This window comes from Panthera tigris, chromosome A2 (assembly GCF_018350195.1).
Source record: "Panthera tigris isolate Pti1 chromosome A2, P.tigris_Pti1_mat1.1, whole genome shotgun sequence".
In the NCBI taxonomy this organism is placed as follows: domain Eukaryota; kingdom Metazoa; phylum Chordata; class Mammalia; order Carnivora; family Felidae; genus Panthera; species Panthera tigris.
In genome coordinates, this window is record NC_056661.1 from 143692443 (window position 1) to 143761903 (window position 69461).

General features: G+C 45.6%; 4 protein-coding genes and 2 non-coding genes across 19 annotated transcripts in view; 5 read left to right on the forward strand and 1 right to left on the reverse strand.

The window, feature by feature from the left end:
* Positions 1-3452, forward strand: part of FAM71F1 (family with sequence similarity 71 member F1) — a 19791-nt gene extending 16339 nt beyond the window's left edge. For 10 of the 12 annotated variants that reach the window (XM_042971674.1, XM_042971686.1, XM_042971680.1 and 7 more), the window contains 2 exons: positions 1924-2091; positions 2846-3452. In XM_042971674.1, coding sequence (XP_042827608.1) covers positions 1924-2091; positions 2846-2859 — 182 coding nt within the window. In that variant the 3' untranslated portion in view covers positions 2860-3452. Of the gene's footprint in view, positions 1-1923; positions 2092-2845 lie in introns of those variants that run through there. The other 2 variants (XM_042971724.1, XM_007078058.2) reach the window with 1 other exon arrangement.
* Positions 3453-9119: 5667 nt separating this feature from the next.
* Positions 9120-40456, forward strand: CALU (calumenin). Of its 3 annotated transcripts, XM_042971757.1 has the most exons (8): positions 9120-9198; positions 19765-19996; positions 25402-25595; positions 29286-29452; positions 30841-30901; positions 35977-36176; positions 37680-37817; positions 40304-40456. In XM_042971757.1, the coding sequence occupies exons 2-7, from the start codon at positions 19776-19778 to the stop codon at positions 37782-37784; spliced, it is 948 nt and encodes a 315-aa protein (XP_042827691.1). In that variant the 5' UTR covers positions 9120-9198; positions 19765-19775; the 3' UTR covers positions 37785-37817; positions 40304-40456. The 3 variants fall into 3 exon arrangements, with proteins under 3 accessions (XP_042827691.1, XP_007078121.1, XP_007078122.1); XM_007078059.2 differs by lacking the exon at positions 40304-40456 and having other exon boundaries at positions 37680-40080; XM_007078060.2 differs by lacking the exons at positions 25402-25595; positions 40304-40456 and adding an exon at positions 25669-25862 and having other exon boundaries at positions 37680-40080.
* On the forward strand, positions 24958-25061 carry LOC122236798. Its single transcript, XR_006215051.1, has one exon. It is a non-coding gene; the product is annotated as a U6 spliceosomal RNA (small nuclear RNA).
* A 264-nt stretch (positions 40457-40720) lies between the features above and the next one.
* Positions 40721-44413, reverse strand: OPN1SW (opsin 1, short wave sensitive). Its single transcript, XM_007078061.3, has 5 exons — positions 43986-44413; positions 43504-43672; positions 42992-43157; positions 42215-42454; positions 40721-41280 (listed from the first exon to the last, which is right to left on the reverse strand). Exons 1-5 carry the CDS (start codon positions 44338-44340, stop codon positions 41161-41163), a joined length of 1050 nt encoding a protein of 349 aa, XP_007078123.1. The 5' UTR covers positions 44341-44413; the 3' UTR covers positions 40721-41160.
* Positions 44414-50693: 6280 nt separating this feature from the next.
* Positions 50694-50765, forward strand: TRNAP-AGG. The gene has a single exon. It is a non-coding gene; the product is annotated as a tRNA-Pro (tRNA).
* A 13017-nt stretch (positions 50766-63782) lies between these two features.
* The window catches only part of CCDC136 (coiled-coil domain containing 136), a 21148-nt gene continuing 15469 nt past the window's right edge, over positions 63783-69461 (forward strand). Inside the window, exons 1-5 of the mRNA XM_007078067.2 lie at positions 63783-63931; positions 64862-65185; positions 68019-68130; positions 68687-68855; positions 69098-69238. Coding sequence (XP_007078129.2) covers positions 63916-63931; positions 64862-65185; positions 68019-68130; positions 68687-68855; positions 69098-69238 — 762 coding nt within the window. The 5' untranslated portion in view covers positions 63783-63915. The remainder of the gene's footprint in view (positions 63932-64861; positions 65186-68018; positions 68131-68686; positions 68856-69097; positions 69239-69461) is intronic.

The following is a 69461-nucleotide window of genomic DNA, read 5'->3' on the forward strand; positions in this document are numbered from 1 at the left end:
GAATTATTTAGCTGCCGTGGCAAGCACAGGGCTAAGAACACAATAGGGCTTCCATAAGTATCCGTGTACCGTACCACTAATAAATTATGCCTCCACATTGGCTCAGAAGGCAACCGGAATATCATAGTTAGGAATTTAGAGAAGCGTGTAGATCCCAGAGAAGCTCTAACAACTTTCGTCCAAACCAGGGATTACAACTCAAACGTCTGGAGAGTCTAGGTGTCATATAAGAAATGGTTGACTTACGGGGCACCTGGGTGGCTCAGTCGGTTAAGCGTCCGCTCAGTCGGTTAAGCGTCCGACTTTGGCTCAGGTCCTGATCCTCACAGCTCGTGAGTTCGAGCCCCGCGTCGGGCTCTGCGCTGACAACTCAGAGCCTGGAGCCTGCTTCTGATTCTGTGGGTCTCTCTCTCTGCCCCTCCCCTGCTCACATCCTCTCTCTCTCTTTCTCTCTCAAAAATAAATAAACAGTAAAAAAAATTTTTTTTGAGAAATGGTTGACTAATCTCTCAACTCCACTGTAAGTTAAACAACAGCTGGGCTGACACCTGGAGGTCAGCACTGAGGAGGCAATAGGACATGGCAGGGACAGTGACAATGACAAAGTGAAGGTTTCAGTGGAGCCTTTAATTGTCACCATGCTGGAACACAGATCTGGTGTTGCCAGATACCCTGAGTTTTCAAGAAAAGCCCCAAATCTGGATTTTTATGTGACCCTGCCCCATAAAAATGCTAAAGCACAGCATGGGCTGACAGTGGGTAAACTAAAGGTATCTGCAGACCAGATTCAGCCTGGAGGCTGCCAGTTCACAGCCCCTATTCTAAATGGTGAGTAGAGCTGGCCCACGTTTTCCCCAAGGCTAAGAATGCTGTCTCCTGTCACGTGACATAATACAACGGTGATGCATTGTATTGAATGTTTTCACACTTACAATCACACACCTACGCTCAAAACATACCCCATGGGATTATGGTTGAGGAAGACAGAATATTTCAGTTTCAGAGTCAGAGGATATGTGTGCCATGGGAACTACCACTCCCAAGCCGTCCCAAGGCTGTTTTCGATGAATTATCCTAGGATGTCCTCAGGACCCTTCTCTTTCCTTGAAACTGAAGAACCGTCTTTCCTCCCCTCCGTGGGCAAGGTACCATACCCTTTGCGTTTGGAAGGATAGTCACACTTCAGCCTCCTGGAACTTCTGGATGAAAAGAAGGAGAGAGCTACATTGGGAAAAACCAACATCCCAAAGCTTACCTGTGTGGCTGAACCTTTCAACTCCCCATCGGTGTGGGTGGTGGGGCGTATTGCGGGGCTTCCCAAGCTATCACGTGTGAATAGTCCCCAGGGAATCTTGTTAAAAATGCAGATTCCGAGTCAGTAGATCCGGGTGGGCCCGAGACTGTGCATGCTCCCCGGTGATGGCAAAGCTGCTGGGCTGCAAGCCACCCTTTGAGTGGCTGAAGCCAAGTGGACCAACAGGCTCTGGCCTAAGGCCATCTGGGTTCCAGGCCATTGCCAGTTCAGCTAGCTGAATCTCCTGGGGGAAATTCACTCAATGATCCTCTCCAAGCCACATGGGTTCTCTCCTTTTACTGGCACTGCCTTGTCCAAATGGTAGGATGGTTAAAACATGGGCTCTGTTGCCTAGCTTTGAATTCTGGCTTTGAATTCTGGATCTGACTCCTCATTACATGACCATAGGTACGCAAGTTAACCTCGCGGGGCCTCAGATTCCTAGGAAAATGGAGACTAGAGCAGCACTGACCTCTCGGGGTTGTTGTGAAGATTAAAAGAGCATTAATACATGGGTTTGTTTGGAACCATATCTGGCCCATAATAAGCACCCTACACGTGTTGGCCATAACCCGTGAGACTGCTCTGTGAATTAAAGTACAAACAAATGCATTCCCTTTTTGACCTAGAGAAAGATACTCCCAGTGAAGACAGCATCCCTTGTACCCGAGACCTCAGCTGGAGGGACTCGTTCACTTATGGAGAGTGGGAAAGAGAGAACCCCTCGGGTCCACAGCCCCTTTCACTCCTCAGCACCCTGGCAGCCTCCACGGGGCCACAGCTGTCCCCACTCATAGGTAAGGTGATGGGACTAATCTGACCGCCTTCGTGGGACAGGCCTAGGGTTCCACCTCAGGCCTGGGGTCAGGTCCTAGGATCCTGGGGGTGATTCCAGGAGGCCGTGAGTGGGAGTGGGGGTGCCAGCCAAAGGCAAGTCCACAATCTTTGTTTCCGCCCTGTTCTCTACCTCCAACTGGGCTGAGCGGAAACCCTAAATGTGGCAGTTGCAAAGCCCGCAGAGGCCCCTGGGAATTCCTGCAAGTGGCCCTGAAGGGACAGAGACCAGGACATCACAGTTGTGGCTAGCCCTGCTTTCTCCCCCGCTGTGCGGGGGGAGTGCCTCTGGGGCTCTTCCCCTGAGGGAGTGGGAAGCTGGCTCTCCCTTTGCCTTTCCAGAGCTCTCGGGGAGCCCCAACCTTCTGCAGAGAGTGAGAAGGAGCAAGGCCAAAACGGGTGGGGTGGAGGTGATACTTCTCTGGAGCCCAGCTCTTATCTTTCCCATGTTCCAAGGCTCGTCCATGCATCCATATATTCATTTGGCAAATATTCATTAAGTACTTCCCATGTGTCTGCTTGACCAGAGATGATCCCCAAAGAAGGGGGGAGTGGTTTGTGTTTCCTCAAGTCAAATATTATTAATAAAGCACTAACTCTTACAAGTACTTGTTATTAATAGTTGACAATTTAAAAAATAGCATATCTACATGCCCATAGAAGAGCTTTTTAGGCAAGCTATTGCTCATTGGACATCTTTCTCTCCTACACTAACAGGAAATTGTATTTGAACCACCCTTTTGTTCTGGGGAGAATCTATGCAATCCTCACCAATGCCACTCTGCAGCCTTCAGCTTTCTGAGGGACTCTATCTGGATGTGGAGGAGGAGAAAGCTGCAACTAAGGAAACACTAGAATCATCTCACGCTGATAGCACAGCCTTTCCTTGGAGAACCACCTGCGAGCACGGCTCCGGGTGAGAAGCATTATTCCTGCATCGTTCTAGTATGTAACTCCACGTACTCGGGGTCCGCACCGCCACCTGTCACCACACCTAGCCTCCATCCCACCACCAGAGCGAGCACAAGAAGACATGCTCTCAGAAGGGCCAGGGCCAAGAGGTGGAGAGAAGGAAGGAAAGGGAAGCAGGACCGGAGGAGACGTGGAAGAGACCAAAGTGGAGGCGAAGAGAGGGGGTGGAGGGAGGAAGTCCGAGAAGAGGGGAGATCTCGCAGCGAGGCGGTAACAGAAGGAAACAGAGGGACCTGAAAAAGAAGCTGGAGAGGATAAGAGAAGAAACACACCACTGAGAGATGCCTCACCAAGCTTCTACTTATCTAATTTAAAACTTGAAAGTAAGGCCATAAACCAAAAGAGAAATGTCTTTTCTCCTCTGTCCAGATTACTCGGGGTAAATAGGAGGGGCCAGAAACTCATTCCAGCCAAGAGCCTCTCCTTAAGTTTCCTTTTTTTGCCAGTTTTTGTTGTTGGTGGTGGTGGTGGTGGTCATCATCGTCGTCGTTGTCCCTCTTTTCTGATGCAAGCTTTGCACCTCCTTCGTTAGGACTTGCTAGCCTAGCCTTGGCGATTCAAGTGAAGGTTTGGGGTTGAGACTGCAGTTTCCTGCAGGAGGCAGTGTAAGTGTGTGAGGTGGGGGGAATTTCTCTTTTTGTGGTCAAACTTTCTAAGTTTGCTGTTGTGCCTCAGTCCTATTAGCACCGGCTCAATTTCTTTTGCATATGACACCCCCATGCAACGTCGACATACCTCGTTCGTGCTTATTAAACTAGCGATTCCACGGAGAGGAGGTACAGCCTCAAAGCATGGGGAAGTCAGAGGTTCCAGGGTCAAAGCAAAGGTAAAGTCAGAGGTTCACAAATCATAGGTCAAGGGAGACACAAAGGAGTGTCTGTCAGCTGGCCGATGGACTGGCCTCTTTGTTTAAAAGGTACAATATTTCATATTCAGTAAAAAACAGGCTATGAGCATTTCCAAAAAGCTGCCCAGACTTCCAAGTGGAAAACTTTTTTCAGGTGTCTTGCTTTGTTTTAAGATATTCTAGGAAGGTCTTTTCCTTCACTGGAGTAATTTTCAGATTGAAATGGTCGGAGGGCTAAAAAGTCAGTTCCTGGATCACCACCGCTCTTTCCAATTGTTTTGTCCTAATTCTTGGTGATTTCAATATCCACCCAGATGATTCCCCCCCCCCCCCCCCCATGCCCTGGTCACTGTTCCTTGAGCTGCCGCCCAGTAATCCCGCCCACTACTCTCATCGGCCCCTGACTCCCATGATTCTATCCTGGAGTCTGTCATTAATAACTGCACTCCTCCCCCATTACTCCCACTCTCCACCTCCACTGCCTCCCCTCTTTCCCTGAGTCCAATAATCCTTCCACCCACCACAATCTTCCGCTCCTTCTGGGTTTCCACGGTTCCTCACCCTCCTCGTGTCCTCATTTCCCTCCCCTCCAGCCTAGATTTCATATTCCATATTCAGCGTGCACCCTCAACACCTTGTGTCTCTTCCACTTTATTTTATTCACTTGGCTAAGTCCACTTCTGCCAACTCCGTGCTCCCATCATGCTGCAAAACTTGCTTGGAGAAAACCATGGGACATACCCGCCAGTCTTACCTCCAAGTCGTCATCTCAAGTCTCAGGAGGGTCCTTAATGTTGCCCAGAGATCATACTACGCGTCCCTGATCTGTTGTGACTGCTGAATGGCTACTTCATACCTCTTGCCTCACACACACCCCCCCAGTGCCTTCGGATGACCCAGCTTCCTTTTTATTTATTGTTTTATTTAAAAAAAATGTTTTATGTTTATTTATTTTTGAGAGGGAGAGAGACAGAGCACAAGCGGGGGAGGGGCAGAGAGAGAGGGAGATTCAGAATCTCAGCCCCAGGCCCTGAGCTGTCAGTGCAGAGCCCCGAGTGGGGGCTTGAACCCACAGACTATGAGATTATGACCTGAGCTGAAGTCAGACGCTTAACGACTGAGCCACCCAGGTGCCCCTCCTTTTTTTTTTTTAAAAGTTTATTTATTTATTTTGAGAGAGAGCGAAAACCAGAGGGGGTGGGGGGCAGAGAGAAAGGCAGATAGAGGACCCATGTGCTCACAGCAGAGAGCCCGATGTGGGGCTCAAACTCACGAACCGTGAGATCATGATCTGAGCCCAAGTCGGACGCTTAACCGACTCAGGTACCCAGGCACCCCTCAGCTTCCTTTTTCACCGAGAACGTAGTAGCTAGCAACTGAAAGAGAACTCCAAGCTCTCATGACCATGTCCACCACTTACCAGGCACCAGACCCGTAGATCTAGTTTCTTTCCTTGTTACTATGGAAGAACTATCTGAGTTCTAAGCAAAGTTCAACTCTTCCCCTTCAGTACTAGATCCTATCCCATCTCTTCTACCCAAGGACACTCCTCCAGCAATTCTCCCTTTTTCTTACATCAGTTTTATCCTTGCTCCTAGATCCTTCCCAACAGCAATAAGCTGGTATTGCTTGTAGAAGAAAATAAAACAAAACCTCTCTCGGTCCCTCTCCCCCTCTGCTCCAATTTTCTCTAGCCCTCTAAAGCAAACTCCTTGAAAGGGTCTCCAATTTCTTGCTTCCTATTCTGTCCTGAATCCCTCTAGTAGGTTTTTGAACCCACTTCCCCACCAAACCTGCCCCCCTATTGCTCAAGTCAGTGGCTAATCTGTCCTCATGTTACTGTTACCAGCATGTGACATATGTAACTACTCCTTTCTCTTTGAAATACTTTCTTCACTTGGCTTCTAGAACACTGTATTCTCTTGGCTTTCCTCCTTCACTGACTTTACTTCTCAGTTTCCTTTGCTGATTCGTTCTCATCAACACCCTTATACCATCTCCAAAGCAAAATCTGTGGTTGCATATCACACATAAACCAATGACTCCCAAGTTTGTATCTCTAGTCCAGATCACGGTGGCTTGTTTCTAATCTCACCCTCTTCAGCCAAATGTAGCCTCGTGAAACTCTTAGATCATGTCATTTTTCTGCAAAACCTTCCAATGTCTTCCCATCTGCATCAGTTAAGGAAACGCTAGCTCTGTAAGAGATAAATTCTAATATGTCAGTGGCATAAAATAGCCAATAGAAGTTTATTTCTCAGAAAAAGTCCCCAAATGGCGTCCCTGTTCAGTAAGCAGGTTTTTTTTTTTTTTAAGTTTATTTTGAGAGAGAGAGCACGCGAGCAAGCATGAGTGGGGGAGGGGCAGAGAAGGAGAGAGAGAATCCCAGCAGGCTCCGCACTGTCAGCGCAGAGCCCAATGCGGGGCCCGAACCCATGACCGGTGAGATCATGACCGGAGCCAAAACCATGAGTCAGATGCTTAACCAACTGAGCCACCCAGGTGCCCTCCGTGAGCGATTGTTTAACAAGAACCTGGGCTCCTTCCATCTTGCGACGGCCCATCTGCAATACACGGCTTCTAGGGTTGCCACAGAAAGAGAAAGAACTTGGGAGAATGGCATGCGGCAGGTTTGTACGGCAAGGACTAAAAAGCAGACATCGTACCTGCTACTTTGCCTTTGGCCAGATCTGAGTGACCTGTGCACACTGCAGCCTAGCTGTGTCCACAGAAGGAAGAGGAAAGAGTCTGGTAAATAGCCAGTTCAGCCACAGGAAAAGGGAAAGTCCTTCCAATAGCCTAAAAGGCTCTACATGGTGTCCCTCTCCTCCTCACCGCCGTCTCTCCTGTTACCTCCTCTCCGACCTCATCTTCTCCACTCTCCTTAATTACCACAGTCCAGCCAAACTGGCTCCTGGCTGCTTCTCAAACACTCCAAGCATGCTTCAGGTCAGGGCCTTTTACTCTTGTTCCCTTTTCCTGGAATGTTCCTCCACCACCTTCGGATGTTCACTTACATGTCCCTCTCTTTATGACCCTCACTTGTTCTCATGGCTCCCTCAGCTGCCTCCTGGCCAATGACCCTTCTAAGGATCTCCTCCAGCCTATCGGCTCTCTCTCTTTAGGTGTTCTGCCATCATCTTAGATTTCCCATGTCTTGAGCTCAACTCATTTCTCTTCCACCTACCTAGCTCCTTCTCCCTGTTTCCTATGACTAAAACTTTACATTTCTGGGTGCTTCTTCATTTCTGTCATCTCAGCAGTCACTGGGTCCAGGACTTGTTATTTCCACTTTAAGAACTTTTCTCGTATGTAAGAGTTCTTTCCTACTTTCCTTGCTCTGCCTACGCAAAGCCCTTACCCACGGGGATCTCAGGGTTGCAGGGCCCCATCCCCGGCAGAGTCCCATTACCTTACCCACCTTCCTCTAGAACACTTCCGAGATGGGTGGCTCTCCCACTGGTCTGCAGTTCCGTGAGGGCAGGGGCCATGTCCTATCCATTGTGGGTTTACCAGCACCTGACTTCAAGGAGTCACTTTTTAAAGTTTTTAAATTACTTCCTGATGCAGTCAGTTCTGTAGTTAATCCCGATTAGGAGATATTCCTCCTAGAAAGAACCACTTTCAATCGCCTACCTCCCACACAGGTGCAAGCTTAGAAACCTTCAGAAGACCGACAATTCCTACTGCCTTCAGCTCAGGCTCCTCAGATTAAGACTCTGCATTACTTTGAGAAACTTATATCTGTGTTCTCTCCTCATCTTCATGCCCTTCCCCCACCTTTTTTACACTTCTCATCCCCAACCTGGCATGAAAATTTACCTGCTCCTCGGTTCCCCACTTGCCCTTGTTCCTGTTACTGCTGTTGCTGAGTATTTGCATTCAAGAATTCCTTAGTCCAAAAAAATAACAAATAAAAAATTCCTTAGTCCAGCCTGAGCCACACCTTCTTAGGAAGACCTCTCGGGCTACCACCAAGGGTCACTGTCACTCCTGTGTCTGAATTCCCAAAGCATTCAGTCAGCCTCTCACCTCGGCACTTAAAAGTATATTAACTTGCTTTGTATTTAACTCTCTCATCAGCATACTATGCGTTTCCATTGGCTTTTAAATTATAGAGGCTTTGCTAAGAACATACGTTTATGTTCCATTTGTTTTGCAAACGTAGTGGCCCTCATTTAATGCTTCTTTGAATTTCATGACATGAAAATGAGTAAGTGAAAATTTTCCTATATTCCTCTTAAATCAGGGAAATACTATGGGTACCGCCCATTCAGTTTACTTAACATTATTAACCATTTACTCTGCACTGGGCAGCAAGGTCAGAGCTGTAGATAAAAAGATGAGGAAGTCCTGTCTCTGCCCTGGAGCTTAGCCTAGAGGAGGACATAGGGATAAGCACCTTTTTATAGCAAAATTTGGCAAAGTGTATTGAAGATACAAAGTGTTAGGAAGGCAAATAAAGGATTATTATGTCTGGTGGGGTCAGGAAAGACTTCTAAAAAGCTAACCGGGACTTCTATTGACATTCATAACGCAGAGAGTCAGGAAAACGCACTTCGTCCAGGCGGAGAAGGTCACTTGAAGGCAGAACACCAAAAAGATGTGAAAGGGCCAGCCAGCTGTTAGGTAACACCGAGATAATGGTGGACAGAGCACAAAATCTGTGAGAGGGAGTAGTGAGATAAAGCAGAAAGATACACTGGAGCCAACGACTGAAGACCCTCTCGTAGGCCACCCGATCAGAGCAGTAGGAAAGAAATTGGTATTGTTCAATACAGCTGGGGACTGATGGCAGGCGAATTAATTCGGTCCTACGTGCTAGTGGGCAAGGAGATAACTAGCAGAGTAATCCAAGAAGGCCTATGGAGGCCGAGTCATGCGCTGTGAACTGGGACGTGGCTGCCAGACAGCCGCGCCCACAAGCCGCCCGGAGTCGGGGGCTGGGGCTCATCACCCCACACCGCCGGGGACCAGCGTCGGGCGGGAATCCGGTCCACGCACTCGGCGCGCTCGCGGGGACGTGGCGCTTTCCAGCCAATCCCGGCTACGAGACTGTAGGACCAATGGGTGTCCGGGGAGGCTGTGCGACAGCGGCGGGCTCGTTGATGATTGGTCAGGAGGCCGCCGGCGAGGCGGATGGGGGCGGGGCGCGGAATCGCTTCCGGTTGGGCGGTGCTTGCGCGCGTGAGCTGACCCCGTGGGTGAGAGGCGGCCGTGGCAGCCTGGGCTGGGGGCGCTACGAGGAAAGGTAGGTGTCGTGGCCCTCGGTACTTTCGCACCATCGTGCTTTTTCGCTTTCTATCGGTCCTCGCTCTCGACGCGGCATGGGTCCCCTTCGTTCGGGCCCCCTGTTTCTGCTAGCGCGGGGTTACGGGCCTTGAGCCTGCTCACGACCCCCGAGCCCTCAGCGCGCAGTCTGAATCGAAGGCCGCCGCTCGCCCTCCCGCGCGCTCTGGGAAGGGGCCTGGGTCTCGGCGAACTCCGGCTCCCGGCTTTGCGTTGTGTGGGGTACTGTTTTGTGCCTGGCTTGCCACGTCCGCCGTCCTTGGGTCCCGTCTCTCAACGAGTCCCTCGGACTAGAGGGTCACTCTTGTTTGCCAACTGAAGGTCGGAGGGCAGTGGAGTAGTATTATTGTAACAGTTCTCTGCCACCTCCCACTAACCGGCCTACCTACCTGTGTCCTCCAGCTCAGCCCCAAGGCCACATCCCGAGTGCGTCTGCCAAGAAAGTCGTGTTCACCGACTTTGAGGGTGTAGAAACGGGGCGGGGGGAGCGGGGAGAGAGCGGGAAGACATTTTGTGATTTAAAATAAAACTTTGTGTAATTTTAAAGAAAAGCCGACTATTTCTAGCCTTCATGTTTGGCTGCATCGTTCTGTCAGCGACAGAAAAGAGTTTTTAAATCTTTATTAGGGAATTGTAGCTTTTACCTTGTTTTGTTGCTTCTAGGTGCAGACCCTAGTTCTGTTTTTTGGCATATTATGTTCAGAAGTAAACTTAATGCCCTGTAGCTGCCCTGATTAAGAGCATAGTTGGTGGTCGATAGTTTTGAGAGCAGCTTTTGCATCAAGGCAAAAGTTTCCTGGGTCTCTTGCTAAAATTTTAGGGCCCTTGATCTCAATTACTGAGCGTATAAATTCCCAAAATAATGTCTCTGGGAGTTGAATTGCATTCACTTCCTGGCGGCAGGGACCATAAAGTCAACGTTAATGAATTGGCAATAAGGTTGCTTCTAATACGGTTTTATAACTGGGAAGTAGAGAACGTATAATCTCTGATAAAATTTTTTTGCCCTGGAGTGGAAGACACAACACAAATGCATGTCTGACCTCATTCAGTAAATTTAGTTAACCAAGTAACAAACGATGGTCATCACTGAAGAATTTAAGTAGTATAGTACACATTTACAGTACAAACCTGTAAGTTGTAATTGTGTGTAGAGGATAGGTTGCCTAGGCCTTATCTGAGTTTTACAGTGATTTAGGGATGTCCAATAGGATTTTTTTTGAGGATTATAGCCAGGAGGCCCATGAACCCATAAAGATGAATTGGGTATGCCTGAGTGGATGGTACTGGGTTTCAGCTGTGAAATCAGTTCGTCACTCTCAATATAATTGTTTGCTTCCATTCACCTGGTGATGTGTCAAGATACTGGTGGCATTTTATTTACATTGCACCGGTATCAGTATGTTGATATTAACATCAAATTTCTAAAACATGGGTGTGGCGGGGGTGTTGGAAAGACAGAGGTGTAGCCAGGCCTAGACACTGGAGATGCTAGGCCATAACATCCTAGATCCTCTGTGAATTCTTAAATATGGGTGTTGTTGATGGTGTAATTTATTAGAGTTAAAACAGCTGAAAGGCGCTTTTCTGATGGCCAGATCCGGTAAGGGGAATTGGGGGTTGGGAGCAGGCAGGAACTGCTTTTCTGCTAAGTACTGTCCAGCTAATCCAGTAAAATGTATTGGTATATAAAAAGTGCAAGACACTGTATTAGGGACATAGAAAGATATCAGTTTCGGGGCGCCTGGGTGGCTCAGTCGGTTAAGCGTCCGACTTCGGCTCAGGTCATGATCTCGCGGTTCCTGAGTTCAAGCCCCGCGTCAGGCTCTGTGCTGATGGCTTGGAGCCTGGAGCCTGTTTCGGATTCTGTGTCTCCCTCTCTCTCTGACCTTCCCCCGTTCATGCTCTGTCTCTCTCTGTCTCAAAAATAAATAAACGTTAAAAAAAAATTTAAAAAAAAGATATCAGTTTCTATTAGCTGAGAGTCCTGCCTTTTAAACATGTAATATTTAGGAGCGCCTGGGTAGCTTAATCAGTTAAGCGTCTGACTTCGGCTCAGGTCATGATCTCGCGGTCCGTGAGTCCGAGCCCCGCGTCAGGCTGTGTGCTGACAGCTCAGAGCCTGGAGCCTGCTTCGGATTCTGTGTCTCCCTCCCTCTCTGCTCCTCCTCCACCTACACTCTGTCTCTCTCTTAAAAATACATAAAACATCAAAAAAATAAAATTAAAATATAGTATCTACAGGGGAGCTAAGGAGACAGCTTAGAGTAGCCTATGATCTGTTGAGGAGTGGTACAAACAAATTTTATACAAGTTGGGAGTAATTGGTATAGATTACTTCCAGCAGGAGTAATCATAGTAGGTAGATCTTTTCATCTAGGACTTTAAAATTATTTATAGACATTTGGCACAGAAGGGAGGTTAAGCTAAAATAACTACCAAATTCTCAAGGACTTTATGCATGTTAAACATGCATGGCAAAATTACAAGCAGAAAACAAAACTCCCGTGGCCACTTTGCAAAGCATTCCTGCGGCAATTAATTATGTTTTAAAGTTTCATCAGCCCCAAAAGAAACTTTTTTCTCTCAGAATTTTCTGGAATTTTTTCTTAAATTTTTTCTCCATAGCCAGAACAATGTTAAATTTGTACTCTGTCGCCCTGGGTGTAGAACTCATGAAGCCTGAGTAATGGTTTGTCATTCTTAAAGCTGTTCTATTGCCAAATTTTGCAGTTTTCTGTTCTCAGCTCTTATAAATGTGTGCTCTCAGTACCATAAATAGTGTAATCAAAAGGTGTTTGGCTTGGGTCATGACCTCACTGCTTGTGAGTTCAAGCCCCAAGTCAGGCTCTGTGCTGACAGCTCAGAGACTGGAGCCTGCTTCAGATTCTGTCTCCATCTTTCTGCCTCTTTCCTGCTCGTTCTGTCTCTCTCTCTCTCTCTCTCTCTCTCTCTCTCTCTCTCTCTCTCTCTCTCAAATATAAAATAAAAAATATATATTTTAAAAAGGTGTTAATGAACTGTTGTAAATTTGTTTCATCACTAGAAAAACATTGAATAAATGGCTGTCATAACTTATCAGATCACGAAGGATGACATTATTCCTTTAATGTGATAATGCATTGGTGGTACTTGTACTAAAGTCGTAAGTAAAGAATGTCAGATAACCAGATAGCTTTAATTTCTAGATTTCATAACCTGGGCCTTATTATAGGCCCAGGCTGTTCCCCTAATTCAAAATTGAAGTCGTCACGAAGGATTGCCTTTTTTGCTGAATATCCAGCTCAGAGAACGGGAATTTTACTGCCACACCCATTTCTCTCACTTGTTAACTTTGAGCAGTGGGTCTTTGATCAACCAGAATATCTGTGGGATCATTCAGTGGTAATGTTCTTGAGAAGTTGTATTTAATCCAGGCATCTAAATTTCCTTGAAACAATTTAAGTATTCTATGACCAATGACTGGGAAGGAAGGGAGGGAAATAGCAAGAATTAGAGCTTTCAAGGAAATTTTTGGATGACTAAAATAAACTGATTCTTCAGGCTAATCTTTGTTATTGAAAGAAATTCAAGCTTATGATATTAATCTTTTCTCCTTCTAAATTAACTGGAGCAATTCATGAAAATAACTTTGCAGAAGACCCTTATTGGTGACATACTTCAAAACGATGATAGTTACTTGATATTTTTTCTGTTCTATTTAGTTTGTGACTAACATGCCACTATCCAATAAAAATACAGTACAAGTCACATGAATACATTTCACCTGAAATTTTAAAGCAGGTTAAATTAATTTAATAATTTATTAAATCCAGTACTTACAAAATATCCTTCTTTCTATGTAAAGTATAACATATATCACATCTTAATTCACACTAGCCACAGTTCAAGTGCTTAGCAGCCGCATGTGACTGTTATTGTCCTGAACAGTACCAGTCCAATTTTTTTTTTTTTTTTTTTTTTTTAATGAGAAAATACTAGATGTTACCCTTGGTGAGGGAGGGGCAGAATTTTAGAAAAAACTTATAGGTCATTTAAGAAATAGATGGGGAGATGCTTTTTGCACAATCATTGATTTACCTTCTAGATCACATGGTAAAAATTCATACAACTAAGTCCTTCATTTATGTTTTCCTGATATCTTGTTATCCATTGATGTGTAGCTGTGATGAAGAGGGAAGGAGAAAAAGAAGGGCCATTTCGTTTTCTATCATTTGGTTTCAGTTTGGTTGAAAAGAGAAAGATGCTTCAGAAATTAACGGCACTAATGTAGTTCTTCAATACCTCGTGTAAGAAGTTGTACTGTTCTCACATCTTCCCACATAAAATATCCTTTGTCTTGGGGGATAGTCTTTATTTCTACTTGAACATTTTTTATATGCTATATGGATTTAGATAAATCTAGTACAGTCTTTTTTTAGTATCTATATTCATGGGACAAGAGGCCTTTGTAAAGTTTCTAATAACCAGGAGTTGATATATGTGAGCACAAAGAGTGTATATTAAAAAAAAAAGTTATTTTAAGTGCAGGGCTTTTCATTGCCCACTGCAGAGAGATGAAGGTAGGACCATAGGCTTTGTCCATCGAGTGGTCTTTGATGACTTGTTAAAGCAGTTGCATCAGTGGTAGATAGCTAGATTTCAGGGTGGCAGTAGGTAGTGAGGAAGCAGAGATAGCAGCAGAGACACTCCTACCGGTGAAGGAAAGGGAAGGGCAAGCTTGAGTGAATAGCAAGGTCTGAGCAAGACTGATTTTAGATTTTGGAGACCTGAGAAGTATTGATTGACAGAATGGTGGAAGGAGACTTTACAGGGGTGGGATTGGAAGATTAATTGAGAGAGGGAAAGGAAAAAGTTGGATAGATGATAAAGCAGGAGCTCTTGACTTTTACTCTGGAATTCTTCTCTTGTTGTCAAGATGTTAAGCCTGATGGGGCGCCTGGGTGGTGTCCGACTCTTGGTTTCAGCTCTGGTCATGATCTCATGGGTTTGTGGGTTCAAGCTCTGTGCTGACAGCTAGGAGCCTGCTTGGGATTCTCTCTCTCCCCCCCCTCCCTCCTCCCCTCCCTCCCCCTCCCTCCCCCTCCCCCTCCCCCTCCCTCCCTCTCTCCTCCCCTCCCTCCCTCCCCCTCCCCTCCCTCCCTCCCCCTCCCCCTCCCCCCCTCCCTCCCTCCTCCCCCCTCCCTCCCCTCCCCCCCCCCCCCCCTCCCCCCTCCCCCCTCCCCCCCTCCCTCCCCCCTCCCCCCTCCCCCCTCCCCCTCCCTCCCCCCTCCCTCCCCCCTCCCTCCCCCCTCCCTCCCCCTCCCCCTCCCTCTCTCTCCTTCCCTCCCCCCCTCCCTCCCTCCTCCCCCTCCCCCTCCCTCCCTCCTCCCCCTCCCTCCCCCCTCCCCCCTCCCCCTCCCTCCCCCCTCCCTCTCTCCTTCCCTCCCTCCCTCCTTCCCCCTCCCCCTCTCCCTCCCTCCCCCTCCCTCCCCCCTCCCTCCCCCCCCTCCCCCTCCCTCCCCCTCCCCCCTCCCCCTCCCTCTCTCCTCCCCTCTCTCCTTCCCTCTCCCCCTCCCCCTCCCTCTCCCCCTCTCTCTCCCCCTCTCTCTCCCCCTCCCCCTCCCTTCCCTCTCCCCTCTCCCCTACTTCTGTGCCTGCACGGGTGCTCTCCCTCTCAAAATAAATAAATAAACTTTAAAAAAGAAAAGAGATGTTAAGCCTGAAACTTAAATGTTTTCCCTCTAAATCACAGTGAATCAGTTACATTTCTCTATGTTACATGTATCAAAACTTTGCAGGTATCTTTTCCAGGCCCTGGTAATGAGCTTAATGCATTTATTCATATTGTAACATTTAGTGTTTGCAAGAGTTGTTAAGGTATTATGCCAGAATTGTTAGGGTATTTTACTCTGGGGATGTAATCAGTCATTTATAAAACTTTTCTAAATGTGAGGTTCCCGTACTAATAGGCATAAGGAAAATCTGTTGCAGTGACTTGATTTTACTTCATTTTGTAAACCTCTAGATACTGTTTGGATATGTAACAAAATAACAGAAATTTGTTGTCTCTGGAGAGTTTTGTCTCAAGAATTGTTTCTAGTTTGAGATGGAAGTTTTATTTTGCCCTAAAATAAAGGCATATTCACTTTGGCATTTAAGAGAGCCACTAAATCTCTAGTTTTCTCTTTACTGTTCCACAGATTTGATTGATCAGTTGAATTATTGAAGGGTAGCCTGAAGTTTTATTCTAGAACAGCATGTTTTACTTTAAAAAGTTTGTCTTAAGAGTAGTTGTTTTTGCTTCAGTTTCCTCTTTCAATCTAGAGAAATGGCTTGAAAATGTTTGTTTTGCAATACTGAAAAGAGTTTTTATAATATTGTTTAAAAACACAAAGGGGTGCCTGGGTGGTTAAGTCGGTTAAGTGTCCAACTCTTGATTGCGGCTTGGGTCATGATCTCACGGTTCTTGAGTTTGAGCCCCAGCCTGCTTGGGATTCTTCCTCTCTTTATGCCCCTCATCCCCCCACTCAATAAATAAACCTAAAAAAATATAATACACATAATACACATGAATGTGTATTCATTTACAAAATATAGACAACAGAGTACGGTATTAAAGTTCACTCCAAGCCAGCCTCACTACCCCACCCCATCTCTTCTCCCCTGAGCCTGGGGTTACCACCATTTACAGACAGATGTTTATCCTTCCATGCCATTTTTGTGCATATGTGTTATATTGTATACAAATGTAAACAATCTGGGAGGCTGTTTGGTTTTTTTCTTTTTACGTAAATGAGATCTTGACATTGATTTGCAACTTGCTTTTTTGTTGTTCAACTTAACATGTCGGTAGATTTTCCATTTCAGTGCAGACTGATCCACCTCATTCTTTTTAACCTTTGCGTACTGTTCCATAATACAGATTTAATGTGTATTTACTAGTTCTCTGGTTTCGTTTTCCATTTTTTTATCATTATAAACTGTCATTGTTGAATATCTTTGTGCAAGTGCCTTTGTATACAAATTTGGGTGTTGATGGAATAGCATGGAACAGAATCCTTATAAGCTTCCAGAAGCATATCTGAGTTCTAACATTGGTGGGAACAGCTTAAGTACCACCTTCTTCCCGTTTCTCTGAGTCTCTTGTTCTTTCATGTTGCTTCTTCTCATGGGTTTTCATCAGTCTTTTTTATTTTTATTTTTTAATGTTTATTTTTGAGTGAGAGAGAGTGTGAGTGAGGGGAGCGCAGAGAAAGAGGGAGACACAATCCAAAGCAGGCTCCAGGCTCTGAGCTGTCAGCACAGAGCCCAGTGCGGGGCTCGAACTCACAAAGTGTGAGATCATGACCTGAGCCGAAGGCGGTTGCTCAACCGACTGAGCCACCCAGGCACCACGGGGTTTCATCAGTCTTAACAACCATCAAGTGAAAGTACTTTTGGGGGGGGAATTGGCATTCGGGGGAGTGACTGCCTTCCATTATCTCCTTAGCTGAGTTTCTGTTTGACTTCTTGGCAGTGTCCTGTTTACTTTCTACTCTATTGACAAATCCTCCTCTGCCATTTCAGGACCTTCTCACCCTTCTCCACTGCACTGCTTTCCCAGGTGTCGGAAATCCTTGTATGCATTTATAGGCTGAAAGTTATTCATGGAGGCCGCAGGTTTTGCTTTTGTATAATCAGCTCTCTAGGTTGTATTGGGATTAAACATATTTCTCCTATTCGCTTTCCTTCTGCTTTATATAACATGCTCACCAACGGCTGTGGTAAACATTTTTTAGTTTATTGAATCCAAAGGACTCTAGAGGTGCTGACTCGGTTAAATGTCCCGACTCTATTTTGGTTCAGTGTGATCTCAGGGTTTTAAGATCAAGCTCCGCATTGGGCTTGTTGGGCTCCATACTGAATGTGGAAGCCTGCTTGGGATTCTCTCTCAGCATCTCTCCCTCTCTCTCTCTTTAAAAAAAAAAAAAAAAAAAAATCTCTCCCTCTCTAGAAGTAATTTTTATTTTTTTAAATTAAAAAAAAATTTTTTTTAAATTATTTTTGAGACAGAGAGAGACTGAGCATGAGCAGAGGAAGGGCAGAGAGAGAGGGAGACACAGAATCCGAAGCAGGCTCCAGGCTCTGAGCCGTCAGCACAGAGCCCGATGCGGGGCTCGAACCCACGGACCGTGAGATCATGACCTGAGCTGAAGTCGGACACTTAACCGACTGAGCCACCCAGGCACCCCAATTTTTAAAAATTAAAAAAAAAAATTTTTTTAATCAAAGAACTCTGTAAATCCAAGGTAATGCAATGTAACTTCCTTTACTGCTCTTTGGAGGTTACAAGAAAGATAATTAAAATACATCTAATCTGCTGGCATATTTAATTTCTTTATCCCCTGGAGCAATTCATTCTGGTTCCCAAAGTTTTGAGGCAGGATCAGATATATGCAGTTTGTTTATTTTAAGTATACTTTCAGGTCAAACTTCTGAAGATATCACTGTGGCTGTTTGAGAGGTTAATTAAAATAGTGGTTCACAACCTGACTGCCTTTTAAAAATGTTAATAGGAGTGGGACCTAGTGGTCATATTTTCTTGAGTTTTTGGGTAATACTAGGGTGCAGTCAGTCTAGATTGAGAACCCCACTGAGTTAAGTTATGCTGAAAGAATTTTCATGTTTTTAAAAATATTTACATAAAAATTATGAGCCCTTGGACCAAATGGTTCCACTAGTGACATCCTGTGGAAAGCGAAGTCTGGCTAGTTTAATCTGCAAATTAGGATAAGGTAATGTGTTTAACTTTCATGTGATGCACTGACCTTCCGCATACTGAGCCTTTTGTTACTTTCCTCGGACTGCTGTAACAAATTACCACAAACTGGGTGACTTAAAAGTTCATATAGTCTCTCCTAGTTCTAGAGGCTAGAAATTAGAAATCAAAGAGTTGGCAGAGCCATGCTCTATCTTTAGGCTTCAGGGGGAGGATCCTTCCCTCCCTCTTCGTAGCCTCGGGTTGCCAGGAATCCTTGACTTGCAGATGCATCATTCCAATCTCTGCCTCTTTTCATAACTTGGCATTCTCTTCTCTGAGTGTCTGTCCAAACTTCCCTCCTTTTATAAGCATATCAGTCATTGGATTAGAGCCCACCCTAATCCAAATGACCTCATTTTAACTTAATTACCTCTGCAAAGATCCTGTTTCCAAATAAGGTCACATTTGCGGGTACCAGGGTCAGGACTTCACATCTTTTTAGGGAGACACAGTTCAACCCACAACAAGCTTCATTCCTAATAACCACCTGTCTACCCAGTAAGGGAGCCATTAATCGCAAACGGAAATGAATAAGAGATTACATGAATTTACAAAAACTTAACTGCAGGGGGAAAAGCATTCAGAATCCATATTCTACTGGTGAAAGGTTAGTTAAAATACAAAAGTTGGGAAAATCTTTCCTTTTGATTTTTAATTTTATAGTTTTTTCTCTAAGACCATAACCTCTCTAGACAATACTGAGGGGTATCTGTAGAGTCTGATAAACAAGTTGCCATCCTGCAGCTTCTCTGCAAGTTTTTTTTTTTCTTTTTGGTATTTTTATTTAATTTTTTTAAATTTACATCCAAGTTACTTAGCATATAGTGCAACAATGAATTCAGGAGTAGATTCCTTAATGCCTCTTACCCATTTAGCCCATCCCTTCTCCCACGATCCCTCCAGTAGCACTCTGTTCTCCATATTCTTTGCAATTTTTAATCATTTTTCAGTAAAGTGTTCCAGCCTTGTGCTTGTTCATTAGAATCACCTGTGACTGCCGAGATTCTGACGGTTGGACTAGGACCTGGGAACCTGTACTTTGAACAGCACTCTAGGCTGTCTTTATGCCCGGGCAAGTTTGGGAAACACAGTATAAGGAATGCTGAAGCAGTTGTTATCCATCACTGTACCGTCTGAATGGTTTGATCTTTGAAGATGATTTGAGATTGAGCATAAATAATGAGAGACAACTTGGTGCTATATATAGGAGAAGGACTCTGCTCAAATATTTCATGGTTTCTAATCTAATGATTATCAGAATCACCTGAGAGGCATTTAAAACTACAGATGCATTCATTCAACTTCAAAGATTCTAATTCAATAGGGGGAATTTTATTAAAGCTTCTTAGGTGATCCTAATAACCAGTCAGGTTTAAAGACCAGACCTCTGATGTAGTACAAAAAGTAAAGTTGTTGGGAGTCAGTAAGTTAGTTTGAATTTAAATGTTGGTTCTTTGACTTTTTAAAAGGATTAATATTCTACTTTGGTGTTTTTTAAAGGGGGCCTACTTACAAGGTGGATATTTTAACTGATTCCTTGTCAACTTCCAATCAGATGAAGGAAACTTGGTGAAAAATTCTTACCATAAAAATGGAAAGTCTCATATTCTACCATTCTTATTTTATGGATTAAGTAGTAATATTTGGGGTGAAATCAAATTAGTAACTGGATGTAAGCTTTTAATTTCTTGTTTAATTACAAAGCACACTGCTTCTGGAATTAACTAATCTTTGTTTTTCTTTAAGATCTGATTATCATGGACCTGCGACAGTTTCTTATGTGCCTGTCCTTGTGCACAGCCTTTGCTTTGAGCAAGCCCACAGAAAAGAAGGACCGTGTACACCATGAGCCTCAGCTCAGCGACAAAGTTCACAATGATGCTCAGAGTTTTGATTATGACCATGATGCCTTCTTGGGTGCTGAAGAAGCAAAGACCTTTGATCAGCTGACACCAGAAGAAAGCAAGGAAAGACTTGGGTAAGGTGCCAGCTCTCAGGGGGCTAAAAGTAATGACATTTCTTTATAAGCCAGCTCATTCTTTTTTTCTCTTTTGGCTTGGCAACCCAGTAAAGTTGTTTGGAACTACATCTTCTGAAAGCTAGCCACAGGATTGCTACCACTAAAATTTAATTAATTGCTTGCTTTCATACATTTCTCCACTGAATAATGGTTTTTACCTCATTCTACAAAGCAAAGTCATTTTTGCACAAAAGCACCAAATGCTACAGGACCCAGATTGAATTGCGTCTTGTTCCCCGAGGAACATTACAGGGGAGGCTTCTCATCCCCGATACTTTTAATTTTTAAAAATTATCTGTGACCAAGTATTTATTGTGCCCCAAGCCAAGCCATTGAGTGGATAATAAACTGCAAATGAGACCCCTGGGCTAATTTCTATAAAGTTGATGATTTCTGAGAATATCCTTTATCCTCTTTGTTTTCATTCTCAGATATTTGCTTAATTAAAAACAAAAGCAAACGAATCATGCCTTTTAGAAGAAATGGTCTTAATGTCCAAGTATTAATTGCCGTTTCAGTAACAGCTGGGTCATAGTTGGGTTCTGTGATCTTAGCAGGCATCTTTGTGCCTGGAAAATTGATGGTATACCAGTTGATAATTTCTGCGCATCTGAGAATGTTTTTGTTTTGGGTTGTTTTGTTTTTTGTTTGTTTTTGGCTCTCCTAAAGCCTTGTTTTTTAAGGAAATGCAGGTTATTTGTTTTGAGAGGGGTAGGGGGACAGAGGATCTTAAGCGGGCTCTGCTACTGACAGCAGAGAGCCCGACGTGGGACTCAAACTCACAGACCGTGAGATCAGGACCTGAACCAAAGTGGGATGCCCCCAATGAAATGCAGGTTAATTTAGTGAACATTTTCTCCTTAATGAGCACCATTGGTGTAACTTTCTGAACTATATTCAAGAGGTTTGTTTGGAAAGTTGTACCACAGAGGAATTTCCAAAAGTATTTTGCCATCATGGATAGTGCTTTGATTAGAAGACATTACGGGGTTTGTTTGGGGGTGATACTTCAGAATAAATTTTATCCTTTCATTGGATTATCTGCTAACTGATCGGTACTATATTTTATTCTTTTAAGAGTTTAAAAAAATTTTTTTCTTTCAACGTTTTATTTATTTTTGAGACAGGGAGAGACAGATCATGAACAGGGGAGGGTCAGAGAGAGGGAGACACAGAATCTGAAACAGGCTCCAAGCTCTGAGCTGTCAGCACAGAGCCGACGCGGGGCTCGAACTCACGGACCGCGAGATCATGACCTGAGCCGAAGTCGGCCGCTTAACCGGCTGAGCCACCCAGGTGCCCCTTAAAATTTTGTTTTATGTTTATTCCTTTTTGAGAGACACAGAGATAGAGTGTGCATGGGGGAAGGGCACGAGAGAGAGAGGGAGACACAGAATCCCAAGCAGGATTCAGGCTCTGAGCTGTCAGCACAGAGCCCGACATGGGGCTCAAACTCACAAACCGTGAGATCATGACTTGAGCTGAAGTCAGACACTTAACCTATTGAGCCACCCAGGCACCCCGAAGAGATTTTTTTTTAACATTTATTTTTTTTGAAAGACAGAGTGTGAGTGGGGGAGGGGCAGAGCGAGAAGGAGACACAGAATCTGAAGTAGGCTTCAGGCTTCGAGCAAGCTGTCTGCACAGAGCCCAGTGCAGGTCTTGAACCCACGAGCTGTGAGATCATGACCTGAGCTGAAGTTGGATGCTCAACTTACTGAGCCACCCAGGTGCCCCCAATATTTTATTCTTAAACACTGACAGAAATACTCAAAAGATTTTGCTATGTAGAATGAGAAACTATCTCCAAACATTTGAAAATAGGAAAAACAAATACATTAAGGACTCAGTCTTCTGTTAGGTTGCTTTTCTAATTTTAAGAGACCATGCTCACTTTTAATCTTATAACTATGCTAACATTTGGGCTAAAAATAGGGGTGCATGAGAGTATTCTCGGTCTTCATGTCTCACCTATTAATAATGTGCATGTCTGACCCATATTTGGGTCTGTACATGGCTCTTCACAGACTTACTCTTAAATAATGAAGGGCCTTTAGACTTGGTGTTAATCAGTGTGTTCTGGCTCTGTATAGGTGGTGGAGTAGCTCTGCTGGCAGTTTTCAGTAGAGACAACGTTCCTTTTTGTCATCAGTAAATAACAAAAGTTCAACACACATGAGCAGACTCCACATTTGATTAGAATAAGATGGGTAAAATCATGTTTTTCGTAGAATGTATGAACAAGTACTATATGCTTCTCCTAAATTTTGGAGATAATGACAAATGAGGTAATATACTATTGTAAGCAAGGATTCCAGATGAACTTTTTTTTTTTAAGCTTCCTGTGGCATTTTAAACATTGTTTTGGTAGGTGACTATATACCAGAGGTTGGGAACAACAGATTCTCCTCCTTTCCATCCATATAGAAAGCAAGTGATGGACAGAAGATCATTGTTCATACCTGTAGTTGCAAAAATTCACTACTATTTTTAAATCTTTAGTAATATCTAAAAACATTTTAAAACAGTTTAATATAGTTTTCCCTTTTTCTTTTTAATTTTTTTTTAATGTTTATTTCAGAGAAAGAGAGAGCACAATCTGGGGAGGGGCAGAGAGAGGGAGACACAGAATCTGAAGCAGGCTCCAGGCTCTGAGCTGTCAGCACAGAGCCTGACACGGGGCTCGAACTCACGAACCATGAGATCATGACCTGAGCCGAAGTCAGACGTTTAACTGAGCCACCGAGGCGCCCCTAGTTTTCCCTTTTTCTTAAGAATTTTGACAAATAGAACATACTTATGTGTGTATTCTCCCCCAGTCACTCACAGTGGTCTTAAGTCTACTTAATTTTCATTTATGTGTCCTTCAAATGAGGGTTTGTTTGTTTTGAGGTGGTGATCCTAAATATTAAAAAGTTCTCACACTTGGTGTAGTTGCTTTAGAAATGAACTAGAGCAGTTCATCATCCTTTTTTTTAGGTCACAGGTCAACCCCTTTGAGAGTCTAAGGAAAGCAAAAGACCCTTCCTCAGAACAGTGCACGTAGGAATATATATAAGATTTTGTATGCTGAATATTTCAGGAATATTATGAACCCTCCTGGAGCCTACTTACTGATTTGTTTTTTGACTCTTGAAGAAAGTAGAGTAGAGGCATATGTTACCTCTTAGGAGAAATAACATAAGGTCCACTAAGTGCATTGTGTCTACCCTGGAATAAATGCTTACTTGATGGCATCATAACTACATCTGTAGGTCACAGGAAAACAACACCATTAGCTTCATAAATTTGCACCGGCCTTTAGAGCTAGTGCCTAAAATGGGACATACCCACTTCCAGTGTGTTTTCACAGCTGCCTGCAGGCTGGATGGCCAGCAAGATAAGAATGGCTTTTATATTTTTAGATGGTTACTAAAGTATAGACATATGTGACAAACCATATGTGGCCCACAAAATCAAAGCTATTTACTATCAGTCCCTTTTCGGAAAAAGTTTGCCAACATCTGGGCTAAACCATTTGAGATATTTCTGTTGGAATAAATAGAATGGCATTCAGCCAACTTCATTAACAAAAGCCCCTCTTGAGCAGTTATGTGCTCTTTATCTGAGAGATCCTTATCTGAGTGACCCTCTTTAGGCTGTTTAAAATTTTCATTTGAGAATGGGAGGCATTCTGATACCTTACCTTTTTTTTCTTAATGGTACAGTAGCACTATTGCACTATTGGTAGTTAGTACCATTTGGACGTAAACTAGGTCCCATTATAGATAATGCAAAAGTTTTTAATACTGGTATAACTTAATGTGTTAATATTTTTTAAAATTCCAGGGTTAAAGTTACAAAAAAACTTTTATGTCCGTGTAGATAGAGGAAGGTATTTAAGAGATAGCTTCTTGCTGCTTTACCTTTTCTATTAATACTTTAGAGCAAAAGCTGAAAGATTACATATTTCGTGAAGGAGTATGCTTGTTAAATTAGAGAGTTTAAGTACTAGCCAGTTAAGGCTAACAACATACCAATATCAAGATGATATCATACGATATCTTTTCATCGTATCACTAGTAGTCTGTGATTTTAATCACTTTCCGATGTTGTATTCATGAAATGAATGCAGACTGGGAAAAGACATTATTTGCTACCAAGTGACAGTCTTTGTCCATCCTGCAAATAATAGAGCATAGGAGTATGCCAAGATTTCACTTGGACATCTTGATTTGAAGTTCCTATTCCATACTGGGCCACTTGGTTGACTTTTCATAGGTTGTCTTAGCCTTTATAAGTGAGCGGTTGCATCTTTAGGGATTTTCATATCATGCACTTATTTTGAAATTCTTAAGTTAAACTGAGATGCCAAGCCTGGAAGAAAAGCTCATGAAGGGTGAAGTATATTGATTCTTTAGCTTTGTAGTTTTGCTTTATCATCTGTATTCTCACCCTCTCAACTTATTAACATTCTCATAATCTCATGTATGTCAGGGGTGGACATTCTTACCACATCATTTCCTCAAAGTTCTCTGTTTTTGTGGTTCTATGTGAAAATCCAAGTCAACATAGTATATAATTAGCTGTTAGCTATTTTTTATAACAAGCATGCATCTGTCCTTTTGTCTTTGTGTACCTGTGTTGTTGTTTTTTTTCTTTTTTGGTTTTGGGGTGTTTTTTGTGTATGTGTGTGGGTTTTGGTTTTTTGGCTTTTGTTTTTTAATAATCTTGAGGTATAAGTGATCCCAGAACTATCTTTGTTATCTTTATATTTTTAACAAAAGTGTTTTGTTTTTTTTTTAAAGCAGCTGAACTTTTTAAAGTCTGGTTTACATTTTTGAATTTTTAGAAAACCCTATCAGTGATTTGTGATTATTTACCAATAAATTGAGATTCTCCTAAAGCAATAAAGAAAAGCATAAGGATTTGCTTGTCATGCTCGCTTCGGCAGCACACATATTGGAACGATACAAAGAAGATTAACGTGGCCCCTGCACAAAGGGCAACATGCAAATAAAAAAAAAAAGATTTGCATGTTGTTTGATACAAAGAATGGAGAACCCAGATAGGAATGGATATTCACTCCTGGATTCTGACCATTGGCTGTAACTGACCCCTAAAAGGATGAGACTGGGATTGCTTTTGCGTGTAAGTGCACCAGCCATGGACTGTACTTGCCTTGTCTAGATGGCTCGTTACCAGTAACAGGCCACTTAAGAGAAATATTTTCAGTTGCTTATCTGGAAGGTTTTTTTTTGGAGACAATTTTTATGTCCATGCTTTAGCCCTGGGCAACACCTGTGGTCACAACACACACCTGGCTAAGTCTGGAGCCTTGTGTCTTTTTAACCTCTTGCTGGATTTCTCTGCATTTTCTACAGAAAGATTGTAAGTAAAATAGATGGCGACAAGGACGGGTTTGTCACTGTGGATGAGCTCAAAGACTGGATTAAATTTGCACAAAAGCGCTGGATTTACGAGGATGTAGAGCGACAGTGGAAGGGGCATGACCTCAATGAGGACGGCCTCGTTTCCTGGGAGGAGTATAAAAATGCCACCTACGGCTACGTTTTAGGTAGGTCCCTACTATCTGGGGGAAAAAGCCTTGTGGAGCTGGCACCTTGAAACGTAACTGTTTTGTCTTGTAGAATGATTGTAGATAAAATAGACGTGGATAAAGATGGGTTTGTGACGGAGGGGGAGCTGAAATCCTGGATTAAGCACGCCCAGAAGAAATACATATATGACAATGTTGAAAACCAATGGCACGAGTTTGATATGAATCAAGACGGCTTAATCTCCTGGGATGAGTACAGAAACGTGACTTATGGCACTTACTTGGGTAAGGGGCAAGATGTCAGCCTGATAGAGACCATGGTCTTGAGTCAAAGAAACAAATGGGTCACACAGTGAAGGAAAGGAAGAAATTGTGCACTTTAAAAATAGTCCAAATGCTGTGAACTGATTTCCCTTTATTAACTTTAAATGTGTATATTAAGTATTTTAGTTTTGTAAGGTCCGGCATCTTCTACATCTTTAGCATTTCAGATATTATTTTAGCAATTTTTCATTCTGTGATCCCTCAGATCATTTTTGGAGCAAATCTGCTCTAAAAGGCATTGTTTCAATAATGCAAAGCAAGAGACTTTGAAATATCTCTTGACGTGGTCACGTTAAAGTGGTGACCCTGAAATTCAAGCTAGATTCCTGTATAACTGGTGAGAATAGGAAAATTACTGACCTTCCATAATAAAATAAAGATCAAATAGCTTTCCTTGATAAAATTTAACAATTTTAGTATGTCTGCTTACTGAAGTTTAGAAAAGAAAATTTCCCATTTGTTTTCTCTGGCACATGAGTTTATCAGCCTGCTATGCAAATGCTTCAAGGCAAATGTGATTGCTTTCTGTTGATTTGGTAGCTTGTATGCTTGGGCCACCTGTTAGTAATCTTCTTTTACTTATTACACTTGCCTGTTGTTGAATGCTAGGTGGCAGTCTTACTGAGTTGATGATTAGGGTGTTTTTGTTATGCGATTCCTCTTCGTAGTTACAATTTGAGATAAGAATGTATAAATGTCACTTCTTGCATTTTTATCCTGGAAATGAGGCAAATTTCTGGGTTAAAGCAGGCATTCTCCACCACTGATTAACAAGCAGTGAGTGTATAATGGTCCGTTTCCCCCACTGGATAGCCAGCTGTCTGTGTTAATTACAGGACTGCATGCATTTCTAGTGAAGAGACTTTTATTTCTGTATTGAGCTTGTTCTCATTCCTAAGACGAAAGTGGCAATCTTTCTTCATGCTTGACACTTAGCCAAGAACCAAACATATCCTTCACCCAATTAAGAACATGTGTATTAAGAAGTCAGTGCAGATGGAGAGGCACCCGTGTTTCTTGCTTTCTGGCTGAGACTTAGCACCCTCCTGATTTATTTGGACTTATAAATACAGAGCAAAGGCTAGGTTATTGGTGATCTAAACAGAATGGTGTGTTAATAAATCTCAGTTCAGACCTAGGCACTTACTTGCTACCCAAAATGAATTTTAAGCTCTTTGTATGATTATGTGCATAAAAATCTGTTGAGAGCTCCATTGCGCTCTCAGGTCAAATGATTCAATGTAATGGGTATTTCTGCTGAGACTGAATAAGCTGAAGCACTGGCTAGAGAAGCAATATCTTTATAAGGCATCTTTCCCTGGAGGCATGTGGGTGGATAGCACTCGGGGTAATGAGGTGGCTTACAGAAGCGCTGAGGGTTTTTTTTTTTTTTGGTGAGAGTATGTTCTTGATTTAATCTTGAGTTCAAGTATAAGTCATCTTAGCTTTTAATTAAAATCTGTCTTAATGAATCTGCTTTCCACAAAAGGAAGGTTAACACTGTTTCTGCTACAAGCAAAATATGGAATACTAAGATCCATCCTGGCTATCCCAAAACTAGATCAAGAGCCTGCTTGAAACTGCAGGCTGGCTAGCACAATAAGCTGGTACTTAGGATAGATATGGCACCCCAAACAATGACAGCAAACACATGAATTTAATTATTTAAAATAAAATATTTTATCTTTTGTGTGCATGTTATCAGGCTACTTGATTCCAGTCACCACATTTTACCCTGAGGTGGAGAGAAGGGCTCTTAGTTAAGAATCTAGTCTTGTTGTGTCAGTTGTCTTCTGTTACCTTTATTTTGTTACGGAGTCGGTACTGAAACTTTGTTTAGAAGAGACGACTTAGTATCTTTAAAAAGTGTATTTTCCTTAAATTCTCCATCTTCAACCTATTATGGTTTTGAGTATCCTGTATAGTCACGATTCAATAAGCTGTCTTACTGAATTTTGACGCTCAACAAAGAGTGAAGTTTCAAACTGCCCAAAACTCTCTCAAAACAGAGTGGTAGTTTGTTTTTGTTTTCCAAACCGTGCTTGAAATTTGGAAGGACTGAACTTTGGTATCGAAAGTCAGCAGTGTGATGTTATTGTTAAAGGGGCCTTGTGGGTTTTTTTATAACACTAGTGCCATATCTTTCTTTATTTAAGCAATATGTTCTAGGAACAATTGTTTCTTAGCTTGATTGTGGTGTCTTTTACATTTCATGATATCTTCACATGCTTTCTTTTGGTCCACACAGCAGATTGAAAAGGTTTTTTTGTCCATTTATTTTGGGCTTTTTCCTACAGATAACTCCTTCAACTTAAACTGAATTTCATTCTTCTAGAGACTAAATAGCTACTGCTTATATAGTTCAACATCATAACAGATGGATAGGTCCAGAAACAGTTTGGTTGTAATCTAATGTTTACTTTTTGTAACAGCTGTATTGAGGTATAATTGGCATATATAGGACACTGCACATATTTAAAATGCACAATTGATGAGTTTTGACATAGGTATATACCAGTGAACCCATTCTTACAATCAAGATAAATGAACTTATCCATCACCCGAAAAAATTTCCTCATGTCCCTTCATAATCCGGCTTACCTTCCCTATCCCCTATCCCTAGGCAACCTCTGACCTGTTTTGCGTAACTCTAGTTTTACATCCTAGAATCTTACATAAATGAGGGAGAGGGGTGGCAAACGGTACCTGTAATTCATGGTAGATAATCTGAGTTGGCTGAAAAAACTGAAGTGTGACTTTTCAAAGGGTAATAATTCTGTTGCTTGAATCAAAGTGACCTTAATATGAGATAGAAAACCTTTGATATCTAGCTTCTCGGTGGGAGTCGAATCTTTAATAAAAATAGCAATAGCTAACATTTATTGAAAGCCAGCTATATGCCAGGCACTATTCTCAGCACTTAGATTTATTTGCTCATTTACCCTCATAGCAGTCCTATGAGACAGGCACCATTATTACCTCCATTTAGATTGAAGCACAGTTACTTGTCCACAGTCACACAGCTAGGAGTGGTAGAGTTAGGATTCAAACCCAGATAATATGATTTTAAAACTACCACTGCCTCTCAGATATAACTAGAAAGCTGGAACCCTCTAGTAGCCTTAACACCAAAAATAGTGAAGCAGTACCTAGGTTAGCCAAGGAGCCAGGGTTCCATGTTGGATGGCAAACATTTACATTCAACTTGGACCTGACTTTGATGACCAAAACTAATGTTTTCACACTGTTAACAATTTTACCTGTGTAATCACGTTGTTTCTTCATTGCTTGGTTTATCCTTCTTGGAAATTGATTCCTCAGCCCATACATTTTCATGTTTTGTGGAAGTCTGTTAAAACTTGACCTAAATGTTTTGTTTTCTAGATGATCCAGACCCTGATGATGGTTTTAACTATAAACAAATGATGGTTAGAGATGAGCGGAGATTTAAGATGGCAGACAAGGATGGAGACCTTATTGCCACAAAGGAAGAATTCACAGCTTTCCTGCACCCTGAGGAATATGATTACATGAAAGACATAGTAGTACAGGTTGGTGGAGAACAGTGATTCTCAGCAGAAACTCAGTTTCTCTTTTTGGGAGAATGGCTATATTTGGGAGAATGACTTATTTAAGTAAGCTCTAAGCTCCAGGGTAGGGCTTGAACTCAGTGACCCCGAGATCAAGAATCCCATGCTGTAATGACTGAGCCAGCCAGGTGCCCCAGGAAAATCCTTTTTTTTTTTTTTTTTTTTTTTAATGTTTATTTATTATTTTGAAGAGACCGAGAGTGAGCAGGAGAGGGACAGAGAGAGAAGGAGACACAGAATCTGAAGCAAGCTCTGAGCTGTCAGCACAGAGCCCAGTGTGGGGCACGAACCCACAATCCTCAAGATCATGACCTGAGCTGAAGTTGGACGCTTAACAGACTGAGCCACTGAGGCGCCCTAGGAATATCCTATTTTTAAAAATATCTCATAACCAGGACACCTAGGTGGCTTAGTCAGTTAAGCATCCAGTTTCGGCTCAGGTCACGATCTCACAGTTAGTGAGTTTGAGCCCTGTAGGGGGTTCTCTGCTGTCAGTGCGAAGCCCACTTTGGATCTTCTGTTCCCCTCTTTGCCCCTTCACCACTCAACCAACCAACCAACCAACCAACCAACCTCCCTCCCTCCCTCCCTCCCTCCCTCCCTCCCTCCCTCCCTCCCTCCCTCTCTCTCTCTCTCTCTCTCTCTCTCTCTCTCTCTCTCTCAAAAGTAAACATTAAAACAAAATCCCATAACCAGTGATCAGACACTACTGAAGAATTGTCACAGAAGGCAGTTACCAATAAAACATAAACTGTAGACTTTATAGTTTTGTAAACATGAAACATAGACTACATAGTTACAGACCTACGGGTCATATCTGTTAGAATGACTTCATGACTAGGGCTACTCCACATCATTATCGGCTTGGTGGGATAGGTCATTATTAAATAATGCCAGTGTTCCTCCAAGAAGATTCATAATTATTTAGGGTTGAAGCATAAAAAATAGTTAATATTTTACCATTTTTTCGGCTAGAAAAACAGCAACTTCCTATGCTTTAACCATACCCACACGTGTACATGTTTGTTTTTAAAATTTTTTTTAATGTTTATTATTTTTGAGAGAGAGACAGAGTGTGAGCAGGTGAGCACAGAGAGGGAGGGAGAGACCTAGAATCCGAAGCAGGTTCCACGCTCCAAGCTGTCAGCACAGAGCCTGATGTGGGGCTCGAACTCATGAACTGTGAAGTCATGATCTGAGCCAAAGTCAGATGCTTTAACCGACTAAGCCACTCCCACGCCCCTAACCATACCCACATGTTCATGTGTGTTTTTAATGAATGATAAATGCCTAAACTAATTCATCCAGATACTAACTTTAATAGTCTTTTCTTACTCTCTTTTGTCCAGGAAACAATGGAGGATATAGATAAGAATGCTGATGGTTTCATTGACCTGGAAGAGTATATTGGTAAGTCTGTTTCTCCTGTTTTTCCTAGAGGAAGCTGAGAAGTTGTGGAAGTGTGTTTGCCCATAGAAATAATTTACCCCTGGGTAGCTTCGCTGGTTGAGATTCTGACTTTTGATTTGGCTCAGGTCATGATCTTACCATAGTGAGATTGAGCCCTGCATCGGGCTCTGCGCTGGGTATGGAACCTGCTTGAGATTCTCTCTCCCTCTGCCCCTCCCTGTGCACCCCACAAGTCTGAGCTCTCTATTTCTCTCTGAAAATAAACAGGGGCGCCTGGGTGGCTCAGTCAGTTAAGTGTCTGACTTAGGCTCAGGTCATGATCTTACAACTCGTGAGTTTGAGCCCAACATCAGGCTCTGTGCTGACAGCTCAGAGCCTGGAGCCTGCTTCAGATTCTCTGTCCCTCTCTCTGTCTGCCCCTCCCCGCTCATTATGTCTCTGTCTCTCTCAAGAATAAACATTTTTTATGTTTTTTATATTTGAGAGAGAGAGACAGAGTGTGAGCAGGGGAGGGGCGGAGAGATAGAGACAGAATCTGAAGCAGGCTTCAGGCTCCAAGCTGTCAGCACAGAGCCCAACATAGGGCTCAAACTCACAACCATGCCGAAGTCGGTGGCCCAACGGAATGAGCCACCCAGGCACCCCTCAAGAATACACATTTTTTAAAAATTAAAAAAAATTTTTTTTAAATGAAAGAAATTTTTTTTAATGCAAATTTAAAAATAATTTGGGGTGCCCGGGTGGCTCAGTCAGTTGAGTGTCCCACTTCAGCTCAGGTCATGATCTCACAGTTGGGGGTTCGAGTCCTCCATCAGGCTGTCTGCATTCAGTGTGGAGTCTCCCCTTCAGATCCTCTGTCCCCCAACTTTACTCCTCCCCTGCTCGCTTACTTGCTCTATCTCTCTCTCTCAAAAATAAACATTAAAAAAAAATAATAATTTACCCCATGGGTCAACTCTTAGCACATCATTAAGCCAGACCAGCATGAGGAATAGTGGGTCATGATAAAGTGTCTGTAGCAGCACTGTCCAATCAAAATGTAAATGTGAGCCACATGATATATTTTTACTTTTTAAAAAAAATTTTTTTAATGTTTATTTTTGAGAGACAGAGCACAAGTAGGGGAGGGGCAGAGACAGGGAGATACAAATCTGAAGCAGGTTCCAGGCTCTGAGCTGTCAGCACAGAGCCTGCAGTGGGCTCGAACCCATGAACCGCGAGATCGTGACCTGAGCCAAAGTCGGCACTTAACCGACTGAGCCACCCAGGTGCCCCATGTTATTACTTTTCTAATAGCTACATCAAAAGTTTTTTTTTAGGGATTCCTGGGTGGCTCATTCGGTTAAGCATCCAGCTCTTGGTTTTGGCTCATGATCTCATAGCTCCTGAGTTGGACCCCTGGGTCAGGCTCTGCGCTGACGGTGTGAAGCCTGCTTGGGATTCTCTCTCCCTCTTTCTCCGCCCCTCCTCGGCTGGTGTGCACGTTCTTTCTCAAAATAAATAAACTTAAAAAAATTTTTTTAGCATGATTAAATATATTTTATTTAACCTAGTAATCTAAATTACTTTCATCATGTTATCAATATAAATTATTAAGAATTTTTTTCATACTGTTTGCAGAAGCATCTTTTATACTTACAGTACATCTCTGATCAGACCAGCCATAGTTGAAGTCCTTGATAGCTCCATGTGGCCAGTGGCTGCCATATTGGATAGCACTGATACAGTGCATTCCAGATGCCCATGGAATTGACAGTAAAGAGTTGTAGGGAGCCTAAACTGGTGTTAGGAAACCCAAGAGAAGAATATAGGGAATAGGATAAGAGATCAGTGGGTGACCAAGTTGCCAATTTCTCTTAGAGTATTTCCTCATTTCTACGATATTCTGTTTGTATTTTCTGTCTAGGCCCTCTGTTCCCTTTTTTTTTTTTTTTTTTCCACCTGTCCCTTGAATTGAGCAAGTTACTTTTCTCAGATTTTATCTAATTATACTTGCTCTTTATATTTAGGGTTATTCCCATTGAATTACTCCCTGAATATTTACCATTCTTCAAAGACTCAGTGATGTGTTCTGAGTTTTTTTAGAGAAAAAGGAATGAGCAGTGGAAGATCTTCCTTCCTTCCTTCCTTCCTTCCTTCCTTCCTTCCTTCCTTCCTTCCTTCCTTTCTTTCTTTTTCTTTCTTTCCAAAATGATTCTTTTTAGTGGAGTTCATCAGCACAGAGGAAGTAAATGTCTGGCTGCATTTACTGAGACTGCTTCAAAGTTGACTGTTTCTACTTTTAAATATTTTATCTTTTCATTCCTGGCTTTTGCCATTTTATCACTATTGCTAAAACTGAGGAACTCATTTGAACCTCCAGAGGAGAGGAATTAAGTTTTATAACTGGTAAGTACCATCATTTATCAAGCATCGAGGTCAAATAAGGAGATATTTCTTTCTACCTCTCCATCATACATATCCAAGGGCAGAGGAATTGTATTTTGAAACTGTTAAACCAAGTGTGTGTGTGTGTGTGTGTGTGTGTGTGTGTGTGTGTGTGTGTATTTCTTTTGCAAACCATCAACTAACATAAACACTTACACCAGGGATACTGGACTTTGTAAACCTAAAAGTCCCCAAACAATATCTTCCAGTTTCTAGGGATATGCTAGTTTCTGCCCTATTGAGGAGAGAGATCATAAACAAATGGTCAGTGCCTGTTACATTTAGCATGAGTTATGCTGTTGAATTTTTTATTTAAACTTGTTGTAGAACATTGCAAACATGTACAAAATTAGAATTCCATGTACCTGTGCCCAGCCCTAACAGCCGTCTACTCATGGCCGGTCCCTTCACATCTGTAACCAATCCATTTCCTTACTTTTTTTATTATTTTGAAGTAAATTCCAATCATCATCTCATTTCATCTCTAAGCATTGCATTATGTATCCTAAGAACATTTTAACGTAATCTCAAAAAAATTAATTTTAGTGTCATTATACAGATTAAATCCTTTTTAAATAGAAATTTAAATAGTATTATTTTTATCCTTACTCATCTATCTTTGAAATGCACTTACATTACATTGTATATTCTAGTTTCTATTAAAAGGATGTCTTTTGGGGGGCTTGCGTGGATCAGTTGGTTAAGCGTCCGATTTTGGCTCAGGTCATGATCTCATGGTTCGTGAGTTTGAGCCCCACATTGGGCTCGGTGCTGAAAGGACCTTGCTTTGGATTCTGTCTTCCTCTCTCTCTGACCCACCCCTGCTCATACTATCTCTCTCAAAAATAAACATTAAAAAAAATACTTAAAAAAAAGTATGTCTTTTAAGCACACATTTATTTCCTCTGTAATTCAGAATTTCCCCATATGTGTACTATGAAAGGTCTCGACCCACAGGACAGCTAAGGCAGGGCACTGGCCCGGTGGATCATACAAATATTACATTTTCTGAATGTGCTGTAGCATAGAAAAAAACAGGCAAGTCCTGTCCTGAGGTACTCCTCCTTTGTTTAAAACAGAAGTAGTTCGGGGCGCCTGGGTGGCTCAGTCAGTTAAGCGTCCGACTTCGGCTCAGGTCACGATCTCACTGTCCGTGGGTTCAAGCCCCGCGTCAGACTCTGTGCTGACTGCTCAGAGCCTGGAGCCTGTTTCGGATTCTGTGTCTCCCTCTCTCTCTGCCTCTCCCCCGTTCATGCTCTGTCTCTGTCTCAAAAATAAATAAATGTTAAAAAATTAAAAAAAAAAAAAAACAGAAGTAGTTCTACTCTTAGCCCTCAATGTTCAGGAAAATGACAGTACCGACTGTCAGGTGACAATAATACATTTTAGTAATGAGTTCATCCTTTATTCAAGGGAAAACAGCCCATAGACTGGGGATCATTGTGCCCAACACGCAGTGGAGCGCTCTCTTCCCAAGGGATTTTGGGCAAGAGCCGAGTTTTATAGAGCATTAGAAGCAGCAGCGTAGAAACAGCATGACTGGCTAGCAGGTCCTATTTTCTAGGGTCAGGTAAACTAGCTGAATCTGAGTTGGAGGATTGTGATTGGTGTACGTTAAATTTCCTTGGCAGTATGGTGTTTCCTCTAAGTGCAGGCTAACTTGTGTTCAGATTTGTGACTTGGGCCGTCTCCATTTTGTGGGTTCCTACATATAAAACCTTTACCACAACTAAATACCTTTGCTTAGAACTGCTGGAAACCATTTAGACGTATATAAGGTATGCTCCCGTACCTTGCATACAATGCACATACACTGATGTATACCTCAGGAATCTTCAGACTTTTTCATTCACATAATTCTAAAAAAATTTTGACGAAACAGTATTTTATTGCACATTTTAAAATTGGTATCTTTAAATAGCTGTAAAGAAGAATCTCTGTTGGTTGTAAATACTGAATTTCAAAGTACCTTAACTTTTAAATCTAGTAAAATTCAGGTATACAATACCAACTTCTTAGCCACCAGCATTCATAGAAGTAATTTGAACAAACTAGCTTTAGAAGATAATAGTAAATTCAGATTTGGACTGAGTATTCAGTAATACCAAAAAATTGATTTTGTGAAACATGATAATGACATTATGGCTATATAAGAAAATACCCCTTATTATTTTTAGAAGTAGGTTCTTAAAAAAATGTTCTGAAGTATACTTAGTAATTGGTAGACAGTTTGGGCTTCTAGTCTACACTTCTCAAGTTTTCTTGAGAATTTAAAATAGCACCTTTCTAATACCAATAGTCAGGTTTAACTAGTTACCTTGGATTGAAAAGGAATGTAGGAAACAACTATCTTTTGAAAGTTAGCCTTTATCTTTCTGGATGTTAGTCATCTCCCTTTATTTTTTCAATTTTTAAGGGCTAAGGATTCTTTTTGGACTCACTAACTCAAAATCAACAGCTGGAAATATTCTTAAAGGTCATTAATTAAACCTCAGGAAAATGCCTTGCTTTCTCAGGCCTCTCTGACCTATAAAATAGCCTTGTAACTGCTACTACGTTCCAGATGGGGGAAAAGTTAAGCCAGATTAGCATGTGGCAGTCTTGGGAAAAATACTCACCTTTTGTATTACGTATGTCTATGTACGTAGGTGACATGTACAGCCATGATGGAAATGCTGATGAGCCAGAATGGGTAAAGACAGAAAGAGAACAATTTGTTGAGTTTCGAGATAAGAACCGTGATGGGAAGATGGACAAGGAAGAGACCAAAGACTGGATCCTCCCCTCAGACTATGATCATGCAGAGGCAGAAGCCAGGCACCTGGTGTATGAATCAGACCAGAACAAGGTAAGTCTGGCCAGGCCCAAACAACCTAGCAGTGATCAAAGTCTGTTTCTAGGGGATTACCTAAAACATTCCTGTTGAGGTACACAGAGCATGTAAGGTCTTAATTAGTCTAAGTCTGCTGCAAATCTTAAGTTGGCGATTGAAAACTTACAGGGCAGTGCTAGCTATATGATCTCATTTTAGAAATCCCTTTGCCCAGTGTTCACACCATTGGAGGCATTTGGCTTCAGCAAAGAGCCTCTGTACGTAGCCTGTGCCCAGCATGCTTCATCTGTTATCTTTGGATCCCCAGGAAATTTTCCCTAATTTTTTTTCCCCATTATTTCCTTTGTTCTTTTACCTATCATAGGCTCATTTTCCCTACTCAAAGTTGGTCATCTCCCTCTTTTTTTTTATTTTTATTTTTTTTTATTAAAAAAATTTTTTTTTTATTAATGTTTATTTATTTTTGAGAGAGAGAGACAGAGCTCAAGAGGGGAAGGGCCAGAGACAGAGGGAGACACAGAATCTGAAGCAGGCTCCAGGCTCCGAGCTGTCAGCACAGAGCCCAATGCAGGGCTCAAAGTCACGAACCGTGAGATCATGACCTGAGCTGAAGTCAGACGCTCAACCGACTGAACCACTCAGGCACCCTGATCATTTCCTTCTTAAATATGCTTTTTAAAACTAAATTCTTAGTAGTTAGGTTGTAAATCAGCTTTTCTCTGGAGCCTGTTAAAATTGTCCTCAATCAATTATCTGAGGCATTTGGTTCATTAAAAGAGTGGTATTATCACTAAGCCCTGTCACCTTTTCAGCAATATGAATGCTTTGCTTAGAGTGAGCTGAAAGTCAATCTAAAGACAGGGGCGGGGTTTATATTCTGAATATTTCTCCTATCTAAGCCTGTCTTCTGTTTCAAATGCAGTGTTTTATCATCAAGCCTTTTTAAGGGTCGGTCTGTTTTGAGTTCTTGCTTCAGTCACTTAAAGTAGCCAAGTGCTATGTCCTGACTGAGCTATGTGAGAAAAAGAAACTCATAAGGTCAAATCTTGGGAATCTGGCTTACGTAATGTTTGAGATGAGTGTCTCAGCCTTCATTTGGGGTTATGTCTGGAATCTGATTGGTGGCTAGAGTGTAGTGGGGGTGAGGACTATGTAAGGATGTTAGCAGATTTCATTGTTCCTGTGAGGCAGTGACTTGATTCACTTTATTTTACCCAGTTCTTCCTATCTCTTACCTATACCTAGAAGATGTCCCACATCTTGCTTGACATATCTCTAGCATTAAGTTATTGAGCTATATTATTTCCATTCTTCCAGTTTTAACTTAATAAGAAAAATGTATTAATTGTTGCTTTCTTCCCTCTGTATGTGGAAGGGGTCAGGGATGAGGATTGAGTTCCCATTTAATTTAGTGGAATTAGAATCTCAAATCCTAACCCCTTTTGTTCTATAGCAGGGTTTCTAAATTTGAAATGGGAAATCTGTTTTGCTGCAATTCACTCTTCTCTCTGGTTTCAGGATGGCAAGCTTACCAAGGAGGAGATTGTTGACAAGTATGATTTATTTGTGGGCAGCCAAGCCACAGATTTTGGTGAGGCCTTAGTACGACACGATGAGTTCTGAGCTGCAGACAGAAGAACCTGCATTTCTTCAAAAGTAATTTATTTTTACAGCTTCTGGTTTCACATGAAATTGTTTGCGCTACTGAGACTGTTATTACAAACTTTTTTTAAGACCTGAAAAGGCGTAATGAAAACCATCCCGTCCCCATTCCTCCTCCTCTTTGAGGGACTGGAGGGAACCGTGCTTCTGAGGAACAACTCTAATTAGTACACTTGTGTTTGTAGATTTACACTTTGTATTATGTATAACATGGTGTGTTTATTTTTGTATTTGTTCTCTGGTTGGGAGTATGATATGAAGGATCAACATCCTCAACTCACGCTTGTAGGCAGATATTAGCCCTTCACTCTTTCTCAACCCTTGCCATATAATTTTTATAATTCTGACTTAACTAATTTTTTAAAGCCTGAGATCAATGAGAAATGTTTAGGAGAGAGAAAAGGGAAAAAAAAATGCCCCACAATTAATATTTAGAGAGAACACTTAACCTTGCCTGTTGAAAGTATGTTTTATAAGTAGTAGGGGCCACGTAGTCCATTCAGTTGCTATAGGTCCAGCAATTGATCGTGGCATTATCTGGGCAAGGACAGATCCCTGTGCTGTCAGGAAGCTTGGCTCGACTTGATTTTGTTCATTTTTTTTCTTCCCAGTAGGACTAGCTGTTTGCTAATTTTGCTGGGCACAGCTGTGGTGGGAAGAGTTAGGGCCAGTGTCTTGAAAATCAAGTAGTGAGTGTGATCTCTTTACAGAGTTATACATAGAAACAGCTGGAAAATTAAGGGAAAAATACAAGTGTTTTCAGGGCACACTTTTTTCTGGGTGTGCATCTGTTGAAGTGCTCAAGACTGTCTTGCCTATTGAATCACTGTAAGTGCCCCATTCAGCTCCTATCTCCCCAGGTGTTCTAGGAATTAATCTTGCTTTCACTGCAGTCAAATTGTATTCCTTTCCAATTATGTCATTGAAAGTGCCTTTAACAAGAGAAATCACTGAATGAGGGTTCTGTTAAGAAACCCTAAAATAGATTATTTGGACCCCCTTACATGAAATGAAGCTTACAACCTCCCAATGTATTGGGGACTTTTTTTTTTTTTTCCTTTCCTTTCTCTTTCAGACAGTGGTTAAATAGCAGTATTAGTTAGGAGCTTGGTTGCAGTGTTCTTATCTTGTGGGCTGGTTTCCAAAAACCACATGCTGCTGAATTTACCAGGGATCCTCATACCTCAGAATGCTAACCACTTACTACCAGGCCTATTTCTGTGTCAGCTGAAGAGCTTGAACTCAGACTCAAAGATGAGAGGGCCTACATAGAGGACTCTTTGGTTTGAGGACCATTGCTCAACCTTCTTGCCTTTGACCCAACACTCCCTTTGCCCCCATTTCCCCTTCTCCCCACTGCCCCCAAAAAGTTTATCATGGATCAGCAGATTGCCAATCCTTGTCAAAGAGGGACATTGTAGAAAGAGCTGAAGAAGCCACCTTCTGTTCCCAACACACTTTGCCCATATTTTATGTAATACGAATTCTGTCTTTTTTGGTCCCTTTCTTACAGATGGACCTCTTTTGAGAAGAAGAATTGTATTCCAAACTTTTTTAGCCCTCAGGTTATTAAGATAAATATATGTATATCTAACCTTTATTATTTCATGTATCTTTATGGATAATACATTCAGGTGGTGCTGGGTGATTATTATAATCTGAACCTAGGTGTATCCTTTGGTCTTCCATGATCATGTTGAGGTGGACTACTTGGCCTGGTAAAATGCCGGATTATCATGTAACTTCATCCTGGCCTTTGCATTGAGCTCTTGAGAGTAGATAAACTCTTTTAAAGTTTAACCCCAGCATAGGGGAGTGGAAATCTCTGCTCTCCAGATTCCCCATTTTTATTGTTAAGATCAGAGATAATAATGTCAACTGGGATTAAAGAGAGCACATGAGTTGTGTGGCAAGACAGCCTCACAGCTCACTAGGTACAGAGAACCCAGGCCTTATGTTAAAGTTACTCACTTAGAAAGCAAACCTTCAATACGCTAAAATGGCAACTTCTGGATGCTGGGTGCTCAGCAGCAAGTGTTATACTCTAATCTCTAATGATCCCCCTGGATTATCTTTTTGGTTTAAGTCAAGCCTGAGGCTGGTGAACAGTGGCTACACACCCACATTGTGTGTTCTGTGAATGCTAGCTCTCTTGAATTTGGATACTGGTTATTTTTTATAGAGTGTAAACCAAGTTTTATATTCTATAATGCAAACAGGTACCTATCTGTTTCTAAATAAAACTGTTTACATTCGTTGTGGGGTACATATGTCCTTTATTCTTTTAAGAAATGGAACTCTTGCTTAGAATTACAGGTGCTATAAAATGTCAAAGAAAAGGAGGTCTCCCAGAGGTTTACTGTACTCCCTCCCATCCCAGATAAGTTCTGCCTTCTCCCAGATTAATTACCCCTTTCTTATTTCTGAAATCTTCTGTCATCCTTCTCACTACAGCTGTACCCCTTCTCTGCTTTCCTTAGGCTGTATAACTGGAGAAGAGCCCAGCTGCTCATTACATAATTATCTGATACCAAACACAAGGCATTCCTGAATGTACACACGACATTTATCTTGATTTTTATTTCAAAAAGGCTTTTACAGGGGGAGCATAAAGTACAAGGTAAAACAGTTTTTTCAACACTTTTTGAACATTATAAACTGTATAAAGGTGTGTAAATTCATTCTGAGAACGTGAAGAGAATTAACTATTAATACACAGCTTAAGACAGATATATAGGTTTAGCCAAATTGGGTGGGGAGCACCTGGAATAATTCATGCTGGCTCAGGAGCTTCTGGACACAGCTGTCCCTGTCAGAGCTATAGTGATGATTGGCGGTAATGGCATAAAGAAGTTCTTTCAAACCCCTATTTGGGGCCTACTTGAGGTTTAGTTTGTTCTTTCTATCTCTCTCTCCCATTTCTAAGATGTTTATGTTTGTTCTAATTCAGATTGTATCATCTTAGAAGAGAGCCCCAGTAAGGGCGGGGGAAAAAGCTATTGAAAAGGAAGATAATTGTTACCCATACACTGAAAAATCAGCCATACTCCTTTATAGTTGCCCCATATGTAGAAATCAGCTCTCGGGTGCTGTCAATGGTGCCACTTAGAATTGGAGGATTGTTGACATGGCCTTTGGAGTGGTCTATAGTAGACCCAGCTGGAACAGCAGCTTTGTAGGCAGGAAAGGAATGGTAGGAAAATGGGAAGTTGATGCCCCAAATTTGCCATATTCCCCTTCCCATCTTCTGCATTTGTTAGTAGCTTGGTTTTTGAGAGAAAGAAGGAATTCCCTAAATGTGAAATCCTAGTTGCTGCAAATAAGCCAATATGGCTCCTTAGTTTGGGCCAACCTGGCTGGAAGAGAGAGCAGAAACTTCAGTTTTCTGGGAGCTGGACATTTCAGAATCATCTGTCATGGACTTCCCACACACCATCTCCATGATGCAAGCTCGGAACTGGAAGGAAAGGGCAGAATTGGAGTTAGTCCCATGCAGACCAGTACAGAAGAGATGACATCGGGAAATGGCAAGAGATCTCATTCTCTGTATCTCCAAAGCCTCGCACAGTGCCATATACCCAGCATCTCCTCGTGGTTTGGAATACATCTTCCCAATCCTGAGAGCTACTGCAGGGCCTACAACAGTAATCCCTCCACATTTTGGCTCAGAGGTTCCACTGTTGGGAAACCTCACAAAGCAACCTGCCTCAATAAGACACTCAAAAGTGGTGCCAGAGTAGGCCTACCCACCCACCCCTCCATTACTAGAAGGTGCTCCCAGTTGAAAAGGATTGCCAATTTTGTTTCCATCCAAGAGTTTTGAGTCCCATCTCTGAAGACGAAGGAAACAAAACAGCTATTAAGAATTCTCAAAGCAGGGGGTTTGCCCCACAAGATAGGAACTCTCCTAGATTCATCTGAGCTTGGGTTTTTTTATTAGCTCAGTTTCAGGATTTGGGATAGGAGGCCACCTGGTACCTTCAGATGATAAACTGTTTTAGAGACTTACGCATATGTTGTTATTTCTGTGCTTTGCATATGCTCCTGCAGGCTGGAAGTTGGGAAGGATTAAGAACTTGTGAAATGGAAGCACTAGGAATTTAGGGTGATGGTTAAATCTGTTTCTCAAGAAAACAAAACCCTTCCACTTCTCATCCTTCCCTTTGGAGCAACCTGACTTTTATGGCTCAAATTCTGTTTTCTCTGGGTTCTATTACATGGTTTCAATGACCAAGCCTTTCTCCCTGTGCTTATTACCGAGAGCTTCCCTTGTTCACCCCTAGAAACCTTTTGACTAGAGTCCAAGGTGCTCTGAATTAAAAGTCATTGGTGAGAAAAGAACCAGGTCTCATGAACTAGAGTCTCATAGGAATGTAAATAGAGAGCTTTACCTGCTTATTCATGAAGCAGTAGATGATGGGGTTGTATACACAAGCACTCTTGGAGAAGAAGGCAGGAATGGTGACAAGCCGTAAGTCCAGCCCATGGTTACGGTTGTTGACCATGTACATGGCCATCGCAGCGTAGGGTGTGTAACAGACACAAAAGGATCCCACCATCACCACCACCATGCGGCTCACCTCCCGCTCTGCCTTCTGGGTTGAGGCTGACTCCTGTTGCTGGGCTGCGACCTGGGCGGAGCACAGAGAAACATCCTCTTCCCGGCCCTCAACTCCCAGATCTCAACCCTTTTCCACCAGGGCGGCGTCCGCTCCCATTGCCTCTCTCTGTCCCAGCTTCTGGCCTAGCGCCTCTTGTTCTCCTTCCTTGAGGAAGACCAGATGGAGATGGCTGTCTGGTCTTTGACATTGGAAGGGATCACAAGAGTCTCTTGACACACATTTGAGCAGAGAGGACCCCACCCTACTCTTCACACCATTTCATCATTCTCCCTGCCCCCACTTCCTTCACTGCTTTCGGGTATCTCCTCTACCTGGCTGTGAACATTTCCAGATGTCAAACGTTCTTTCTTTTTTTAAGTTTGTTAAGTAATCTACACCCGACGTGGGCCTCGAACTCACGACCCCAAGATCAGGAATTGTGTGCTCTTCCGACTGAGCCAGCCAGATGCCCCCAGAGGTCTTATGTTCTGAAGCACTCACCCATTCTTCTCTCCCATCTTGGAGCCCCCGACCCCCTCCTCCCTGAGCCTCACACAAATCACTCACGACTCTGAGGGCTCCCAGCAGCTGCGTGTAGGAGAAGCAGATGAGGGAGAGAGGCACGATGAAGCAGAAGATGAAGAGGAACCAGGTATAGTACTCGCTGCGGTATTTGGTGCCCACGGTGTACCAGTCAGGGCCACAGGAACACTGCAGGCCCTCGGGGATGAACCTGCATGGGACCAAGCACTCACCCACTGGACAGGCACTTGCTCACCGCGGGGTTCACCACAGAAATGAGTGGAGTGGAGCTGAGATCCTGGATTATGCTCTCCACTTAGAACCCAGAGGATGCCCACGGACCTTCAGGCAGGGGCAGTTTCTGTCTTTACCAGCTGAGGCTATAGCAATTCCAACTGCAGGATAAACGTTAGCAGTTGCCTCCCACAGCCCTTGCCCTCACCTACTCCACCCGCTCGTTAAAAGCGGAGGTCAGAGACGAAGGTCATCCCCAATTCTTTCCACCCACGCCAACCTGAGCTCCTAGCTAAATTAGCACCACTGCCCTACACTCTCACCGGCTCCAGCCAAAGAAGGGTGGGATGGAGACGCCAATACCAATGGTCCAGGTAGCCAGGACCACCATCAGCGCGTGCTTGGAGCTGAAGCGGAAGTTGCCGAAGGGCTTACAGATGACCAGGTAGCGCTCAAAAGCCAGGAAGGCCAGTGACCAGCCTGTCACCAGACCTGTAGTGAAATGTGAGGGCAATTGGGGGTAGATGGGCCCACCCGGCCTGGCAGACAGAATGGAATACTAACAGGGTGGAACAAGCATAGGGAGACAAAGGGTTGGACTGGTGGTTGGTGTGGAGTTTGGGACTCAGTTGGTCAGATTCTAGTCTGTGCTGCTTTATACCCCGGTGAGAAAAAGCACCAAACTCCTTTTCCCCAGACTCCTCTTTAGGGGCCCACTCTAACCCAACAGTCTGGTTCCTGGTTCCAATCCTAGAGCAGTCCTTTGTCTTCCCCCCCGCCCCCCCAGTCTCCTTCCCCTGCGTACCTGCCGTACAGCCCATGAAGGCCTCCCAAGCACAAACATGGCGGCCAAAGATGAAGTATGCGTGACAGCTGGTGATGAAGACGATGGAGACCGAGGAGACGCAGTAGAGGAAGCCCCCCAGGGACACATTGACCAGAATATAGTTGAGTGGCTGTCGCAACTTTCTGTAGCGGAGGGTGGCCACCAGCACCGTGGCATTGAGTGGTGTTCCTACGAAGAAGACAAAGCCCATGAAGACCGCCTGGAGGCGGAAGGCCCAGACAGGGGCAATGTGGTACTGAGGCCCATCCCATGGCCCCACCAAGGAAATGTTCTTGAACAGAAAAAACTCCTCCTCCCCTGTCATCTTACTCATGGGACGCCCCCCACCCTCTGATTCCTCTTATAGAGTACCGTCCCGCCACTTCTCCCCCACCTTGCAAAGAACCCTCTCGCCAAAGCCACTTTTGGTCTCCTTGAACGATCAGTACTGATCCTAAGCCTCCTAAGGACAAATTCTGAGATTAGAGATGTCCAAGCCCCCACCTAAACCTCCTTTTGTGGGCCCAAAGCCGATTGCGTGTTGAGAGGATAAAAATATTGGGCTCAAAGAATCGACATGCAGTGCTGGGTGCCGGAATGAATAGGCGGAGTCAGCTCACTGCAACTGGGAGATGCTGACCCATATTTAATAGAGATGCTTCATCACTTTTTTGTGTGTGCGTTCTCTGAATGGCGCTATTGAGGGCGTGACTTTGCATTTGGCTTCTGGCACCACCACGTCCCTACAGGCTTCCGCACCCATCTGCTCTTTTGTGGAAGGTGGCCCCTAAGTCTCCCTTTCCAGAGGTCTTGGGCTCACGGCCAGCCTGGGAACCGGCCTCAGGCTGCAGGAAGGGGCAGGGAACGGGGAGCACCCAGGGAGCACCTTAGTCAACGGCCTTCACAGATGGGTACGGGGCATCTTGAAAATGCTTGAAGTCTAAGGCCTCCCTGGCTGCTTCTGTTTCTTCGTGTTGAGTCTACCCAGAGGATGTATGTTTTCTACTCAGACCCCACCCCGCCCCCAGCCCGTCTGAGGTTGCTTTGCTCACGGGCCCCCCGCCTTTAGCTCAGCAGTACTCAAGTTACCACGGTCTTGCCCTATCTGCCCTGGAGTCCTGCCGGGCTCTCGCAGCCTAAGTCAAGACCTCTTCCGTGCAGCGCCCCCACCCAGTGAGGCCAGCTGTGCTCTAAGCTCCACCTGTGCCTACACTCAACACTATACCTCAGCTCTGAATGTACCGTCTTCCCCACCTCCGCAGACCCAGAATGCAGAGATAAAGGTGACACACTTTAAATACTGATACGTGAAAGGATGGCCCCCTGATGGCATAGCAGTTTGTATCAGATGAATCCCTCCCGTGGGTAAAAATCATCAACTCCGGACAAAACGCGAAAAACCACTACTGGAAAGTGCTATCAAGTACCCCAAAGCAGGCAGAGATGTCAACGACCCAATCCTTGAATGACCAGAACCATCTCCATTAAAGTGGATTCTTTCCTGAGGGCACTCCCCAGTCTAGATGGCAAGGGACAGCCGGAATTCAAGCAGCAAGTCCCAGCCGTTACGGCTTACAGAGTCAGAGGACGGAGTCTGGGGGACCCCAGAGTAGCTGAAGACTGAAGGTGGGTTTTCTAAAAGGAAGGAAGCCACAGGAGAGGAAGCTTTCAACTCTGCATGCAAACTCCCCTCAAATGCTAGGCTGCCTGCTGAGCTACGCACGGAGGACTAACCGAGGAGCCCGGCAAAAAGCAAGAGGTGCTTCAGGTGTGAAGCCTGAGCAGATTGTTTCGGCTGCCATCCAGGGCAGCAGAGAAAGAGTTTTGAGTTTGATTCCCAGCAGGTTAGAGGAGCTGGGCAAACACTTCTGGCTTTCCATTTGGAACTCCAAAAGGCCACTTGGAACTCCAAAAGGCCACCCCTTAGGACTAAAGTCTATGTCCTTTGAATCCTGAGCTAGAAAGGCTAGAAGGAGTCTTGTCAGCCATTTGTGGAGACGACGTCCCCACGTACATGCGTGCATACAGACACACACACACTCCACAGACGCTCGCCCGCAGGTAGGATCCTGGCAGAGACCCGGTCAAGCATCCAGGAATTGCAAGGCCACTGGGTTTCCCCTGGGTTGCCTGGGTCAGCTGGTCCTCTGTCCTGGGCAGGCCCTTATGACCGGGACCAGAGGCCATCCCTAAGGCTCTGTCTACCTCTGGGCAGGGCAGGTGGCCCGTGAGCCTGTGCTGAGTGGAGCGAATCAGCCTCTGCTGTCTTCAGGGCTCAGCTGAGGTGCCCACCTCTGTACACGGTTCTGACAGGAACCCTTGGGCTCGGCCTGCCAAGGCAGCTGATGTAGGCCAAAGACACCCAGGCCCTCTCACTCGCACTACCCAGGCCAAGTGGCTGCACCCTTGGCCTCTCCTAGGTCTGTCCTGAAACCTTTCCACACAGTCCCTTCCCACCTTATTCCACACACCCTCAGAGGGAGGGGCAGTGGGCCCAAGCTGGGAGCAACCCAGCCCTTGGTGAGATGGGGCAGCTGCTCTGGGAGCCGGTGGGGGAGGGGCGGCAGCTCAGGCCAAAAAGAGCCTTAGCCAAGTACAGGGTCTTACTGGTACCTTCTACCCAGGGGACAACACGTTTTTGGAGTCCGGAAGCCATGGAGTAGGGAGCAGGAAGATTTTGAGGATGATGGCTGTGGTAAAGGTGGAGGGTAATGATATAAAAACTGAAGGCACATTAAGTACATTTAACATAGACAGTGCTCTTTTCAAGTTTAAAGTCACTTTATTAGTTTAGGAACATGATAATATATACTAAGGCTTTACACAAGATTATGTTAAGTATGTTTTTTTTTTTTAATTTTTTTTTAACGTTTATTTATTTTTGAGACAGAGAGAGACAGAGCATGAACTGGGGAAGGTCAGAGAGAGAGGGAGACACAGAATCTGAAACAGGCTCCAGACTCTGAGCTGTCAGCACAGAGCCCGACGCAGGGCTCGAACTCACGGACCGTGAGATCATGACCTGAGCCGAAGTTGGCCGCTTAACGACGGAGCCACCCAGGCGCCCCGGTTAGGTATGTTTAGACCAGGGTTTCTTTACCTCCATATTATTGATATATTGGGTCAGATAATTCTTTGTCGTCAGGGGGCTGTCTACTGGATTGTAGGATGTTTAGCATCCTATTGCCGCTGCCCGCTGGATGCCAACAGACCTCAGTCGTGATAGCGAAAAATGTCTCCAGACACAAATATCCCCTGAGAGGCCAAACCACCCCCTGCCCCCTCCCCTCCAGTTAAAAACCGCTGATCTAGATTTGGATGTATAAATGTCCAGAACCAAATGGAAAAGAGTCAAGAGGAAATTTGTTTTTCTAGTTGTTCTGATTGTCCAGAAAAAAAGGAAAGTCCTAGAAAAGGAGGATATTTTTTGAATAGTTTTAGCATATGGGTTTGTTGTTTTTTTTTTTTCTTCCCTATTCTTTTTAGGAGTTTATTCATTTATACGCCCACCTTTTCCGGAAATAGTTTCAGGGAGGTTTGCGGGAATATATGGGACACAACAAGAAGTCCTGAATCAAATGTAGAAGCAAAAGGAGAAAGAGAACAGCAGTGGGAAGTTCAAGAGTCAGAAATTGAATTGAAAAATGACCGCACATTCGTGCTTTCCAGCAGCTACACATTTGCAGAATTCAGTGTCCGGAAAATAAATGCAAACCAACTCTTCTTGGTTTTGTGTTCTTGGGATTATGACAGACAAGAATGACTCCCTCGGGACCTCACAAAGGAGACATCAGTGTCTTATGATAAACACTGTCCTCAACAACATTCCCGAGTAGACACAACAACCAGTTTCACAGGATTGGGTATTGAGTATGACCTCTCAATATGGACTCAACACAAAGCATAAATCAGAACTGGACATAAACCAGAACCATTAGGCTGAGCACCGAATACCCACTCTGCTGGGTTGCCCTGATCCCAAGGACCTTTTGGGTCCCTGGGGGCTCGAAATACATTTCTCCTTGCCCTCTCTAATCATTGCTTCTCAATGCTTAGATGTCCATAATTTAATTTCTGTTTTTGAGTGGATTATAGATATGTCCAAGACTGAAAATTCAAAAAGTACTAAGGAATATACAGTGAAAAATAAGCTTATTTCGCACCCAGGCTCCCAGACACCCAGTTCCCCGCTCCAGATGTGGCTTTTGCTGTGTCGCTGGCACGCAGGAGGTGACAATGAGCTTGAGATGATGTGTTGTGACAGTGCTGTCTATTAAATACTGACCTGTAAGGCCTCTCCAGACAGATGCTGAGATCAGAGTAAGGTCTACCCACTGTTGTAGAAATGAGGAATCGTCAAAGGATCTGCCTGACCGAAAGCCATCCCCTCTTGGGAGGAAAAGGAGGAAGCCCCTAGAAGTAGCGTCACCATTCTCCCCAGAGAACTCCATCTGTGGCTTGTTAAACGCAGAGTCAAACAAGTCACCGAGGGCCTAATGCCCCAGTGCCCACAGCAAGGCCGCAGTGATTTTAGCCCGGAAAAGAAATGTATGGTAGGTGCCAGTGGGTTCCCACCTGCCAGTGGGTCCTCTCCCCAGACCCCTGCCATCCTGGAGGCATTTGGAAGCGTGCGGGGCGGCGGGGGGCGGGGCGGGGGGCAGTGTTTTCCCACTGTCTCCACAGTGAAGAAGCGATTGCTGGTATTTAGTGGGCAGGGCACTCTTCCAGACAGGCCCCACCAAGAAGAATGATCCTGCCACAGATTCGAACAGCACCCCCAGAGAGAAGCACTGGCTGGAGTCCAACCCCTGTCTCATCCCTGAAACATTCTCACCCCCTAGGAGCCTCTTCTTGGAGCGACCTCACTTCCGGGCACATCCACCAACAGGAGCAATTTAGGGAATGTGTGCTGAGGTCACGGAATGACGCGCTGAGTGTGCTATTATTTATCAGCCAGTTTATAGCTGGGGAACAGCTACCCCAAAAAAGTCTCTACGGTTTTACAAGAGACGAGCTGTTGCCTTTCTCTCTGGCCACGATTAGTTGGAACCAGTTGCCTGGCCCGGCACTCCTGGATGGAGACCATGAAACTCCCCCCCGGATACAGACGCAGGCGCGCCGATCCTGTCCCTAAAGCCAGGGGCCATCCTTGCTGCCTATCCCAGAGAGGAGTTAGTTCATTAGGAAGCCTGCTTAAAAGGTCGGAGAGCAGGAGGGGTTCTTCAGCCTTGTGGTTTCTACTTGGAGCCAAGAGATGCGGACTGACCTGAATATCTGTTGCCCCTAGTGATTTTTTGGTGTGCTCTCCCGAGACTTTTCTTTCACGTACGCACTCACTCCTTCATTCATTCCACAGACGTTTGCTAAGCGATGTCTACAACAACAGTTGTGCTGCGAAGATGAGATGAGATCAATCTGGTAGAGTGATCACACAGAGCCCAGCACGCAGACGTGCTTGGGCGTCGCTTGTCAGCAGGACTGACAAGCGCCAGACGCGAGGCTGGACCCGGAGACCAAGAAGACAAGAAGACAGGGCTCTGCCTCCCGCGAGCAAGAAGGTGGTGGGGGGGGGGGGGACGGAAAGAAAGAGAGCCTGGCAGCGCCCACTGGGATCTTCCACAAGGCTCCAGGCTCCGAGCCTCCCCCTCACTCTCATTTGGGAAACTCCCAACCAGAAGGAAACCACCCAGGCCACACTTAGCCCGTTAGCGGGTTTTTCCTGCCGCGTCCCCAGGCAGGGGGAGCAGGGTAGGCTGGGGCGTGGGAGGGAGTGTGAGTATTTACAGGATGTTTTCCCACCGCCGCTTTGCTAGAAAGGCTGGGTAGCAGCGTGCACTGCTTTAAAACAGCCTTCGCATTTAGATAAATGTGCCTCTTGTAAGCCGAATGTGGAGAAGTTTCTTTTTCTTACGGTGGGGATGACACCTATCTCACAAGGTTGTTACAAGATCTGTAAAGCACAGAACACACTGCCTGGCCCATACTGAGCATTAAAGGGCAACTTTCCTATGATTTCCCGCCCCCGCCCCTTCACGTTGCCATCATAATAACCCCTCTGCCTCGCACAGCACCTTACAGTTTGCAGACTGCTTGCACAGACGTTGCCCCACCTGATCCTCAGGTGAGAATCACCCTGGAAGGCACACAGGGCAGGTGTCACTTCCCCAGCTGACAGATGAAGACACTGAGTGACTTAGCAAGCGTCATCTAGTCAAGGTGACCTGCGTCAGTCTTCCGCTTCCTCGTCGAGGAGGTTGATGGATTTGGAGGATTTTTTTTTTTTTTTTCCTGGTGATCTGATCAGGAGGTAAGAAAGAAGTGTTGTTCTTCATGGGGTGCCGGGGCTGCTAGACAGGCTCCCTCAGACCTGGGGCTCCCCTGGAAAGTGGAGGTCGCTGGACCCCGGCTTCTTCTCTGTCCTTTCCCACAAAGTCCACATGGTGGCCCTGGGGGAGAGGCGGCTGGTCGTGGGGAAGAAGGGGAATGCCTGGAGCGTGGGGCATCTGTGTGGCCCTGCTGTGGGCCAGGGAGGTGCGGAGAGAGCCACGGGAGAGGCAAGGCCCGCTGGAGCGCAGCCGGCCTGGGCTGGCTGCCAGCCTGGGAGAAGAGTCCGCCTCTAGGAACCACACACTGTGCCTGCTGCTGATGTGGCAGGGAAGGCACATCTGGCCAAGCACAACCATCAGTGGCTCGTTGGTCTAGGGGTATGATTCTCGCTTAGGGTGCGAGAGGTCCCGGGTTCAAATCCCGGACGAGCCCTGGCTTTTCTGATTTTTTTTTCCTGTACCCCAACATGCACATATTCAGTACTTGCCCTTTTTAGTGTAGAGGCATAAAAATGGCCTAGCGGTGAGTGAATAAAGGACCGTAAGGACAAGCTGCTGGTCTGTCTCTCCATTGGCCGTGCGTGGCCTGTATATACCCCATAATTTCCACTGAGGCCAAATGGGGCCGGAGGGGACTGGCATAGCATGGGGAGCTGAGCTGGAGAAGGTTAGAGCCAAAGGGCTGTGCTGTGTCAGGCAGGAGGAGCCTCTCTGAGGGCCTTACATGAAGAGCAAGTGATCAGGACAATTTGGGGGCGGGTCCGAGCTGGCGGTCAAGAAAAGGCAAGCTCCTTTTATAAACCCAAGCTATGAAACGCACTGGATTCGAAGTCCAAAAGGTAGGATTAAAGTTACAATTTTGAGTCTCAGTTTTCCTCTTGGTAAAATGGGAACAGTAATACTTATTTCTTAAAGTTGTTGGAAGGATTAAAGCAGAGATTGTATGTGAAAGCCCTTTGCAAACTATAATGTACCTCACAGACATAGGGATTGTTTGGAATAATGCTAAAATAAAGGAAATCTAGAGGCACCTGGCTGGCAGAGTCGGTTAAGTGTCTGACTCTTGATCTCAGCTCAGGTCTTGATCTCAGAGTTGTGAGTTCAAGCCCCATATCGGGCTCTGCACTGGGCATGAAGCCTACTTTAAAACAAAACCAGAAAAAAAAAAAAAAATCTAGAGAGGAACTTATGGCAACATGACAGACTGAACTAATGTAGCTATTTCCTCACCCAGTGCCCTCCTAAAACACAGAAAGATTGCATAGAATAGACTTAAAATTTTTTTTAATGTTTATTTTTTGAGAGAGAGACAGAGAGAGACAGAGAGAGAGAGAGCCCATGGGGGAGGGGCAGACGCAGAATCCGAAGCAGGCTCCAGGCTCTGAGCTGTCAGCACAGAGCCTGATGCGGGGCTCAAACTCACGAACTGCGAGATCATAACCTGAGCTGAAGTCGAACGCTTAACCAACTGAGCCACCCAGGCATCCCTGCATAAAATAGAATTAAAAAATTAATATCTAGGTTGGGCGTCTGGGTGGCTTAGTCAGTTAAGCGTCCAACTCTTGATTTCAGCTCAGGTCATGATCTCACAGTTTGTGAGTTTGAGCCCCATGTTGGGCTCCAGCCCCGTGTCAGGCTCCGCGATGACACATAGAGCTTGCTTGGTATTCTCTCTCTCCCTCTCTCTCTGCCCCTACCCGGCTCACGTGCTCACTCTCTCTCTAAAAAAGTAAATAAGTGGGGCGCCTGGGTGGCGCAGTCGGTTAAGCGTCCGACTTCAGCCAGGTCACGATCTCGCGGTCCGTGAGTTCCAGCCCCGCGTCAGGCTCTGGGCTGATGGCTCGGAGCCTGGAGCCTGGAGCCTGTTTCTGATTCTGTGTCTCCCTCTCTCTCTGCCCCTCCCCCGTTCATGCTCTGTCTCTCTCTGTCCCAAAAATAAATAAAAAACGTTGAAAAAAAAAAGTAAAAAAAAAAAAAAAAAGTAAATAAGTAAACTTAAAAAAAATTAATATCAAGGTGCCTGGCTGGCTCAGTGGTAGAGCATATGACTTTTGATTTCAGGGTCATGAGTTCAAACCCCACACTGGGTGTAGAAATTATTTTAAAAAATTAAAAAAAAACATTAAAACAAAATTAATATCTGAATAATGCAAAAAACTTATTTTTTTAAATGAAATTCCCAGGATTAAAGAAGGAATACAAAGCCAGAGAAAAGAGAAGAGGAGGCTGTCACAGTGCCCCGTGGTGGGTTTCAGACACAGATATATGCCCGGGGACATGGGGCTGTGTTTTAGTGCTTCTGGTTATAGGATATATTGCTTCAGTCCACCAGAGACAAAAAGCTGGGACTGAACACCCTGTTCAAGATCAGAACACCAAAGATCAGAACACCAAATATCAGACCGCCTGGATGGCTCAGTTGGTTAAGCATCTGACTTCAGCTCAGGTCATAATCTCGCAGTTCATGAGTTCAAGCCCCACGTCGGGCTCTGTGCTGATAGCTCAGAGCCTGGAGCCTCCTTGGGATTCTGTGTCTCCCTCTCTCTCTGCCCCACCCTTGCTTGTGTTCTGTCTCTCGAAAATGAATAAGTCTTAAAAAGAAGAAGAAGAAGAACACCAAAGATCTACCTTGTCCATGAAAAGAAGATGAAAATGACACACAGCAATCCAAGGAAGCAATGAAAAGGAACAGAAACACAAGTCAACTCGGAGAAACTAAAGTCCCAAGCCTGAGCAAATGCTTAAGTTGCTTCTGGATTTATGTTATCTACATGATGCTGGATCCTCAAGCAGTGAAATTAATTCTAAACCTGGTTTAGGATCCTTGGAATACCATATAGCCCCACAGAAAGCAAGAAAGAGCTCTGTCACAATGTTTTCATAACCCAGGGCAAATGGGACTCTCACTAAACAAACAAACACCTACTGCAGAAGAGCTCACGATAAAATATCATAAACTAGACAAGGAAGCAATCCACCATAAGGAAGAGTCAGCAGACACAACAAATAGGAGAATTAACATTCCAAGAACTGTGCATGATAGAAAAACATGAAAACCACTCTACAATAAGCATACTTAAAACTACCAAAGATTAAAGACAAGAAAATAAACCATAATGAAAACATTGCACTATTAACAAAAGCACTTTACTGAGGGAAAAAATAAAACCTAGGGAAAGACACACCATTGAAATTAGACTCAATGACCCATTAAACAGTAGACTGGATCCAGCTGATAAGAGAATTAGTGAATTGGAAGATAGAGCTGATGAAATCATTCAAACTATGGAGAGGGAGAAGTGAGGAGATTGAAGGTATGAAAGAATAGTTAAATGACACTAGGGGAAGCTTAAGACAGAATTAGCAACAAAAGAGTATAGAAAACAAAACAAAACAAAACAAAACCCAGAATATCTTCCAAAGGCCAAGAGAAAACTGTCAAACTAAAATTTTATGTCCATTAAATTTCCATGTAAATTATAATGATATAGGGGCACCTGGGTGGCTCGGTTGAACATCTGGCTCTTGATTTCTGCTCAGGTCATGAGCTCACAGTTTGTGGGATTGAGCCCCAAGTTGGGTTCTGTGCTGGCTGCACGGAGCCTACATGGGATTCTATCTCTCCTGTCTTTCTGCCCCTTCCTCATGCTCTCTCTCTCAGAATACATAAATAAACATTTAAAAGTATAAATCATATGAAGTTAAGACATTTTAAGGCAAAGATTGAGAATGTTCGACAAAGACTTTCACAAAAATACCACCAAAAGAGGTATATATTTCAGGGGTGCCTGGGTGGCTCAGTTGGTTAAGCGTCCAACTCTTGATTTCGACTCAGGTCATGATCTCACCGTTTGGTTCATGAGTTCCAGTCCATCGATGGGTTCTCAGCATGGAGCCCACTTAGGATCCCCTATTCCCCTCTCTCTCTGCCCTTCCTCTCTTGTGCTTTTGCTCTCTCTCAAAAAATAAACATAAAAAAAAAGATATACTTCATAAGAAGGGAGCAAATAAGAAGGAAGGAGTGAAATGCAAGAAGGAATGGTGAGCAGAGAAATTTATAAATATGTTAGTGAATCGTGAATCTAAACAAGCACTTGAAAGCCACTGTTAGTGGAATGTAAATTGATCCAACTACTTTATAGAGCAGTCTGGCAATAATCAATTTGCACATATTCTATGACTCCGAGATTCTATTTCTTGGTACCTACATTAGAGAAGTGCTTACCTATGTGCCTAGGAAGCACGCACAGCACTAACCACTAAGGTATTGTTTTCTAACACAGAAAACTCAAAACAACCTAAATGCCCATTACCAGAATAATGGATAAGTAGATTGTGGATATTCAAACACTGAAATTGTATTCAGCCGTTAAAATTCATGAATTGGGGCTAAATAAAACTTGGAGAAATGTTTAAAAAATTTTTTGAGAAAAAAGAAAAAAAGAAAGTTTGCAGAATTTTTATTTTATTTATTTTTTAAGTAATCTCTGTGCGCAAAGTGCGGCTCAAACTCACAACCCGGAGATCAGGAGCTGCATGTTCTACCAGCTGAGCAAATCAGTATTTTGTTGCTTGTGGATACATACATATAAAGAAAAACTGTAAAATAATAAATAGGAGGGCTATCTGTGAATCAAATGTGGCAAGAATGGACAGTTGGATTTCAGCGGTGTGTACGTGGGTATTTGTGGTTATACTCTGTACTGTACCTTTCTGGTTTGTTGTTGTTGTTTTAAATGAAGGGATCTTGGCATTTTAGAAATAAGGGTAAAGGGGGATAAATGGCTGCATCGATCCTCAAAGAGGATGATCTGATGGGATGGGATTAGGGGAGAGGCTGAGTCCAGAGTCCAGGGATTACAAGGATTAATTCAGATCATCCCCCTAAGCTGATTACTTGGCTGGCGCCCCCACCACTCCTGGCCCTTCAGATATGCATCCCTGGACCACAGTCAACTCCCCCTCCCCCCACTGCCTGCCAAGCCCTTACCTCCTGACTCCTAACTTCACCCCTACCTTCAACCCAGTACTGATGCGTCCAGGATTTGCCCAAATTTGGGCCCTGAAAATAGACTGGTTCAGGTCTCTCCTGAAAGCTCCCCAAATCAAAGGTGAATAGTGACCCATACCCCAGGAGCTAGGGAGAGATCAGTCCTAATACTCAGGATCGGAACTCCCTGAGGAGAGCCTGGATCACTGGATGTCACAGTTGACAACTTCCTCTCCTGCCCCTCCCTCCATGAACCAAGAAGTCAACGTTCAAGGTCAAATGCTAACTGAACTTGCTGGCTGAGCCAGGACTAGAAGGAGCTGTGTTTGGGCAAAACAGCTATTGGGGTTCCAACGTTCCAGTCTCTGTCAGTCTCCTGAACTCTACACCCCCATCCTGACACCTCACCACCCCCGTGCCAGTCATGTCCGGACAGGCCTGATATCTACCGCAGGTTCTCTGAAAAGGGTCTTTGTAGGTTTGTTCAACAGCCTTGCCCCACAAATGGATTACCTTGACCACAGGATCTGGGGTATAATCCTGTCCTCCGGGGGAGCAAATGAAATCTCCTTGATCTGTGCTCATCATCTCTCAGAGCACCAGGCTAGGGGTTTGAGAGGGAGAAAAAAAGGAGGGAGCGGGAAGAAAGAGACTTATAGGGCAACATTACAGTTAATAGGCAACATTTAACTCCCTAAGTGTGAAATCATCTATTACGTGATAAGACAACGTATTAACTGTGTAGTTAGAGATTTACCTCTCTCATTTATTGTGTCAGGTGTCAATGGAGATGCTAGAGATACAAAAATGACTAAGATACCTCCCAATCTTCCAGAAGCTGGGCAGACACAAGAGTCAATTGAGACCTCAAATTGACAGGCGCTGCCCTAGAGGGAAGGAGGCCAGGGTAGAGCCCAGCAAGGGCCTCTCCTGGTCCAGGGGTGGGCATCAGGGAAGGCCGCCTAGAGGTGACTCCCGACTGAGGGTTGAAGAATAAGTGGGGGGTGTCCAAGCAAAGAAGGGCTTCTTTCCTGAGGAATGTGGAGGGCTTGTGAAACTGGAAGCCTGTGGGGGTGAACACAGCCAACGTATGCCCATAACCTGCCGAGTGCACATGCAGGAAAAGGGATTGGTGTGTGTCCCTGGCTCAGAAATCTAACACTTTTCTGGGTGTGCTGGGACTGCCTGGTTCCCAAGTGTACCCACTTCTTTCCTGGCTGAGACCTGCAGAGACATGAGAACAACTCAAGATCCGGCGCCCGGTAGGAGTTCCTTGAATGAATGATTGAATAAGCGAAATAGGCTGGGTTTCCACATCTCCCATGTAGGAGAGGGAAAATCAGCAGTGCTCACTCTGAACAGGCTACGGGGGCAGGGTAGGTAGTGGTTCAGGCTCACAGCGCACAGGGTGTGGGGCCAGGTGGGAAGGCGCAGTGGTGGAGAGAAGAGGTCTTCAGGCAGCGAGGGCTGCGTGGGGTCAGGAGCCGCCCTCCTGAAAGGGTCGCCGGTTCTAGGCTTGTTGCGGGCGCGGGGGAAGCAAAGAAGGAGATCAGGGCCCCTCAGTCCGTATATCTCCGCCTTGGCTTCCCTCCTCCAGCCCTCACGCAGCCCTGGGACGCAGGAGGCCACCGCGCGGGAACCGGGACGGCGGCCGGGGGTCCGCGCTGACTGCGGAAGTGGGGGACGCCGGGTCCGTTTGGTGGGCGTGTGAGTTTCCGCGCGTTTGGAGGAAACAGGACCGGAGGATCCGTCCCGCTTTGTCCCTTTCCTCCCCCATCACTGCGCGGGACGGGGCTCTGACACCTGGCCCCGAGGGGTCCCCGCGCGCAGCCGACTCCGGGCAGGACCCTTCGCCAGAACCAGGGGATCTCGTGGCCACTCCTAGGGCAACCTCCAGCTCCGAATAGCTCCCGTCCGCTCCCCCTCTCCTCCACGCGGGCCCTGAGGTTTGTCTGGGGACGCGCTCCCTTGCCCTCGCCGCGCCCGCTCGCTCGCCTCCACCAGGTCTGGGAGCGGGGTGGGGGGAGGGCTTCCGGGCGGGGGCGGTGTCAGGTGGCCGGGCCAGGCCCCGCCCCCTCGGCCCTCCCTCCCTCCCCCTGCGCACCGGCTCCGGGCGCCCGGCCTCACGGCTGCGGCGTCTGCTCCGGGCGGCGGCGGCGCGAGCGGCGGCGGCGCGAGCGGCCATGGAGGCGGGCGCCGGGGCCGGTGCGGGCGCCGCGGGCGCCGCGGGCGCCGCGGGCTGGAGCTGCCCCGGCTCAGGTCAGAGCCGCCCCTCCCTCACCTCTCCACCGCCACTCCTTCCTCTTCTCCATCTCTCCTCCCTCCAGACCCCCTCGTCCTCCCCCCCCCCTCCCTCCGCTGCTCCCACCTTTCCCTCCTGTCTTCCTCCCTCCATCCTGCCCCCCACCCGGGCCCGATCTCCATCTTTCCGGGCGGGTCTTCCCCACACCGGCCTCATCCTCCCTGGTCGTCCCTCGCCCTGAACCCTCTCCACCCCAACTGCCCAGCCCTGGGGGCCCCAGACCCTGCACCCACTCCGCCCCAAAGGCGTCTGAGCGCAGGGCGAGGGTGGGGTGGACGAGGTCCAGTGAGAGAATGGAGGGGAGGGGAGCGGCTCCGGCCCAGATCCCCTTGCCACACGCCCCCGCCCCCCACCCCGCAGCCCCTCCCTCCCCTTTCCCGCACCACCTCACCATTTCAGCCTCTTTTTCCCAGGTTCCTGCCCTCTCTTCCATCCTTGCCGGTCTCCTCCCTGTCCCCTCTTGGCTAAAGAGGCACACACCCTTTCTGTCTGTGCGGGGAGAGGAGCCCGGAAAGGGGGTGCTGAGGGGGTTGGGCAGCGCAGGGCGGGGTCCCCGTAGGCCCAGCTCGAGGGGTGGCTGAGGGAGGGGAGTCGCAGCCTAGGCCAAGTGAGCCAAACACTTCCACCGGGATTAAGAACTCCAGGGCTCCAGAGGGCTGGAAGGCACGTCCCCATCTCTCTGCCCTGCACCCCAGTCCCAGCCCCCCCTAACATTCCCACAGTACCTCCTCTCTCCCTGCTTACAGGACCCACAGTGACCACTTTAGGCTCCTATGAGGTGTCTGAGGGTTGTGAGAGGAAGAAAGGCCAACGCTGGGGGTCCCTGGAGCGGCGGGGGATGCAAGCTATGGAGGGTGAGTTTTCCCAAAAAGCGTTCTTTCTCTCGCCTCAGCCAATTTCCCTTCCCTCCTCCTTCCCCCATCTGGCCCCCAGAACTCTGAGCCAGGACAGAGCCCTTCCTCCTGCTCACCTGAGCCCCCTCTACCCTTCAGGGCTGAGTTTGACCCCTCCTGGGGTCAGGCTTTGAGGGAGGCTCTGGGTGCATTCCCTTTGGGGCCCTGATCACCGGCTAACCAGGTTGTTTCCTCCCCGGGGGTGGGGGATGGGGGAGCTGCCAGACAGAGAAAGAGGCCTCGTTGGGCAGCTTTGAAGTAGCCTTTCAGCAGGGGGTTTGTTCTCACTGCCACCCGACCCAGATCCCAAGCTGTCTCCTATTTTTGAAAAGCAAGGAAGTGAGCCTGTGAAGTCAGCATTGTCTTTCTGGTGCCATCACCACTCACTTTGAATGTCAGCCTGTGGCTTTGGTTCTCTAGCATCCCTTAAGGCCTGAAAGAACGGCCTGGAAGGGGGCAGGTGAGAAGGCCAACCTCCCAACACTCACATATCACCACTGCACCCATGTGACTTGGCAGTTCCAGGCCCCTGGAAGGATGCTGTTCCATTTTCCAGGACTTCCTGTGAAGTGTCCCCAGGCCCCTACGCACACTGTGTGGGCAACCCTGCTCCCCTAAAGGTGACAGATGATGCAAGGGGTTCCAGACGAACCTTAGGCTGCTGTTGTAAGTAAGGCCAGGGATTCAGAATTTTAAAACAAAGCAAATAATCAGAATCCAGACAAAATTTTGCTATTTCAAGGAACTGCATTGCAGCAAAAGAGGGGGTACTCGCCAACCAGAGGCTGTGGACCAGTACACCCCAGTTTCTTGGCTCATTAAAATGGCAGGCTTTCTTTTCCACACAAGTCCAACCTCAGACTTCCCCTGAAAACTGCCCTATGGTCAGCAGGGGAGGAGGGCACTTACAGCACCTGGGGAAGGGGGAGGCCTCCTGACACTCAGCAGAGATAAGGAAGGTGGACCTTGCGGAAAATTTCAAAAATGCTTTATGATAAGAATACGTTTGAAAGGGGCCCGGGGTTTGTCCAGTAAAACATTTAGAATCATTTCATCCAGATGTTTTCTTTCTCTGCCTACGGAGAGCAACACTTTCTTACTATGGAAAGGCTAACTTCTCCCAAGCCACCTGGATACTTTTTTAACCGGACAAACCCCCCAAACTGTAACTCTTGCCCCATGTGGCCTAAAGACACACCCAGTGTCTGAATCTTTTCTTCTTCTTTTTTAAAATGTTTATTTATTTATTTTTGAGAGGCGGCGGGGGTGGGGGGGGGGGGGTGGGGGGGGGGGTGGGGAGGAGGGGCAGAGAGAGAGGGAGGCAGAGAATCCTAAGCAGGTTCCGTGCTGTCAGCACAGAGCCCAGTGCGGAGCTCGAACTCACGAGTTGTGAGATCATGACCTGAGCCAAAACCAAGGGCTGGATGCTTAACCCCCTGAGCCACCCAGGCACCCTGAATCCTTTCTTGAGTACTTGTCCCCCAGAGACCACCAGGTCTGGAAGAAGCAGGTGTCCTTGTACAAGCTCACATGGCTGCCAGCACCCAGCTGCTCAGTTTGCCCAAAGACAGTAATAGGAGGCCACCTGGTACGATATTGGTCCCGAAAGGGCCTGGGAGGGAGATGAGCTACCTCCAAATTTGACCCTTGCACCTGAGGACTCATCACGAGTGCAGGTCGAGCCCAGGAGCTCCTTGGGGGACAGCAGGTGGCACTATGATACCATCGCTGCCCTGGGACAATGAGCTTGAGAGCCTTCAAAAGACTCTGGAAAGGAAGCTGACTCTGACCCCCTGGTGGGATGGGTTTCTCTCCTAGGGGAAGTGTTGCTCCCAGCTCTCTATGAGGAGGAAGAGGAAGAGGAAGAGGAGGAAGAAGGGGTGGAAGAAGAGGAAGAGCAGGCGCAGAAAGGTGGCAGCGTGGGCTCCTTGTCTGCCAGCAAGCACCGGGGACTGAGCCTCACAGAGACGGAGCTGGAGGAGCTGAGGGCTCAGGTGCTCCAGCTGGTGGCAGAGCTGGAGGAGACCCGGGAACTGGCAGGGCAGCACGAGGATGACTCCTTGGAGCTGCAGGGTGAGTGTCCGGGATGGGGCCAGAGGGCCTGGGCTCGCTGGATCCCAGGATCACGTCTGCTCCCCCTCTCCCTGCAGGGCTCCTGGAGGATGAACGGCTGGCCAGTGCCCAGCAGGCAGAGGTGTTCACCAAGCAGATCCAGCAGCTCCAAGGTAATTCCCAGCACTTGGACTGGAGGGGAGGCGGCCATCCACCTGAGCGGTTGGCTGAGGCATAGCAGGCAAATATAAACTAATTCAGTATTTCTTCCTCATTTCCCCTTACTATGCTCACCTTTTCCTCCTTCTCTCTCTCCATTCTTTTCTTTATCCGATTGATGTTCTTTGCATCTCTGCCTGGCTCTTCTGCCCTTCTCTGCCCTTTCTTGCCCTCCCACTTCACATCTTCTCTCTCTGGCTAACACTCTCCCTTTTCTCTCCTCCAGACTCCTCCCATCACACCTGTATCCCTTTTTCTTTGCTCTCCAGGTCTGGGGGTAGGTAATCAGGGCTGAATTCCAAACCAGACTGCTTTTCCCTGTCCCTCCAGGGACACCATGGGAAGCGCAGTGAGCCAATGAGAAGTGACTGGAAGGGACGCTGCATCTTTTAAGGGAAGCAGATGAGAAGGTTTCTCTTGCTTCCCAGGACCAGAGCTTGGGGCCCTAAATCCCTTTCTTCTAACGCCCACATCGCTTTGTCTCTGGGAAGCAGCAAGGCAGGTGTCCCACATTCCACTGCACCACCAAATAAAGAAGGAGCTTTTGTTACTTCTGTGGGCTTCCAGAAGGTTTAGGGGAGCTGCCCTAGAAAACAGCAGGGACTCTCCAGGGAGAACTGAAATCAAACCAAAAGAAAAATATAAATGGAGAAAAAAGGAAGGCCGGAAAGCAGGCCTGAAGAGCAGCAAGCAAAGGTGGAAGAAGGGGAGGAAAAGAGAAGGGAAAGGTACAAGCCAAGGTAGATGCAGGGAAGTGGACAATGAATGGGGAGAAGGTAAAGGAGAGAAATGGCAGGAGATGTGTTGCACGGGGGAAAGCATGTGAACATTGGTCTCAGAAAACCTAGATTCTTGGGTCCAGTTCTGCCATGTAACAAGCTTTGGGGTCTTTGGCAAATCACATTTATCTTTCTGAGACTCAGTTCCTTATCAGTAAAATGAGGCTTTATCATTCATTTATTGAGTGCCTATATACTTGGAGGGCAAGCTATGGACAAGACAGACCAGATCCCTGCCCCAATGAAGAGTGCATTCTAATGGGGGAGAAGCAGAAAATAAATAAGTTCAGGTAGCAATAAATGCTAGGAAGATAATATAACAATATGATATAGAGGGGCAGCTGGGTGGCTCAGTCAGTTGTGTCCAACTCTCTTGATTTCTGCTCAGGTCATGGTCTCATGGTTTGCCTCGGTTCGAGCCCCCCATCGGGCTCCATGCTGGTGGCACAGAGCCTGCTTGGGATTCTCTCTCTCCATCTCTCTGCCCTTCCTCCAGTTGTGCTCTTTCTCTCTCTCAAAATAAATAAAAACAAACAAACAAAAAAAAACACGTTAAAAACAATATGATATAGAGAGATGGGGTGAGTTGGGAATTTATTCTATTTTACTTTATTATTTTTTATTTGAGAGAGAAAGAAAGAGAGAATGCAAGCAGGCGAGAGGGGCAGAGGGAGAGAGAGAGAGAATCTTAAGCTCCCTGATCAATGTGGAGCCCGACGAGGGGCTCAGTCACACGACCCTGGGATCATGACCTGAGTCAAAATCAAGAGTAGGGCGCTCAACCAACTGAGCTACCCAGGCACCCTGGGGGATTGATTTTTGATAGGGCAGTTAGAAAAGGCCTCTTTGAGAAGATGACATTTGAGCTATGACCCAAATAATGAGAAAGATCTGAGGGAAGAGCATACCAGGCAGAAGGAATAGCAACTGCAAAAGCTCAAGGGTAGGAATGAGCTTCACGTGTTTGAAGGACAGAACAAAAGTCACTATGGCTGAAGCAGACTGCATGTGGAGGACCCTGGTAAGAGACAGTTCTGAGAGGCAGGCTGCGGCCAGATTACAAAGGGCCTTGGAGTCCATCTGAGAGGTTTGGCTTTCATTCTAAGTACTGTATAGTAAAAAGACATGGCAGAGTCTTATATTGAAGGTGGAGCCCTTAGGACTTCTGATGAATTGAAAGGGGTAGGGCACGGGGATGGGGTTGGGAATCGGAGAGACACAAAAGATGACTTTGCCTTAAGAAACTGATTGGACAGTGCTATCGTTTATTGGGGTGGGGAAGACTTGGCAAAGAACAAGTTTGAGGGCTAGGGGAAACATTTAAGACACGTTTTTGTGTGTTGAGTTTGAAATGGCTATTGATATCTAAATAAATATGTTAAGAAGGCACTTGGATATATGAATCTAGAACCAGGAGGGAAATCAAGGCTGGAGATATAAATTTGGGAGTCATTAGCGTATACATGGCATTTGAGTGCCTGAGACATCACTATGACATCATATGGAGGGATATAGAAAGAAGAGGAAAAGGCCCAGTCCCAGGGATAGTCCAGTATTTAAAGGTCCAGTAGAGGAGATATGAACAAAAATGACTGAGGTAGGAGGAACTACAGAAGCGTTTCATGTCCTGGACACCAAGAGCAGAAAGTGCTTCAAAGAGATAATTAACTGTGTCAAAAGTTGCTAAATCAAATATGGCCATTGGATTTGGCAAGATGGAGGGCTCTGAGATATTTCAGTGAGGACTGAGCCTGATTGGATTGGGATTAAAGAGGAAAGGGGAGGTGAAGTAGAGAGGGAGAGTGTGGATAGTTACAGTGGTCATGCTCTGAAGAGAAGCAGAGAGATAAGGGAAGAGGAAATGAAGTCAAGGGAGAGTTTGGTTGGTTTGTTTGAGATAGGACCCACTACACTAGATTATGTTTGCATAAGGAAGGAAACGATCCAGTAGAGCAGAAAAAGGCCTTTGCTTGGAGAAGGGACCTACTTCCTTGCAAACAGGGAAGTCAGTAGAGATGCAGGTAGGCAACTACTTGGGGAAACGAGTTCTAGAGCGACTCCTCACTCATTAGGGTGTTGCCAACTGGGCAATGGATCACGCGCCAGCAAGCTAGGGGCTACGGGTCTGAAGAAGACGCTCAACTCCCCGCCCCCCCCCCCACGGCAGGAAATAAAGACCGTCCTTGCGCACGCGCGCTGCCCGTTTCCGCCAAGAGGGGGCGCGCGCGGCCTCAGAGGTAGCTGGTATTGAGAGGCCGTTCCGGCCTCCACAGCCCCGCGGGGGCCGGGACCGGCCGGCCGGCGGCGGGAGGCCCCCCAGAGAGACCTCTTGCGGGGGAGCCGACAAGATGGAGGCCATAACCAGTAAGTAGGAACCCACTTTTTTGCCCCGCAGCCCAGTTCCCAGGCTCTCGGCTTCGCCCTGAAGGTCCCACGCCCCCTGGCAACAGGCGCTGCCTCTCTGGAAACCGGGTGTGGCCCTTCCAACTCCCAGCCAGGGTCCGCCCCGCCCAGCTTTTGGATAAGCTCCTCCCCCTCGGGCCTGCAAACCCTGGCCCTCACGGTGGGCAGGCCCTGCCCCTTTATGCTCCAAATTGCGAGCGCTTTCGTGGCTGAGAGCGACCTTTCTCCATTCTCCAGTGGATCTGAGAAAGCGTTTTTTTGTTTGTTTGTTTGTTTGTTTGTTTGTTTGTTTGTTTTAGGACCAGACCCCAGAGGGGAACCTAAGGGAAATTTGAACCTTAGCATCAAGGATGTAGTGGGAAGTGAAGGTCATAGCCATATTTGGTTATCATGTGATGAGCCTGCATTTTAATTTCAGCTGTGAACTCTGTACATTATTTGGGGGCCAGTACTTCCCACAGGCAGTTCATGCGAGCTCGGAGGCTCTGTAATGTCTAAGGTTCCAGACTGAATAGATGAGAATAGTCTGTGTAAATTTTTTTAGACAGGGAATTTTTGGAAAGACGAGGTGCATCAGTAAAATACTGTCAATTAGTTTTGGTCTTCAATGTAGACGCACCTAATACTTTTTGTTTGCAGTAGCCTAAGGTGTTGCTTTGGTGCCAAGCCTCAAAAATCTCCCTTTCTACTGCACCTTACTTACCACATTCACTCTTCTTAGGTATTCCCTCTATTCCATATCAGATGAAGCTATACTTCTCTAATGTGCTAGAGAGTAGGTTGAAAGTAGTTTCCAGATAATAAATAAGTCTGCCTTTAACTTTCTGCCTCTAGAACACGATAGATGAGTTTACTTACCCTCTTGACCGTCCCAACCTTTGGACTTTGCAGGTGAGCTGCGGTCTCTACGAGAGGAGATTTCCCTGTTAGAGCGTGAGAAAGAAAGTGAACTTAAGGAAATAGAACAGGAGTTGCACATAGCCCAGGCTGAGATCCGGAATCTGCGGCAAGCAGCAGAGGATTCCGCGACTGAACACGAGAGTGACATAGCATCCCTGCAGGAGGATCTCTGCCGGATGCAGAATGAACTCGATGACATGGAGCGTATTCGGGGAGAGTATGAAATGGAGATCACCTCCCTCCGTGCAGAAATGGAAATGAAGAGCTCTGAACCATCCAATAGTTTAAGTGTCTCAGATTTCTCTGAGATGCAAGGTATGAGAGGCCAAACCCTCTTCCTGGTCTGTCAGTAAAGTCAAGCAGAGAGAGTTATATGCAAGAAGATGGTGGAAGGTAGTCTTAGACCATGAATTGGGAACCTCTAGAAAAAACCTCCAGGTTGAATTTAAGGGAGAAAGGGAGAACTATAAGGGAGAAAAACTTACCCAGATGTCACACAACCAGTCAGTGGTGGTATAAGAAATAGCACTATGGAGATGTACCCTGAGAATTCTTCTTCAGAGAGACATTGGACGTTTGTTGATTTGACTGTGGGAAGGCCCTTCCTGAGAAAGTTTCCAGTTCCGGGATGGGAGGATGAGGGGCCTGTCATCTTGGGAAACTTCTTGCTGCTCTGGCATCATGATGATTGCCTGGACTGCTTTATGGGGGGCCTCCAGTCCTGCTCCCAGGTCCTAGGTTGCTAATTTTAGGCTCCTTTAGCCCTGTCCAATGTAGAAGCTTTAGGGGACAACAAATCAGAGCACAAGACGGCTGGAGAGGAAAAGAGGTTATTTCCAGTAACACATGAGGTACTAAAAAGCTTAGAGCTCTGCTTTCAGACAATGAGTCTCCCAGCTAGTTGCTAGGATTCATGACATCAGAGAGTTTGCCTTTATTCTGAGGCTAGATTTATGATCTGGGTATAATGGGAGGCCCTGTATTAGGCCAGGTCAAGCAGAGGCAATCAGCAAGGAATCAAAGAACTGCAAGTTTTCCCAGCTGTAACAAGCTTCTCAGAAGAGCCTTTGGACTGGTGGTGCCAGGAGAGGGCGGCCAGCACAGTGGGAAAGCTTGGGTCAAAGTTAAACAGAGCTGAATTCAGAGTCTCAGTTCTGCTAATTAGCGAGATGAACTTGGCTTGGTTATTACCTCTCTGAACCCTAGTTTCTGTGTCTATAAAAATGTTGGCTAATAAAACTTTACAGCCATAGGGGATCCTGGCACAGGGAAAGGACCTTAGAACAAATGGAGAGAAATCTGTTGATGCCTTAGTTGTGACACATGTACTGTGGTAAGATGTTAACGTTAGGGGAAATGAGGTGAGAACTCTCCCAGGGAATTTCGCACTATCTTTGCAATTTTTCTGTAAATCTAAAGCTATTGTAAAATTAAAAGTTTATTTAGGGGTGCCTGGGCGGCTCAGTTGGTTAGGCATCCAACTTCGACTGAGGCTGTGGTCTCAGTTTGTGAGTTCAAGCCCCACATTGGGCTCTGCACAGTGTAGAGCCTGCCTGGGATTCTCTCTCTCCCTCTCGCTGCCCCTCCCCCACGTGTGTGTGTGTGTGTGTGTGTGTGTGTGTGTGTGTGTGTTCATGCGCATGTGCACACTCTCAAAAAAAAACTTTAAAAAAAGAGAAAGAAAACCTTATAGTGCTATTTTTGGGATTAAATGAAATGCCATGTATGTTGAAGTACTCATACAGTAACTGAATCTGAAGCTGAAACCATCAAGTCTAATGCTTAGCACGTGGTTGCCTTGTATTAAAGATTAGTTTCCTTCCTTCTGTGGTAATCTGCAGTATTCTAAGGAGTTTTGATTGAAACAAAGAGGGGACATTAGAAGTGAATTTCAAGGTGTTGAATCTTACATAGGTAAGATAGGCCTGTGTTCTAATAGAGCAAGTTAATATTCTTTAAATATCGGGGGAGTTGGTATTCTAAGAGAAGTAATTTTTTTTTTTAATTTTTTGAATTAAAAAAAATTTAACTTTTTTTAAATGTCTTTTTTTGAGAGAGAGAGAGAGAAAGAGAGAGAGTCCGAGTGTGAGTGGGGGAGGGGCAGAGAGAGAGGGAGACACAAAATCCAAAGCAGGCTCCAAGCGTTGAGCTGTCAGCACAGAGCCCAATGCGGGACTTGAACTCACAAACCATGAGATCATGACCTGAGCCGAAGTCAGACGCTAACCGACTGAGGCACCCAGGCGTACCCCCGAAAGAAATTTTTTTTAAGTTTATTTTGAGAGAAAGAGAGAGAGCGAGCATGGGAGGGTCAGTGAGAGAATCCCAAGCAGGCTTCACACTGTCGGTGCAGAGCCTGATGCAGGGCTCGAACTCACGAACCATGAGATCATAACCTGGGCCAAAACCAAAAGCTGGATACTCAACCAACTAAGCCACCCAGGTGCCCCATAAGAGAAATAATTCTTAAATCAGGAAAAAACAAAACAGAGGTGTTTGTATAATTGTAACTTTAAAAAGTATTGGTTCCTGGTACTTAGGGACATGTTCTGCGACATTTCAACCAGATCTCTGCTGATGATTGAGGAAGATATGTGGGTCTGGTTGGGATGGGCTCTTCTGTCAGCAGATAAAAGATCATTAGAAAGAATTCTTGATTGCATGTGGTCCAGTGTATTTAGTGTGGTGGTGAAGTAAGTAAAAGAATGTTCAAGATGCCTGGGCTGTCTCTGAAAGGCCAGGACTGGCAGTGTGACATCTGGCAGTTCACATCCCTCAGCTTTTGTACTAAAAGAGTAATAGGAAGGTAATCATAAACAGTTTGATGGAAACTTGAAATACAGTGATCCAGAAATTCAACTAAAACCTTCATGAGCTCCTGAAATGTCAAGACTACCTTGGTTGGGGTTTTGAAGATGGGCACACAGGGCAGATCTGGGAAGGTGCAAAGAAGGGCAGCTACCTGCAAGAGGACAAAGACACAAAGCAATGTGGAATTTTCAGGGCCCTGTCTTCTAAGCCGCTGCATGTGGTGTCTCTTCTGTCTTTAGAAAAAGAGAAGCTGTCAGATTTCGAGGCAGGAAAATTGGGGGCTGATCATCTGCGCTTTCCCCCTAGGATCTCACATCTCTCCATTTGTCTTCTGCAGAAGAGTTGCAGCAACTGCGGGAACGCTACCGCTTCCTGAACGAGGAGTACCGGGCCCTGCAGGAGAGCAACAGCAGCCTCACGGGGCAGCTCGCTGATCTGGAGAGTGAGAGGTACAGCCAGCAGGCTGCTGGGCCTCCGTAGGACCCTGCTTTGGGCTTTTGCCTGCATAGAGTCGGTGAAGGCAGATGCCAGGCTAATGAATGTCCCTAGAGAGCTGGTCCTTTCCCTGGTATCCAAAGGGTATGGATGCTGCCTAGAAGCAGGCATGGGGATCCAACTGTCTCAGCACTCAAGTCCTAAAATTGAGTTTTCTTTCATTCTGGGAATTGGGGTCTGGTTTGCTCTCCCTGGAGTAGATCAGAAATGATTCCTTTGTGGTCTGCGTCTAATGGTGTAGGGCCTCCAGATTGGAGCTGGCCTGACACAAGGCCCGGCCTTGAGCCCAACTGGACTAGAACTCTTAGGTCTCCCAGAGCCAAACATGCCTTGATTGAGGTGCTAGGACTTTTACTTCACCTGCTCAGCACGTTCATTTGGGAGATAAATCACAAGAGAAGGCTCTTACCATCTTTTGCCTAAAATAAAGACATCAGGACCGAGCACATCCGGCAGGTGATGCCAGACAGAACACTTTCCCAAACATGGCTCTGGGGTTCTGGATTACAGGACACGAAGAGCAACGGAAAAGTGGCTGGAGTCCCAAATGGTAAAGAATACGATGTCAGCAGAGTCTCAGACTTCAGAAATGGATTTTCTAGAACCTGACTCTGAAACCCAGTTGTTGCGACAACAGCTTCTGGGAGCTGAAGAGCAGATGCATGACATGCAGAACAAGGTAGGGGGACAGGCGCCTTCCTGCCTCTTTTACCCTCTCCTGGCCTGTGGCAGAGACCTCTCCTTAGGCATAGGGCTGACAAAGGAGGCATGTGCTATGGCAGGCGGTGGCGCTCTGGCGTCTCGCTGGCCTGCCTGATGTAAATATTTCAGTGAAAAGAATGCCATATTCTTCTGAGCCTCTTCTTAAAGTGCCTGTGGAACCTATACTCAATCAGCCCTTCCGTTCCATGTCCTGCACAGTGTAAGGAATTGTGTTGTGAGTTGCAAGAACTACAGCATCATCGCCGGACCAGTGAGGAGGAGCAGAAGCGGCTGCAGAGGGAGCTCAAGTGTGCACAGAACGAGGTGCTTCGGTTTCAGACTTCCCACAATGCCGCCCAGGTAAACACGGCTGGGGGAAGGGCATTTGGGGAGGGCAGGAGGGCCTACGTGGAGTTGCTGCATCAGGGAAGGATGAACGCAGAGCACGGCTGTGCTCTGCTGCCTCTTGCCCTGCGATCAAGGGTACGGTCTGCTGGAGACCGGTTGGAGAAGTCACGTAGCATTGGCATCGCATTCTAGAAATGGCAGTCATCGCTGAGTGTCTGCCTCAGAGAAGAAATCA

Bases quoted from the DNA above. Each gene is read 5' to 3' on its own strand.
- CALU (XM_042971757.1), top strand. From the start codon at position 19,776: ATGGACCTGCGACAGTTTCTTATGTGCCTGTCCTTGTGCACAGCCTTT. The intron at 29,453-30,840 runs GTTGGTGGAGAA...TCTTTTGTCCAG, and splicing joins TGAAAGACATAGTAGTACAG to GAAACAATGGAGGATATAGA. The intron at 30,902-35,976 runs GTAAGTCTGTTT...CTATGTACGTAG, and splicing joins TGACCTGGAAGAGTATATTG to GTGACATGTACAGCCATGAT.
- OPN1SW (XM_007078061.3), bottom strand. From the start codon at position 44,340: ATGAGTAAGATGACAGGGGAGGAGGAGTTTTTTCTGTTCAAGAACATT. The intron at 43,673-43,985 runs GTACGCAGGGGA...ATTTCACTACAG, and splicing joins CTTCATGGGCTGTACGGCAG to GTCTGGTGACAGGCTGGTCA. The intron at 42,455-42,991 runs GTGAGTGATTTG...TGCTCCGCCCAG, and splicing joins TGCTGGGAGCCCTCAGAGTC to GTCGCAGCCCAGCAACAGGA.